We start from the raw sequence: 72,089 nt of genomic DNA on the forward strand, positions 1-72,089 counted from the left end.
CTGCCTCTAAAAAATATTTCTCAACACATATAATCTTGGATATTTTTTTCCTACACCTGCCTATGTATTGTTTAACAAAGTAAAAATTCAAAAGAATTTATTTAATCTTCCGAATCTATTTTCTCCGCCTTCAGAGTAATTTCTTTTCAGCAAAAATTCACTTTTGCCAATGTCTTTCCAAATGCCTGAAACAGTTGATAAGCTTGATTTCTGAAACGGTCTGGACTTAACGTAGCGATTTGTTTTGATTTTCTTCTATAAACTTCAAACGCTGTCTTTAAAATGGTATTTTTACGTTTAAGTCACACTGAAATATTTGGGTCAAGTTGTTAGATAGAATGAATGGATTTTGAGTTGGCGCACTTTATTGGTGTGAACAGCGATAAGCTCTTTTAGTTCAATTTCTTGTATCAGTATACTTGTATCAAAAATCCCTTGACTTTAAGGGAGGATTCCCATTCCCCGGCTAAAAAAATCGATTTTTTTTTACCGATTCTTGTTTATTATACTTTCAAAGTACTCTGTACAAAATTTCATGACAAAATTCGTTAAATTGACGAAGTTATGCGTGATCAATGAACTCGGCGCGCTCCATAATACTGAGAAAGCGCGCGAGCAATAGCCGAGCCTTAATGCAACGAAAGAAGCTCGAATTTTACGTCGGGGTCAGCGGGGGAGTACTATATGGTCATGTAATAGCTGATTAACACGAAAATGCTGTGATTCTTAAATATATCCCTTTTTTCACATAAATATTTGAATGCGTTTTTCTCAAAACAGGATTTTTCTATACGGCCGCCATGATATCTCGAGAACTATTCGGTCGATTGTTGTCAAATTTGACACGAATCTCGAAATAATATCTGTCTCTATCATAAACTACGGAAAATAAGATACACATATGGCTTTTTTTTATAAACAAAAATCCAAGGAAAAAATGTGCGAAAAAACAAACTTTGTCTTTCAACCATCGCAGTTACTATATTAATTTTCGAAATTTTTTTTTTTCAATAGCTCATACTGAAACTATATTCATAAGGAGGAAAAATGCCATTTGAATTTGAAAAAAAATTCCGAAAATTAAGACAACCTGGAGCTGAGTTATCGTGACTGCCAGCGACCAGGAATTTTCATAGAAATTTCATTTCGAGCGTTGTCAAAGCCACAATTTTCCTGAAAATCGACCAAAAATTGAAGTTGATTTTATATAATAAATATGGCTGTAAATTTTCCAAAAGATTCAACTGATAGTTTTCCCAATAAAAATTGGTAAAAAACCCAATTTTTTGGCGTTTGAAATGGGAATCCCCCTAAAAAGCAACTCATGGTCACCAATGCGGCATTCATTCAACATCTATCGCTCAAAAAATCTGTGAAGTGATATTTGAGTCAATTGATATTTTGTAACAGTCTTTAATTCTTTCAGTTATAAGTGACCGCATTTCCAGGAAGTCAATAGTTTTAAGCCATTTCTGAACTTGAAACACAACAAACTGCCAAGAACACACACACACACACATTTTGGTTTTGTTTTTCGCATTTTACATTATCAATCGTAACACCAGGCAAACTCTGCCACTAATACTCAAATGATAATTTCAATCGCAGTGTAGGTATACTGAAAGTGCATTGATGCGTGGGTGATTTCTGGAATTTCGCAGACCGTCCTAAATATATCTAAGCTGCAATTGCGTAAATTGCGCTATTAATATGAATAGTACGAGTATAAATGTATGTGTGTGTATATAGGCCAATGTCAATTACTCCATTTCACCAATTCCTTGATGATCCACAATGGAACTCTATTCATTGCTATCCCAACCAACCAACCAACCGTGGAAATAGCTTTTTGAGTACTCTCTGCATTTTTTCCTGACCATTGGCCATGTGAGTCTGCTTTTGCTGCCGCATCATTGTCCAGCACTTGCCATTGTTTGCTAACATCGTTCAACCGTAGCTGCTGCTAGCATTACGCGCTCTTAGTCTGCAGTGGCCGTCCGCCGTTCATTCCATAGTTGGCAGTTGGCGGCAGCAAATGTGCGCGCCTCATAAAAATTCAATCAAAATCAAATCAAATCACTTTATGTAAATTTAACGCGGCGGAAATCGTTTGTAACTCGATATGGCAGCAAAACTTCATACACTGACGTCTCATCCTATAGCTTCCTAGTCTCCTAGATTCATTTCAACACACATACACACACCCACACCCGCTAACCCGCTCACTCACTAACTTAGTCGATGAGTCGCTCAATTGCATGCCCATTCACCGTCCCCACATGCCCTCACTTTCAGTTCCGCAGCGCTCCGAAAATTCAGTTCCATAAACATCAACGAATTCCGCTAACCAATTCGAATGCCGCCAAACAGCCAATTTCACTGTTCCACACCCAGCCAGTCCAAAGCTAGTCCAGCCGCGTGTTGCCAAAATTGGTCAAGAGTTTTGCATATCTGTGAGCACGTATCACATTTTATATGAATGCAGGTATGTATGTATGTGTGTATATTTATGCAGAAACCAGTTCATATGCAACGGCACTGGTTTGCTTTTCATTATTTGCCGCCGCGGTGCGCCCTTTTGTTTTCAATTTCACCACTGAAATGGAAATTTAAAAATATTCATGAAGTCATATTTCCTCCCCCATCCATCGCTGTTAGACAGTGAGCGCCAGTAGCACACCTGCACCGCTAGGTCATCCACTCAATTTTGCCGACTTAATAGGCCATACAAACTGATGAGTAAATGTATGTTTGCACAAATACCAACGCGATTTTCATAACAATAAAAAGTAACTATTCCTATTCGTTTTTTTCTTTTTTTGTATCTAAATATCAATTTTTCTACGCTTGTAGATTTCCAATCAATTTACTTTCCATTTATGTAGAAATTTATGGATTTTTGAATTTGTCTGTTACCCGAGTTGGGTTTGTTTTATGCTTAGGAATTTAGATATCCATTGACATTGAAACAAAATGCCAACAACAAATAGTTCATTGTTGCGTATTTGAGTGAGTTATTTACAATTTTTACGATCGACTGATTTACAACTTTATTTTATTAGAAACAGCGTAAATAAATGCGGCCAATTTATATTCCTGAATTAAAGTTATTTTGGTTTTTATTTGGTTAGATAATTTTTAATTATGACGGTTTTCCAGCTAGATGAACGTAAACATATTTATTGCCAAGATATAAAAGCCTCCACTACCCGCTGTAGGCTTCATCATTCCCGAAGAGGCGGTTACCCATTTGATTGATCACTATTCACGCTACTCTCAAAGAAGCCTTCCTGTCCTACCCAAAAGGCTATCATAATTTCATATTCCAGCAACTGCACTACATCTATTGCATTGAAAGGATCTGCTGATGGTCACAATTGTAACACCTCTATCCACTATCACTCTGATCTTGTGCTTTATAAAAATTTATTTAAAGATATAATATAAAATGGTGTGGAGGGAATAGAGTGTTAAAAAAAGTTTTCAAGCCAACGAAACTTTTCAATTTTTGGAGATTTAAGCTTTTATTTCTATAGAGTATTGATGTGTTTCAAGCATTTTTTGAATTAAATTTGGAATGATTCGTGGCAGAAAAAAAGTACTAAGATTCTTCAGGCTGTCTTGCTGCATATGTGAAATAAAATAGGGTCGAAATTACATTCTACGAGTGGCAATTTAAGCGAAACATACCAGTAAAAAAGGTTTATATTTAAAATTTACTACTGCGGTGGAGCAACACTTGTAATTCGCATTCTAATTTTAGCGAATGAGCGATTCAATGTGGAATGACCAAGTGTTTTGGAAGCTGTCGTAAATTTTTGTGAAAACTAGTTTATTTTTAGGCTTTTAAACTGAAACTAAATTTTAAAAACCTAGTTTCGAAAAAAATTTATAATTTTGAAAAAAATACAGTGCACTCGCGGTAACTCGAATAGCCGCTAAGTCGAACGACGTGCTAACTCGAACACATTTTTTTCCCTATTGACTAGTTTGTAACTCGAACAATATTAAAGCGCTATAACTCGAACAAAAAAACAAATTTATTTGTACACACATTCTTTTCAAACATGTACATTTTGTACATACATACATATGTATTAGTATATGTATATAAATTATATGTATACTAGTGTATTGTCCATATGAATATTTCGACGTTAATATCCCGTTAGTTTTCTGGGAACAACATCTTGCATTGACCAAATTGCTTTAAATTTGTCATTTATTGTGTATCAGTGCATGTGAGTAATGGATCGTAAAAGGTTGAAGTGTTTAACATTAAAAGAGAGGGCTGAAGTCCTTAACAAAATTAAACGTGGACGTAGTGTTACTTCTCTAGCGAAGGAATATGGGGTAGCCAAGTCCACCATAAGTCTTATAAAAAAGAAAGATAAGGCAATTTTAAAAGCAGTAAACAACACGTTTTTGGGTCCTGGGAAGAGGAGAACTTTAAAAGCTTCTGAGTTTCCTAAAATGAAAGCCGCTTTATACAAATGGTTTCTGTCCCAAAGAAAAAAGAATTACCCAATAAGTGGACTCATCTTGAAAGAACATAACATGAAAAACATAATTTACAGGTCGAATTTACGCTTTATGATGTTAACAAATGGAATGGTGGTGCCGAATTTACCGACACAGAAGTAATAATTGAAACTAGTGATTCTGAGTCTGAGTTTAACAACACAACTGAGACATGTGAGCGGATATCATCTGAGGAGGCAGTTAGCTCTATCAATAAGGTAATTCAGTGGGCCACAACTGAACAAGTAAGCCCCGCAAAGGTTAACACTCTTCAATTGCTGCGTGAAAAAGTCATATTCAACATTGCTGCAGGCAAGAAAAGACAAACACACATTACAACTTTCTTTTCGGCCTAACTTTTCTGTTAAAGCTGACTTTTTTTGTGTAACTGACACAAAGACTGCCAAATATTTGATGAAAAATATTGAAACGAATTAATTATTTTAAACATATTCATGTGCATATCCATATATAAATAAATAAATTAATTTAATGCATTTGAAAGCCCATAAATAGCCCAAAATTTTGATATGCTTGAGATTTTTCTACGACCAACCGTTCTCGAGTTATCATTGTGGCGGTGCTGGCTATTTTACAGCTGGCACCGCCACTTTGAAGTGTCAATGATTCTAGATTGAGAAGAGCCCAAAAATTTTTGTCGCGGCCCAAAATTAGCCCTTAAATAGCCCATAAATTGGGCACAAAAAGTTTTTGATTTTGACGTTGTGGCGGTGCTAGCTTCCTCGACCCACAAAATACTGCTCCAGCGAAGGCCTGGCACATTTGTTCCTTACCGATACTTTCCTTTTTTTGGTAATCTTATCCAAGACTAAATGTCATCTAACTTAGAAAATAAATTCAATTTAACATTGGGAGTTCAGAAGCGCGAAGTTAAAGCTTACTTATTTACTGCACGAGTTAAAAAGGGAAACTACATTGCCACCTTCACGAAAAATTTTAAGATTCTAGTCTAGCGTCATTCGAGTGAAGTAATCTGGTGGTGTGCTGTGGGTGTGGTCTAACCTTCGCCATTTTCTGCGTTTTATGTGCCGTGGGACGGAATTTTCACCAGTATGATTCCACAACGCGGCATTACTGATTATTTTTGGCTAGAATATTCTGTAAATTATTATTATTATTAACTGCGCACTGCAACCAAAATACGAGTAGATCTACGTCCAGCAGCGCCAAAAATGCGCTAAAAGAAAAACATAAAAAAATTGTATACATTGTTTTTTAGTACTTAAACTTTATGAAACAATTAATTTTAATTTTTCTTTACAAAATTTAGTATTTAAGGTAGTAGTCTGGTAACTTACACGTTTTTTTGAGGCCATGTTTGGGACATTTTTTGGAAGGGAAAATAAAATTCAATCGGTTTGATTTTCTGATATGTTATTAAAGGTATCAGAAGGCATACAAAAAAATTTTTTTTTTTTTTTTTTAATGTTTTGATACTATTTTTGTACACTGCAGCAAGCGGCAAAAAAAGAGGTACAGTGGCTGGCCGGCGTGATTTCGTCACTTGTGGTCATCTGAAACAGAAAAAACAAATTGCTTATTAATCAGTGTGCTTGTCGTTCTGGCGGGTAGTAAGATGAAATGATTTTGACAAAAAATATTGTAACAAAATGGCGGACTTCGTAAGAAAATTGCCTTTTTTTAAAGAGGAAATCGGACTAAAAAATGGAAAGTTAGGGACGAAATAAATTAAATCTACTACCCGCCAGAACTATTGATGTGTAGAAAAACATATCTAAATTCCAGCTCAATCCGTTAGATAGAAAATTTGTTTTCACGACGGCCATCCGGAAAAACGTTGCTTTGAGAAAAACGCGTTTAAAGTTTTAGCAATTGAGCCGCTCAAGTACGAGCTGCTCTCATGTATGTGCTATAATTTCGTCAATATTTCGAATTTCGGTCTAAAATTTGTACAGTATATTACCAATATATGAGCCCTTGATTTTGAAAGTCGACTAAGTCATATTTTCCTTGTTTCGAGATAATTAGAGTTTTGCGTTTTAAAGGATTAAAAAATATTTTTGCGCTATGGAAAATGATTTTTCGACAGTAAAGTAGTGCCAACAAACAAGAATTTATTATGGTTGTGAAATTTATAACCATTTTTAACTGGATATGTGCTTTTGAAAGGTTGCAAATGACTTAGTCGACTTTCAAAATTAACAGAAGGACTTTATAAATGACTTATTCCAAGGAAACATTTTTATTAGTAATTAACATTTTATTCAAACTCATTTCATTGTAACAAAGTAAATTATTTGTTAATACATATTTAGGGAAGTAAAGTGTTTGTGAAAAGTTGGTGGGATATATTGTAGTAAATCCATCATATCTTTATGTTTTTCTTTTGTTATTGGTCTAATAGTTGTTTACAAGGGAGGCAAATCCATATTTTTGTATATTTTAGGTGAGAGGTCTAATATTTTGAATTCGGAATTGTCATCTAAGGAACTTTTATAAAACATCTTATATGGAGAATTTTTTAGAAATCTGATCCATTGAATTTTGAGCCAAGACACAGCTTCTCCATTGGTGTTTTTCTTTCTATTATTCGTTGAATCTTTCAGTTGTTTTGTCGAAATGAAATTTTTCTGAGCCATTTGTACCACCAAAAATGGTTTTTTTTTACATACTTCTATTAAATTATAATAATGCTCAGGTATGTATAAATAATTCGATTTTTTAATTTTAGTTTCTATCATACCAAAATCGCGATCATTTGGCAAAAAAGAATGGTCGGATACCATAAATTTATGATCAACAGTTTCAACATTGTTATCAGATGACTGTACAATTTTTAACCAAACTAAAGCTATATTGATGTTACGATTTTGTCCTGTGCAGGCATCACTGTAAGCTATGACGTGCTTTTGAGTGGTAATGTCCTGAATGTGCTTTAAAATGCAGGACGCAACTTCCTGTGATCCTCTTGAAGCGATTGTTTCATCCCATACATAGATTTTAGCGTTTTCATTGTGGAAATTATGAAACCCCAAATTGTATACATACATGTTGCGCTTATAATAAGCTTCCGAAACAGAAAGTTTTGGATACGCAAGTGCTTTCTGTAGATCAAATGTGAAACCGTAATATTCACTCGGGTTATCTTTTGCTTTTTGTATGTCATCTGTTAAACTTTTTCTGGCCTGTTCGGCACTGATAAGATGTGAACCACGAATTTCCATAAGATGCAACTTCTCGTCTTCGTTACTGGATGCTTCTATTTTTAGTTTTAGTGAATCACACTTTTGGCAAGTGTCTTTACGAGGAGTATGAAAATTTAAGTTGAACTCCGTATTGAATATTTTCCTGTAAGTCCACTCCTTCACACGAGATATATTATTTTCATCACATTTTTTCACATACAGCTCATACATTTTTCGGATATCTAAGTCAGCACTTAAATACTTTCAACCTGAAGTGTGATGTGATCTCGTGTAATGGCTCTCACATGCTGGAAAACTCAGAATATGCTCTCGTACCAATTTAATTTTATCTTCATCTGTTTTTCTAGATGAACCAAGCATTTTGCCACGTAAATCCATTCCAGGTGATTTGGCATTTAAGGCACCATTTAATCTTCCGTAAGATATTTTAAAAGTATCCAAAAAAAAAGTTCTACAAATGGAAACTTCTGAATTCCGTAAATTTATATGATACTTATAACTACATTTTCTCATATATCCTTCTTCATTTCTGGGTCGTCTTTGCTTTATTGATAGTTTTCGAACCAAACCGTGCAGAAACAAATTCTGTTTTTCAAAACTTGCTAATTTCCAAAAAAAATCAAAATTTGCTTTCCTATCTTCATATCCAATTGCATTTATACATTGTTTGGAACAACGGCAATCTTTATGTTCGAAAAGTTTACCACTCACAAGCGTTTTTGTTTCATATTCCTCTCCACTATTTCTCTTCATTTTTCTCATATTTTGTGCATAATTAAGTTGATTTCGGCTCCTCTTTCTTGATTTCATGTTGATTTCTTCCATTTGTAGGGGTTCCGAATTCACTTTCACAGTATCAGTTGATTCATCTGAAGACGATATTGCTCTTATTAGTTTCCATTTCTTGGGAGCATTACTTAAACTTCTTCGCAGTACAATGTCTACAATTAACTATAAATAGTACGTTTTTACATTTAAATGATTACTTGATCATACCTGAATCGTTATCTGAAGGCATTACAAAATTATTATCTATTTTCCAAAATTTCTCAACGAACTGACTTAGTCGACTATCAAAATGAACAGTTTCCGTATTTTGTTTAACAACCAAAAAATACACTCAATTTTACGAGTTAATTTTCATGGCATACTGCTAATCTCTTCAGATTATGTTAGTTCATTAGGATTAGACAACAAGTAGCTGATAAACTCGATTTTTTAAAATTTTGACTTAGTCGACTTTCAAAATCAAGGGCTCATATCGCACTTTCAAAATATGTAAAAAACCGAAATTCGAAATTTTCAAAATAAGTTACCAGACTACTACCTTGAAAAATTACGTGACCCAAAGTACAATAATAAAAAGTTGCTCACAGTCTGCATCATTTCTCCTTGAAATGTTGATGGATCTTTAAAAAGTAAAAATTTCTTGTAAAATAAAGTTGTAGTTATAGTCTTTCGAGCGGGATTTTTGAATTTCGAAAAATTTTGTAATTTACAGCATTAAACGAAGGATTAAGCGAAGCATTAAACGAAGCATTAAAAAAAGGATGCGTTTTAGATCATAAATGTCACACTTTAATTATGTTTATAAATTTTTTAATAAAAATATCCGAAATCCGGCCTGACAGACTATAGAGGCAACGCTTTCGAATATTTAAAAGGAAGCCGCATTAAAAAATATTAAAAGTTGTATGAGTTATCATGAAAACCGTACCGGAAAAAGTAGTTTCGAGAAAACTAAGTTTAAGCCAGCTGCCTCAAACGAAGGACAGCTACCTGTGCGCATCAAACTCTCGTCGGACAGTTACATTTTCTACCGTAACTTTGTATCCATGGGGAATTTTTACAATCTACTTTCACAGAAATTCGCCTAAAACTATAAAAAATAATAATCTGTAAGAAAAAACGAACTATTATTGTTCCATAGTTTGTATGGACGCACGGCAGTGCCAATGTAAATGATACGTAAGCAATTGTTTATAAAGGTCTGGAGCCTCTGTGTGATCCACCAAACTTAGAACGTAATTTCCTTGCAGTTTCGGAAGATGGTTTATAATTTTTGTTCAAGTAGTTTACGTTTCAAACATTGGATGCCCCACTCTATACAAAGGTCTGAAAGTCTACTTCGAGATTTATTTGTTTATGGATTTGTAGTCTCAAGACTTGACTCGTTTTTCTTTAGAAAGCGATATAAATTGTCAAGTAAGTTTGCCAGATTAGTCTCATGTGTACACAGTCTTTTTTAACCATTATTTCTATTCATCTATTGCGTAAAGTAGTTGTTCCCAAAAGTGTTTGAATGCTGTTAAGGCATAATCTCATATTACCCGATCGTTATGCATGAATTTACACTAAATATCTTAGCTGACAAATTTAATTTGTAGATGGATCCAATTCGAAGTTGCTATGTAAAAGCAGATTAAATTTTGGCGGCAAACACAATTTCTTTCTGGACGTTTTTGGGCTGTGCGCAACTTTGCTCCTCCTAGAGAATTTTAACTTTCAATTGGCAGCAGATACACTGTCCCTGTGGTCATGCAGACTGCATATCGGACGAATATGTATCAAATCTTATGGTATTCCAATGCCCTTGAGATCGTTCCCCAGCGTCAAATACTTACTTATTTGCACGCGTGGTTTTCACAAGCTTAAATGCGAAACCTCAGTTCGGCGTAGAGCTATTTGCCGCTTAAATTAAGACATAAGCCAATTGCGGTAACGCATTCTTGGTTTAGGATTAGTTGTTGCACATTGATTTGAACATTTTGCCATTAAACATTGAACGAGCTTTAGCTGATATTGAGACTGAACTTGGCTGACTTGGCTTAACCACAACGTGACACCTATTTTTATTGAAGTTTTGGAATTTGATCTCGGTACCAGCTAATGTTAATTGAAGAACAAACAACGTAAATCACCATTTGACACTAGTGGCTTATCCGCCGTCAGACAAACCGCAGCAATAAACACCAATCAGTATCGAGAGACAGTGTTGCAGCTGGTGCCCTGCGGTAAGTGGAACAATCTAAGGATAAAGTCAAAATTTGCGGCATGAAATCAAAAACAAAAAACGCGGGGTTTAAGTTAAACGCCAAAAAGTATGCTACAAAGTACGCGCAATGCATGCAATGCAGCAAAAATGTGCAACAAAAGGGTGAGTGTACGGCAGAAGATACTGGGTATCAGTAAAAAAGTTACAACAAAGCGGGTGTAAAAAATGTTGCTATTGCACATTTTGCGTCGCATTTGAATCGCATGCACTGCGTGGAATTTCTCGTTTTTTCACAAGCTAAATAAATAACCAAACATACTCGCACAGGGAGGCGGAAGAGAAAAAATTATCGAAGCCAGTTGCCGCTCAAAGGGAAATAAAAGCATTTGCGCGTGTATGTGTAGTGGTGTTTTATGTATATTTGTGGTGGTGTTGCAACTTTATTATTTGTTTATTACTATGCTTGCTTAAGTTGAGCATCGTTTGCTATACACACATATATACATACACATTTTCCTTTTTCCACTATGGCGCCTTGCTTGCCGCATTTTGCAGACTATGGGGGCGCGACGTTTGACAGCTGTTTTTGACGCTTTAAAAGTGTTCAAATGCGCAACACTATCAAACTCAAAATCAGCGAGAGATAAATGCGCTCGCCACATTCCATAGCCAGCCATGGCGGCTGACAGACAGGCACGGAGGCAAAATCATACCATTTATGAAATCTCAATTTCAGCAACTTTAATTGAGCGCCGCGCTACAAAAACTACTGAGCAAGAAATAAACGCACGTTAACATTCTAACAATTGTTGTGTATTTTTTGGTAATCATAAAAATTCTATGTGATTTTTGTAATAACGCAAACCATTAAATTTAATTGCGCCAAGCGTTAGTTCCATATTTTCTTCCCCCATAATCTGCCCAAACAACTAACTGCGAGAGGAAAATGGTATGGCAGGTCTGTTGGTTTGGTCTTTAAACTTTTAATTGCCTATTAGCGAAATTGTTTGGCGCGCAAGTTCCACTAAACTTCATCACACACAAATGACGGGTTTTTCTAAATGCACATAATTTGTTTTTAGTTTTTGCTGCGAAATTCGCTCTACATTAAATATCAGCACAACACCTTTTGCCTTCTCGCCTGTCTAAATTAACGTTAATAAACCATTAAAATTGACATCTTTGGCATAAAATTCACTCATACCGCCACTTTGCTAGCCACTCCATCACTCACTCACTCGCGCGCTCGCTTGGTCGTCATGAACGTTAATGTGCTCGCATTCTAACACTTGCGCACATCAGCCGCACGTCTCATAAATTGGCCAAAATGGTTAAGTTAATTAGTCAGTTATGAGTTTTGTGCATGTCGGTATGTGTGTAGCTATGGACAATATTTAATTGTACATACAAAGTACTGTTCGCCGTTTTGTCGCTTATGACCAACCAAATGGCCAAATGGCGAGCGTTCTTATAGTGGCGCGCGCAAATTCATTACCTCGATCGCGCGTTAGACGACTGGCTGGTGGTTGGTGGCTGGCTGCTCCCCTAATTAGAGCATTAAAGACATTTTAAGAGCCCCGACTTGCGCTAATGAATTGACAGGTGTGAAGCGAAACCGGTATTACATATACATACATGCAAGTGATTGTACTAAATAAGCCAATGTTTATGGGTTCGCTTCCCCGCACACCCGTTATTTACTTGACCAACTAAAAAATGTTACCTTGCTGCCTTCGGGGCTTACTAAAAAATTTAAGTGCTTCAATCAACATTTTTTAAAATTGATCAATAAATATTAAAACTCATTCCGACAGGAGGTGTGCACTAATTCTATTTATATAGATGAGAGGAATTTTTAAAATAGAAATAAATATATCAAAATGGCATTTACATCCATTTTTAGTTATTCTATTGTACAACTATTAGATTTTCGGATCCATATAGATCCAGTTTACAAATAACGCCGTGCGAGTTCAAAATTTAGGCAAAAATCTTGATAGTTGATCGCACTAAATTAGGGCGTTCTAAATTCAATGGCGTCTCCGGTTTTGTCAGATTGATTATTTAAAAATTTCCCTTAGAGCCGCTGGGGGCTCATTCGCAACAATTTTAATCTTAATTTATATGTAATATACGCTGAAAAAATAGTTGCAATGAATTTTAACGTGGTTCATTAATTAAAAAAAAAAACTATATTTAATTTGTAAATTTATATCTTTGAAATTTTAAAAATTTTTTTTTTTATTTTATTTTTTTAATTTTTGCTAAGGAAATTCGCTTCGACTTTAACTGTTTCGTAATAAATGCTTCAGTTTTAAAGCTATTCTGTTAAGATTTTGCATAGGCCTGTTTTTTTATACAAAATTAATTACCCTGTATGAATATTTATAATTTTTGCAAGTTGCTTCGTACATCAATCATATTTGACACTTCTGAACTAGAAAGATTTTATATTAAAAAATAAAGATTTCCATCACTTAAAATAATTTAATTTTTATTTATTACAAAGACTACACATGGACACTTCATGACTAACACGAACCCAACTACGTGCACGGGCAACCCGGACGTAATATGTACCATACCCCATATCCTTCTTCATTGCCCACTATACACCGCCCGCAGAAGACAAATCTTCAGCAACTCAAACCCAATGACGCATCTATCTTCCCCAACCTCCGATTCAATATCTTTAACAACCAAATTCCTTAAAATAATCAACCTATACCATAGAATTTAAGACACAATACAAAATAACTCCATATACACAGTTTAAGCGTAAGGCCTATCGCTTTATTTACAATTAGCTTATAAGATTTACTTTTTAAGTCAATTTTTAAAATAAATAAATGAATATAATAAATTTTTATTTATTACAAAAGTTATTCAAAAATAAAACTGGATGACTAATTTTGCTCCACCTTATATAATCTCAGATATTTCTAAAAACAATCAAGATTAGATCACATATAGCACCTACATAACTGATTGCTCTAATTTAAGGTTACCATGTGGCAGTTCTACCGTTATCTAGGAAACTGGAGCCAATCTGTCAAAACGGAGTGCGCCATTGAATTTAGAATGTATCAATTCAGTGAATGAAATATTACCCCTTTGCCAAAAAAAAGTTTAAAAGCCGCGATCATTGCAATTTTTTTTACCCATAAACTCGACCAGCCAATTCCTATGTAAACTCGCGTGCTGAATCTGAAAATCCACATTTTTTTTCTAAAAATGATTTAGTGATATGCAATGTAAAATTTTCTGGAATGTACCCTTTTTTTTAGACATCTTTGACACTTGTCAAGTAAACAGATTTACAATTTTACACGATAGAACAACATGTTAAAATTAATAATAATTATCATGAAAACTAGCGATTTTTAAGGACAACATATCGCAAAATTTCTGATTTGTTTGGGGGAAATAATCGTCCGAAGGAGTTGGCAATTCAACTTGGTGAAAATATTTCAACAAACTGGTTCTGTCGGGGATAGAAAAGGACTGACGAAGTTTTGTTTGACAACCTTCAACATCGGTATCTCGACGTTCTCAACAATTAGACATTCATGATTCGAATGTTTAGAGAATTTTATCTGTAGACGTGCTCAAGGTGGATGATGTAATTTTTCACATATAATTGTGAAGAGTCGTATTTTGAATAAAAATAGGGAAACGTGAAAGAATCTGAATTTTCCTTTTTTTGATTTTTTTAAACAACCTCTGGGTGCGTCTTTTGAAATACAATTTATTTCAATGGGTAGTCAGAATTGGTTGCCCATAGTTTAGCTGGAAAGGTCTAAAGGTAAATAGGTATTATATATTAGGTAGTAAAATTGAAACAAGTGTAATCTTTACGAAATTTTTAAATGGCCATTTTGGGAATTCTTCGGAGCATTTTTTAAATGTCGTATTATTTTCTTAAACCTTTCCAATGATACCTCATACACGCCGATTAGATGCCTAGATGAACAGTTCTAAATTTCGTCTATATGTATATAAGTATGTGTATATAGCGGTTATTGTATACATGTGTATTCATTTCTATATATGTATATACACACAAATTGATTTAAAATATTATTTTTAACCCTTGCCATTATCTCTCATTAACAAAACAAATTTCTACCCAGTTGTGGCAAAAAACAAAAATGGATTAACTCCCTAAACCCCTAATTAAGCCCCTTTATGTTATTTGCTACTATTTGTTTTTGGGCATTTAAATTGTCATTAAAAGCTACACCTGCTGTTAATCTGTTTTAAATGTCTACAGTGGGACCACGATAAATAAACACTCAAAAAAGTAATTGATCGGAGATATGTTTAATTCCTCTTTGTAGAGTAATGGAGAGCAAAATAAGCTATTTTATTTTATTTTTTTTAGGTTCAGACCAGCTAATATGGCATGCAAATAAAAATTAAATACCAAAATAAAAACAAGGAACAACCAAAAAATTTAAAAAGTAAAGTAAAAGCAACGAATTAGAAAAATATTAAACCAATATATTATATTTCTATTAATTTTTTATCTCAGCCCAGCGGATAAACAACATTTTTCGTCTTCTTATTTGGTGGCTTAAATGAACAATTCATAAGAAGTCCTAAGTCTTGAGTAGGCTATAAAAAGTTGGCCATAGAAAAAACTAAAATTATTTACATAAGTTCAGTGCAACCTTATTTAAAGATTGTTCTTGGACTTTATTTCTTTTTATCGGTAGGTATACCTGAAACATTTGGAATCAGCAATTTTTTTCTTACCAAACTGCTTAAGGACACATGATTATGCTGTGCAGAATCGTAATCCTCTACTCAAAATTGTGAATAAAAGTAGTGTATGAAATTGTGATTGCATTCCGTTTGGTTTTTTCTATAAAATCTATTAAATTAAGGTTTTTAATGACCGGAACGACCCAGATTTATGTCCGGCCAATGACTGTCACTACAGCAGTATTCGGCATATAGCAACAACAACATGCTAAAACATCTTAACTATCGGTTACTGAAAGTAATGTGTTTAATGGGGAAGTGACGCGTATAACACAGCAACTTCTCTCCAATTGACAACGTCCAACCACTGTCCTCGACTTACTGTTTTGGACTTGGTACCCCCTCTTTTTGCTAACGCGGCTCTAACGACCGAGTCAAGGCGGTATAATCCTTCCATCAGCGAGGAAGAAACTCCTTCGCCTTGGTTAGCATGGTGGCATATCCGGCAGCCCCGGTCCCAGGCTCGGATGCAGAAGGCCAATCACCTATATACCTTCTGCTCAAATATGAACGAGACGTTATCAATAAAACGGTCCGCGGATGACATATGGCAAAAATACATTTTTTGTTTTTTGGTAGGACTGTTATAAGCTTACATGGCAAATTTCAGCGTGATATGTCACATAGTTTGTTTTCTGTGCTACTGTAACACCTAGAATACATTAGCAACCCCATTATAAGATATTTCCGAAGCTCTTACGAGGAGTCCGGGTGATAACTCGCTACTACTACTTTTGCAAGTTCTTAGGGAATGAACCTAAAACTACCTTTAAAAATTCTTGTTGATGATACGCATATTTTCTCTGCCAGATGTCGTCTTAAAAATAAATACTTATATTTTTCTCTCTTAGAAAGGTGAATACATACCCAAGATTGATATATAAAAATTTTTTACAGCTATTTAAAAATTATTAAAAAATACTTATATATAATTTTTAGTGTAAAAACTTGGTAACTTGGTAATGAAAGTCCTATGATGTATACATATGTAGATTAAACAATTATACAGTTTCGTAATCGTAAGAAATGTTTGATGAAGTATTTGAAAAATGTGAAAAATTGTACCTACTCTGTGAGTCTGTGCGTGGAAGCAAAAAAGTGCGAAAATATTACACGAAATTTTAGACACTTAACAAATTATATGTAACTATAACAAAAACCAAAAAAAAGGTTTTCGACTCACGCTTCTTCTAACATTTTTTAAGCTTTTGACGTGCAGCGTAAATTTCTTTGATAAAATGATGAGTGACGCTTGATAGAAAAATTACATTTTAGAATGCGAAGATTTACATTTCTGAATATTCTGCTAGAACTGCAGAAAGTCTCTGAAGAGATGTATGTATGTATGTACATCTCACATACATACATATATAATGGGCGCGTAAACCTCTGTATGTTGTTTGACCGAGCTCGTCTTCCAATTTGCGGTGTGCGTCTTGATGTTCCTCCACAAATGTTCTTTATGACGAGCTTATTTCAGGCAATAGCAAACCTCCGAGTGTATTCCTGCCATGAAAATATTTTCACATCACTACATACATGCATTCAATAACTCGTAATATGTACATTTTTCGATCATTTCGTTTAGTACAGCATTAATTTTTAGTGAGAGATTTGTTCTAAGTTTTTGAACATATTTATTTATTTAAAAAAAAATTATCACTACTTTTCGAGATCTGTGCCTCCTGTGAGGTTTGAACTCACGACCCCTGGTTTACGAGACCAGTGCTCTACCACTGAGCTAAAGAGGCTCAATTATTATTATTGCCAAATGCCTAACAACAACGCCACACGCACGCTATCTCCTTCATTCCGCTAGGCATGTTTTTGTTGTGTAATTGTGCTGTTCTTATCTGGCACATGCTGTGTAATTTCCAAACATGTGCGCTGCCGCAGAACGATAAATGCGCCAACAACAAACAATGCAAAGCGGTCGGTCGTGAGCGATTGTAATGACAGCCGTAAAGCAAAAGCCGACAAACAAAAGCAAAATGTGTTAGCAAAGTAAAAAGCAGAACAAGTAAATAAATAAGAAAAAGTAAACGCTGAAGGGGTGCTGCTACTTAGTGAATTGCTTTTGACTGAAAAAATTAGAATTTTTGCGCAAAATGTATGTATATATGTGGATATACAATAATTTTTCACACAGTTCTCTGACTCATCGGCTACGAGTTTCGTATCTGTGTTTCAATACCATTTGAATAGTTTCGAAAGATTTTGTATGTGTGTATATATGTATGTACATATATATTTTGCGAATTCCCTCCGCATGGCTGTGCTAAAAATACCTAAATATATACATATGCTTCCATCGCTATAATGAACGTATACGTTGCTGTTGTTTTGCACATGCTCCACCAGATTAGTAAAAGACTTGTGTGTATGTATTCATGATGACGACGTTCTTGATTCTTTATCGCATTCGCACATTTGCTGGCCCACTCGGCTGGCGTGAAGTGTGTAATTTGGCTGTGTGAATATAACGGCTTGTTGGTCTAGTGGTATGATTCTCGCTTCGGGTGCGAGAGGTCTCGGGTTCAATTCCCGAACAAGCCCTTAGGGTTGGAATTAAATATTTTTTTAAGAATTTCTCAAGTTCTATACATATCGAATTATAAGAAAGTTACCAAACGATTTGCTGTTTCACCGCAATGAATTTGTCCGAGCTTCTGGCACAAAGTTATTGAACGTTAAGAGCACATGAATCGGCTGTCCTTGGCTTACTATTTAAAGTTCGAGGTCGCAATGTCGATAACACAGTTCACACATGTTTCTGGTTAATCTCTGCTGGCGCGTTATATCACACGCAGAAAAGTATGCTTCATTATTTGTAGTTCTATGTTATTTCCCATAATATTATATATTCCTTTATAGCTCTGCGAAGAGCAAAAATCTTTGAAACTTATCACTGCTTTAACGGCTTATATATTTTTATGTGAAATAAGTGATGTAGTCTTGAAATTATAAAAAAAGTATTAATTTTGTATTGATTATCAACTATTAAAAAAAAAAAAACAATTACCCTGAATGAAGCAATCAGGAAAATTAATTAAAATGAATAAATGTGATTATGTTCATCCTTATTTTTTTTTTTCTAAATTATATGTATATACGGATGGCAAAAAAATAGACTCTTAGCCTTTGCACGCTTTCCATCGTTCATATCTTCAATAATAATGCACTGATAGTGAATTGTTGTATCACATGTTTTTATGATGATCTCGTGATCGTAGCAACAACACAAGCATTTAGCTTTTCAATGCAAAATAAGCAAAAACACGATCGATACTCTTACAATGCCAAATTTAGGTGACAAAAAACATTTATATATACTCATAACATTTTAAGTGGAAATTCGCCAGTAGAAGAATTTTTTGCGATGAAGCTGATTAGTTAATAACCTACTTTTGAATAAAAAATTTATAAAATGAGACGTAGCGGTCATTGTACCGAAAGTGAAAAAAACTATTGCACATTTTCGAACAAAATAATATATAATAAAAAATATTTCCGAAATAATTTAATGTTCTGATCGTTTAGTCTGAAAAAAAAAAAAAAAAAAAACAACGGGGAAGTCTACGAAAAACGACCGTTCAAGAAGACCGCGTTCTCGTCCATGGTATCGGAATCGCAGCCATTTGCCACATCCAAGGAAATTAAAAACGCTTTGGACCTTCCTATCAGTTTTCGAATAGTTGGTTGTCGTTTGACTGATGCAAATTTACCAGGGCGCATCGGGGGAAAAACGTTCCGCTTTTAAGTAAAATCTATATTCAAAAAAGAATTTGTTTTGCCAGAGAACACGTAAATGAGCCTAACAACAAATGGCAGAATATTCTATGGTCTGATGAGAGAAAAAAAACATGTTTAGTAGGAATGACCGCACTTATGTTCATAGACCTCTACAAAAAAAAAAAAAAAAAAAAAAAAAAAAAAAAAAACCGTGAAACACGACGATGGAAGTAGCCATGGTGTTTGATCACTGATGAGTGAAAAAAAAACCTTTTTAGTAGGAATGACCGCACTTATGTTCACAGACCTCTACGGAAAGAACTGATAGCCTGATTTACAAAAAAAAAAACAAAAAAAAAAAAAAAACCGTGAAACACGACGATGGAAGTAGCCATGGTGTTTGATCATTGTATCGGATCGATGGCATAATGAATTCGGTAAAATACACGACTATTTTACGAGGTGTCATGTTACCTTGTGCTACAGAGGAGATACCGCTAATTTGGCGCTTTCAACAGGAAAACGATCGTAATCACTCGGCTTCTGCTACAAAAAAAAAAAGGGGCTGCGTGCTGGACTGGCTCTCTCAAAGCCCAGATCTCAATTCCATTAAGAATTTATGGAAAATTGTATAGTGGGAGTTCTTCAAAATGCCAAGCCCACCTAATAGAATGGATTTATGGCGGAAAGGCCAGTTATTTTGGCAATCTTTTACGAAGAAGCAGTGTGACGGACTAATGAATTCGATGACTCGAAGATGCGCCTCTATTATCCGAGCCAAATGATCAACAATTTTCTCTATTAGGACGCGAATGTAATCTCCAACCTTTATTTAAGTTAAATTGCTTTTTTGTTTTAAATGTTAATAATATTGGAAATAAAATGAAAATAGTCTATATTTTTTGCCAACCTATACCTTGAAGTGTATAAATCGTGTTTTTTCTTATTTTTCATTGAAAAATTAAATGTTTGTATTGTTGCTAAAAACCCGAATTCAGAAAAAAAAACCGTGCATTGTTATTGGGGATATGAACGGTGGGAAGCGTACGAAGGTTTAGAGTCTATTTTTTGTTAACAATGTATATAATTCGGCAAATTACTATACATTGTTCTATTCCACCTCTCACTGCTTTGGCCAATAATGTGTCGATATATGTTTTCAACGGAAGTTTAGAAAATACATATTAAAAATCAAAGATTTAATGAATACTAGTTTAACTTAAGTGTGAGTTCATCCAAATTTTAATACCCAAACTAATATTCTATTGGAGGATTCCAGCACTGCTTCAATTAAGAAAAACAGCTGCTAAACTGTGCGGGTTCGTTTGACAACCCAAATTGTTTGTTTTGAAATTTGTTAGCTTTTATCAAGCGCATATAGAATTTCCATTGATTTAGGGGTTTTCTCTATTTAGGTAGGTAATAATATAGACGAGCTCGCATACAGCCTAAATAATAGAAACAAGTTTAAGTCATACAGTAGACGTTATAGTAGTAATAGTACAATAGTAATAGTAATCAAATATGTGTATATGTAGATCCTATTAGTTTTCAAGAATTTAACCGATATTTCCAAATTAAGCTTAGAAACTATTAAGTTGGGGAATAAGTTCTTAGCGTTTTTACCGAAGACTTTTATTTAAACAAAAAAAAAATAATAATAATTATATCAATAAGTTAATCAATTATATATTCGGCGTTGCTGTTTACAACCTCTTCCCACCTCTCGACCAGTTTGTTGATGCCGTTCCGCCAAAAATCGCCTGGTTTGGTGTCAAAGGAATTGTTGAGTCAGTTTTTAAGGACTTCTTTGTTATTGAAGGTAACACCCTTCATACGATTTGTCAGTGAGCGGAAAAGATGGTAATCGGTCGGTGCAAGGTCTGAAGAATACGGCGGATGCTGAAGCACCTCCCATTGGAGCTCTTGGAGTACGGTTTTGACGACCTGTGTAACAGGTCTGGCCTGGCGTTGTCGTCAAGGAGTATGGTTTGACCATGTCGACCAGATCTTTTCAGTCGAATGGGCAATGTAGAGCTCCTTGTTGACCATGACTTTTCGAGCATTTCCCAGTGCGCCATGCCCTCCCAGTTCCACTAAATGCATATCATGATCTTCTTTGAATGAAGATCCGATTTGACTCTCGGCTTTGGCGTAGCTCCTGGAGTCACGCACTCTTTTCTTTGATTCATACTGATGTATAGGCACCATTTCTTATCTCCCGTTTGTTAGAAAAAGCGCTGTTTATGACCTCGAGCTGCTCGATGGCAGGCGAGATACTGAGAAGCAATTTGAAGGCGACTTTATTTGTTTTCTTCGTTGAGCTCGTGAGGCACTCTGGCTCCCAGACTCCCAATTTTTCGGTAAATCCCATTGAATGAAAGTGATTGATGAAAAGCGAAGAAGAACAGGAGTCGAAAATGTTGATTTTTGCCTAGTGGGTATTCCATTTCTAAGCCTCAAAACTAATCAAAAATGAAATAACTCAAAAATACCATGGACATAGTTTTGTTTGTTTCTAAGCCTCAAAACTAATAAAAAATTAAATAACTCAAAAATAGCATTAACATAGTTTTGTAGAGCAGAAATAGTTCTATCGAATGAATACTTACCCTTTGCCAAACAGCAAACAAATCGTTGTAAAATGAAATAAAATATAAAAACGCTATGAATTTATTCCGCAACCCATTGCAATGTGATAGAGACTAGAAAGCAATGGAATTCTTAAAGTATTCGTCAACCAGGTTTTAAGGGAGTTTCAATAGGGACATAATAATGCTGTATAAAATTTCAAGACACACAGCGCCAAACACTTAACAAAGAGTGAAAGCGCCAATTATATGTCTGAATATACCATAAAAGTACTATCGTTTATTACGATAGTTAAATAAACGAAAAAGGAGTTTTTTTTAACTCAGCGTTATAAAGTATGGAGAAAAAGTTAAATTTCCATACAAACAAATTCAACAAAAAATAATGTTAAAACGTTGAAATAAAAAGTCGTATTTGCGAAATATTTAAGCTATACTCTTATGCTTGATGATTTAAGAGCGAAAAGACTTATGTCAATTAAATTTTGTTTTTGCACGGAAAAAAATTGTTCTAAGAAAATAAAATACATTTCCACAAACATCCCTGCTACTCATTAAGGCTATTAAACATGTCATCATAACTTATGGTGATGTTGAATTGAGAGTTTTAGTAGAGAGAGTATATGGATATTCCAATTTCCAGCTTGTTGTTTTTGTCTTTCTTTATGTAGTTTCCATCGCCACTTTCCCGATAACGGCTCTGTTTGTGTTTCTAAGTTTGTGACAAAATGTATTGTGCAATCGTAATCCACAAAATAGGTTAGCTCATATCTAATTAAAAAAAAAAAAAAAAATTTTTATAAATAATAAATACAAAAATATTTAATTTATGTGGCTTAGTTATTTCAAATAGTGAGGAATATCCCCAAAAGTAATTTTTAATGTAATTACCCCTTTAATAGTCAAAAAGGGCATATTTCTGCCTATAAGTCTGTTAGAAAATCAAAGAGGTAAACACTTCTAATAAGGCAGTGCCAAATCTTATTACATTCACCTGTATAATTTCACTATAGTCTCGTGGTTTGGGTTCATTTCCCTCGTTATTTTCCTCACATTCAGAACACGTATGTTTGTTGCTGTCTAATAACGCATGCATATTTTACTTATTGATAGGACCATTAAGCCGAAATGCGTTTCCTCAATGAGATTCGTGATTTTCTTCGAACGTTTGCAGGACCTAAATGGAGAAGTTTCTGTTCATCAAATGATAAAGAGACCTCATTTCTTTTCATATTTAGTTTGATCTTGAACGGTATGGATTCGATTGAACTGATACACTCTGAGCTGCTGCGATATTTTCCGTACTTCAGCCGGTGGTTGTATCTAGGCATGAAGAATTGTATTCAATAGTTTTTTTTTTGTTTGATTTGGTATAAGTTTCTGCCTTAGCATTATAGATTTGAAAAAGGCGAAACGCATAACTTGATTAAAAATAACTTTATTAAGAATCTACTATTGCTAGTCTAAGATGTTTGACAAATGATTAATTTGTCTGTTTTTCTGTGAGTTTACGGTAGTAGCAATATTGAAGTAGCAATATGCTTCATTATAGCCGCGTTTTTTACGCGCATATGTACAAGAGGGCGCAAAATTAATTTAATTTAAAATTTAATTTATTAAATAAAAAAAATGAGTGATGGAAATCTTTGTTTTCACCTTTACGTGCTCTATTGTTTGTCTGTTTGTATCCCTTAACGGCCGAGAGCTTTTTTTGTAATACTCGCCCAAAAGACGACGGAAAATTAGGTGAAATTCTAAAACGTTTATCAGGATGAAAGCTTAAGGTAAACATTTAAACTGATTTATTTGGATATGAATTCAATATATTTACTTGATTTATAATCTTATATGATCAACAAACCAGGGATGCACAAAGTTGCACTATTTGTTACAGAAAACTTCAGCGATGATAAATAAATGAAATGAAATCTTCCGATAGGGTAACTAATTTTGGCCACCTTGTAACTGCGCTTACAGCAAAAAAAAAAAACAATGTATATTCAAATCGTACATTGACAAATGTCTAAATCCGTAAAAACATTTGGCATCGCTACTCAAAAAATATCATATCAATTTTACGAACTACGAAGTGCTGGCGGTAATAGTTTTAATTAATAAATATGTAGAGAAATGTTTATTGATCTATATGTACAGTTATGTGAAAAATAATAGGGGCAGTGCCTACCCAAACTTACATTATATTTACAACCGAATAAAAAATCGAAAATTCTTTTTTGTTTAAACGATTTATTTTTTCTTAAACGGTAGAAAAAAGATTAATAACAAAATTTTTGCTATTCCTATAATATATTTTGTTTTTTTTTTGTGATTTTATATGAATTTATATAGTTTTACGTGTGAAAAAATAAGGACACTTCATGAAATCTTAAAGCTATAAATAACTTAAGTAAAACTTAATAGATTTTTTTAACTGAATATTGTTGCATAAAGCCTTAGTGCCATATTAGTACTTTGTTGCGGATCCTTTGTTTCCAGAACAGCAGCACATCTTCTAGGCATTGAGTCGACCAAATTTTGACAAACATGTACCGGTATTGCGTTCAACGCATCCTGAATAAGATTCCAAAGCTGGTCGCAACTTGATGGACACTCTCCCCTGATTGTCCTCTTAACTTTGTTCCACAAATTTTCTATGGGGTTCACATCAGGGGATTGTGCTGGCCATTCTAAAACATTGATTTTGTTGTCCTGGAACCACTTCTTTGTGGACTTTGCCGTATGTTTTGGGTCATTATCCTGCTGGAAGACCCATATGAGTGGCATATTTTCTTTGGCATACGGCAGCATTGTAATATATTTTTCAAAATTTCAATGTAATCAGCCGATTTCATTATGTTCTGGATGCGATATAGAGGACCCACACCACAATAAGAGAATGACCCCCATACCATGATGCTGCCACCACCATGTTTGACTGTCTTCAAAGCATATTTTGGATTGAATTCTTGATGGATAGGCCTTCTTACATGGTGGACACCTCTATCAGAAGAAAACAAGTTTACTTTTGTTTCATCGGACCACAGAATGTTACGCCATTTTTCTTTTGGCCAATTGATATGATATTTAGCAAATTGTAATCTTTGTTTTATGTTCTTTTTGGATAACAATGGCACTTTTCTCGCACTACGGGCTCTCAATTCCTCACCGATGAGTGTTTTTCGAATCGTTGATGTGTTAACGTCAATGTTTAAATAATTTTTATTCGTTTAGATGTGATAAATGGATCTTTTTTTACGCATCGAATAATACTTCTCTTTATAGTAGGTGTAATTTTTGGTTTTCTACCACGGGTTTCATCCTTGGGAATCCATTTAATAGCATTTTCGACCATCGTTTTTGAAATACCGAGCTTCTGTACGAATTTCCGCTTTTACTTAAATTTTTAATATTATTTCTAGTAGCGTGGTCGCAGTGCGTATTTCTACCCATATTTGCCTAAAAAGTTACAAAATTGCAATTTATTTAGCAATTAATGTGAAGCTGTGAATTTGTTTTACGCACTTACTTAAAAAAAAACAAGTCTCTCTAATTTTTAGTATTGCATTTTTACCAAAACGAAAAACTGTCCTTATTTTTCACAGCAGAAATCGCGCACTTCTTAAAGAAAATAATTTGTTATCTAAACGAAAGAAAAAGACACACAAATTGTAACGGGATTTCTCAATGTCGTTTACAAGCTTTGCTATACAATTCTCTTTTAGCACAAATTCTTTCATTTTACATGAATTCGTAAACACAAAAAACGGTGAATACAACTGTCCTTATTACTTTTCACATAACTGTATGTATGCATATCTTAATTGTTGTCAAAATTCTGAGGATGTGCTGCGCGATATCAATGCAAGCCTCCTCTCTTGACATTTTGTTTAATATTTACGGTCGATAAAGCAGTTCACAAAAAGCCGTTGAAAACTGCATAACAAAACTTGAATGCACCGATTTCACCCGCAACTAATGCATAAGCCCATATAAAACTATGCGCTTATTGCTTCGTACTAATTTTAAGCGCAGACGCATAACGGTTTATATTTGGCAGGTTCAAACGGTTCATGTGAATGAGACCACCTGTCCAAAATAAATGGAGAAGTTACAATGATTATCCTTTGCCCCCTGTGAGGTTTGAACTCACGACCCCTGGTTTACGAGACCAGTGCTCTACCACTGAGCTAAGGAGACGTAATAAATAATACTCCTTTATGCGCTCTTAAGCAAGTAAATAAGGGTGAGTGATAGCTGCTCTCAGATGAGGTACGGGGATGAAATATAGTATTAACCTGAAAACAATTTAGGTAATTGCATTTTTTGAGTAATTTTACTTGCAATATGATAACTAAAATCAAGCGACGATAGTAGGCTCCTCCGTTTTGATGGTAGTACTCAGGCTGTTGTATAAAAAGTAAAAAGTGACTCTTGTTATTTGATAACTTCTAATTGAAATTTTTTTATTGAATAGGTACAAAAAGCAAAAGTAAATCATGATTCAACTATTAATAGCCTTTGTAAATAATCAGCTCTTTCGCTCTTCCTTGATAAGTCTACTCCATTAGTAAAAGCAATATTGTATTTTATAAAAATTTTAAATTACAAAACTATTTTATCTAGAAAATGTTTTCGGCATCACAGATGTTTTATTTGAATGTTTTTTAAGCGTTAAATTTTGCTTGAATTCATATGCGTAAAAAGAGAGTGATGTATGAAAATACGCCAAGAGGCTAATGCTGCCTTCACTTTAAGGAATTCATCGTGATCGACCAGGATAATGTGAAAATACATAGTAAAGAACTCGTTGAACTTAGTAAAGGAATTTTCGACCAAAAATGGCAATGTAAGTGGTTTTGTATGTTTCATTGCTGTGTAAAGCGGTCTACAGAGTTCGAAGGTGATTATTTTGCAAATGACTTAAAACTGTTTTATGGTCGATCTTTAGCTCTTGGGTGATGCTACGACTACAAAAATGCTAGCTAACTTCGATTAATTCTGTGATTTTATCGATATTTTTGACATTTTTTTTGACATCCAAAATTTTTTCGACATTTTCTTTGACATCAACGCAACCAACGAAACCAAAATTGCACGTAATTAGCTATTACGGTATCGGCACCATAAACACCATTCATAATTTCAGCGGCTTGGCTTGTTTAATCAGAGAGAAAAAAACTGTTAAGGGGGGAAGCTGGTCTAGAGCGCAAAAAATGGGCATATTTTATGAATTTATTTTGACTCAACAAAGGAATCAATCGAAAATCTGTGAAATAGGTTTAATAATATAGCTTTCATGGTACAAATACAAAATTTTTCGTCTGAATTAATTTCAAAATGGCCGCTGTCCAGCAGTTCTCCTAAGGCGCCTTTTTTTCTAGTGGGTCCATTGCCGAAGACGTAAACTCCTTAATTTTTGTCCTGGATCAAAAAATAAAATTTTTTTAGTTTCTATATAACAACAGAAAGAGACGTACGTAGGATTTTTTCGATATTTTGTTTTTTCGCGAAATGGTGCACGTTTGAACAAAAAGTTACAATTTTCACTATAAAGAACGACATAAAATTGTTGATTAAAAAAAAACTATGTAATATAAATAAAAAATCCTACGTACGTCTCCGGAGAAAGGTATTTCGAATGTATTGTCAAAATTTCGTAAGAATCGGTAAAGATTTGTTCGAGTTATGTCTTCGGCCAGTTTAAAAAAAGTGATTTCGAGAAAAACGCGTTTAAAGTTGTAAGTAGCGTTCGGGGCATACCTGCGAGGCACTGCCGTCGAATGAAAAATTTGGGCATTTAGACATTTTTGCTGGCATCCCTCATTTGGTATATTATTTCTAAGACCCTAAAGCACCTTTTAAGACAAAAAATTTTTTTTCCATTTTTTCAAAATTCTAGACCAGCTTCCCCCCTTAAAGGTACCGAATTTTCTCTTTATTGACTTTCTGTAACTCACAACTGAACGGAATAAACAAAAACCAGTAAAAGAATTAGAAATAATAGAAGTGGCGCTTCTTTGTTGAAATCCTTATTAGAATTTTTAGCTTTTCATCAGTCGCGAACTTTTACCACACTTATACCACTTACCTTGTATATTGTTAAATAGCTTAAAATTTTATTTATTGAATACTCGTAGTTTCAGTATATGTTTAGAAAGGGCTTTTACACTTATTTTTAAAGGGGTTATTTTCACTATTCATTATATAAAGCCGCCACAATGAAATATTTAAGCCCTTTTTTTAAGTGTACCGTTCGTTCGAAACGAACTTACGTATGATGAAAAGTGGTAGGTGTTGGAATGGGGGACGTGGCACCTCCCTTACAAACTGAAATTTCCAAATCGCTTTTCCCAGGAATCACAAAAGCTAAAATAATGAAAAAAAGTGGTTGTGGCACCTCTCATATAAACTGAAACCTTCATATATGTAGTTACATGGTACTCGTATAATTGAATTAGAAACCAAGTAGTACGAGTAGGTGAGATTTGTTATTGGTCGAATTATCGACCACGGGCAATACTAGTTTAATGAATTTAATACACAACGAGGAGTTATAAAGTTACAAAGGCCAAATTGTGGAACAGTATTTTTCCACTGATGTTTGTGAATTTCAATAACTGAAACAACTTAATTTATTTACATATATTTGGAATTTTTTTTATAATGATATAAATTTGAGCACTCGTAAGAAATAAATCTAAAATTACACAAAAAATGTTGTGCTAGAAGTTCAGGAACTGCCATTTTCATCATATTTTCTACATTTTATTTGTATGTCCGACAAAAATAACTTCACTTACAGCGAGAAAATTGTTATACATATGAAATAATTTTAAACGTAATAATTTTTAATTGGTTTGGATTAAATGTATTAATTAAAAATATAAAATGTGTACTCCTTTCTCCCTAACTCCAAAATACAAGTAAAGATTAAGGAGTGTCAGATGTCAGCTGTCATAACACAGACCCTTTAATAGTTGAATGATGAAAATAAATTACAAAAAAGTCAAAAGAAACATATCCAAAGCGAAAAAGTGTCAGAGTTGTAACCAAAGCGAAATTCTGTGTACAGGCTATTCACCACAAGCGCATACAAGTAAAAATAAAAACACTTTAGTAACTGCGTAAACGTAAAGGAGGAAATGGAGAAATGTGGAAATCCACAGCGCAAAAAATAAGAAATTAAAAGGAAAAGTAACAACTAACAACACAACTAGCATCAATAATTTTTTCGTCGGACATTCGCCAATGGTGCTTTGTAATTTGGTAAACATCCTCCACAACTGGTGACTGCAACGACTATGGCTTGTCGGGTGACTTTTTCGAGAAATAGGTTCCATCCACATGGCAATCCATTGGATCGGCCACGGAGCACTCTGCCTCCACCCCTTGGCATCTCACCCTTGGAATGGCTTAAGAAGCTGGCACGAAAACATCAAACAATGGCGATAAAAAAGCACAGGAGAATTTTGGACTGGATGGAAAATCTGCAAGTGAGAGCGGAGATGTGAACATAAGTGCAATTGTTGCTAAGTATTCATTTACAAGTACTCGTACAGTAGAATGGAGAACAGTTGTCGTTGTGTGTACATTTGTTTGTGGCTTGTTTTTTTTGCTGGTTTCCTAGTTGTGCTGTTGCTCACTTTTGCGATTTGTAGCGAACAAGGCAAATCTATACAAGGTGGTATTACTGGAGCAGCTTGATTTGTCAAAGTTTTTGTTACCATTCTGATGGAACATTTGACATTAAAAATAAATGTTGTTGTTTGTTGCTCTAGTGCCACCACCTTGTGTAGATTTACTTTGGTGGCTAAATTTGTAATGAGAATGAGAATGCTGTAGAGTTTTGTAAATATTCTTGTTGCGCCCGAACGGATTTCAAAGTGGAAAAATGTTGAGGAGAATAATAGAGGTAAAAAAGTGGGCGTATTGAGGTCGGATATCAACTCTTTTTTTTGCTCATGTTGGACTATAATTAATAGCCTGATTATAAAAATGGCCAACAATTTTTCTATAGCGGTAATATTTGGAAGCGAATACTATAAAAATAAATAATTGGCGCGTACACTTCTGTTAGGTGCTTGGCCGAGCTCCTCCTCCTATTTGTGGTGTGCGTGTTGATGTTGTTCCACAAATGGAGGGACCTACAGTTTCAAGCCGACTCCGAACGGTAGATATTTTTATGAGGAGCTTTTTCATGGCAGAAATACACTCGGAGGTTTGCCATTGCCTGCCGAGGAGCGAATACTATAGTATGATATATATAGAGACAAAAATGTATGAATGTACAGTGTGTATTTTTATGATAGGGCTGTAAACAAGTTTAGCATGCAAATTTGATTCCTAAAATATCCGTGAATTTCTCTAAACTACAGCGTTAAAAAGCTGTGTTATAGACAAACGTTTCAATGCCTTATTTTTTAAAAAAAATTTTTACAGTTTGGTATTCTGAGAGTCAAGACTAAATCATTTATAATTAATACTTTATAAAGCGAGGTACCACTCAATAATGCTAAAACACTGATCCGCAAATGGTCTAGCAAATGAGAGATGAATGAGCGAATAAAACAAAGACTACGACTATGCTAACTGTTACGCAACGAATTTCTTCAAACTTCCAATTGATGGAGTTGGAAAATTGACTGAAGTTATCACTTGTGGTACCAGAAACCTCAAGAGGTCAAGTGGTTTTTGTCACTTAAATTTGTACTTGGGCATACTATATATTTATCCACATATATCGACGTACACCTTTTCTTTCAAATAATCTCAAAGAAAGAAGTCAACGGTGTCAAATCACATGATCTTGGCGGCCAATTGACATCGCCGCGACGTGAGATTATTCGGCCATCAAATTTTTCGTCCAAAAGAGCCATTGTTTCGTTAGCTGTGTGACAAGTGGCACCGTCCTGTTGAAACCATATATTGTCCACATCCATATCTTCCAATTCGGGCCATAAAAAGTTCGATATCATCTCACGATAGCGAACACTATTCACAGTAACTGCCTGAACGGCCTCATTCGGCCTCATGGAAAAAATATGCGCGCTTGTTCTCTGTTATTGTTGTTGTTTCAACAGCACAAAATCTTCTCCATAAATTTTTGAGGGATGCTGCTGAAGTGGCAGTCCTTGATTGAATATAAATCCGGTTCGCTCGGATAATGTAGAACCGACAGTTGTGCGAACGTGGGATAGTTTTGTCTTGTCTTACTTAATCATCCAATTATGTTTCTGAATAACGTTTTTACTAAATAAAAAAAAAATATTTCGAATGATACAATTTTTTTTTTACATTTACGCGCTTAATTGCCTCCCTGCTTGTATACTGCAGCTCTCTAGTTCACGAGTGTTAAATATGGACGTACGATGCCAATTGCAAAAAATTGTAAGTCTTCCAAAGGGTTGATTAATTTCGTGCCACCTTGTATATGACGCTGTGGCTGAGATATTTTTATGTTTATATCAAAAATTTTAGGCTGCGAAAGTTTGAGATGTCGGTCGAGCTAAACTACTGACACATCATTTTTGTTATTTATTTAAAATAAATCGATAATTAAAATTTCAAAAGCTAGATGAAAATTTAGGATTGTTTTTTTTTTTCTTATTTCAAAAACAGTTCTTGTTTAGTTTTGTACTTTAAAAGTTTTCATCTGAAAAAAAAATTAAGAAATTAGCACGGTTTCACAAACCTTTTCATTCCCTTATTTCATCCTTTTCCTCCTTTTTACTTCCCTGCAGTTGTGCAAAATACTAGTCGGCAAATGCAATTCGAACCTTTTTTACACTTTTATTTACATATTTTTTCATTACAAGGCGGCGTAATGTCACGTGAGCGCAAATGCCTCAAACTATTCGCTGCTACCTGCTTAATTTCCGCCAACAAACAAGAAAAGAAAAACAAATGCCCGCAAAAGCCAGCTCGCACCTTCAACCCTTCCATCACCTTGAGTGCCGTCGACATTACAACCCTTCTCAAGCACACCAATTCAAAGCGATGCCAAGTGGTGGCAATTATTTCCATGATGACTTTTTCAAAGTGGTATCTTCGGCGGCGGCAGCTTTGTAGACGCGTGAGGTCGCACGCTGCACGCCAAAGAACCATTCACGACGCGATTTTTCCGCATCTCATTCCATATCTTATATTTAGCATCCGAGAAATTAAAAGCATCAACTTAGCTAATTTATTAGGCGTAAATGCTTAAGCAACAAAAAAATAAAGCAAACAAAAAATGTAATAAAAATGGTTTATTATAAAACCAAAGAGTAAAAATGACAACAACGCCTCCCACAATTTTAGATGAGGCGATAAATCTTTTTCGCCAATTTATTTATTTAAACTTTTTTGTCCACTCTCAGGTAACTTTAATCAGTGAAAAAAAAAAAAAAAAAAAAAAATCCTACACAGATTTATTTCCCTTTAGATTAGTCGCTCATGCATACTCTTAACCCTTAATTTATTTAACCCATTTCTTTTAAACTCACACCAACACTCATATACTTATACGTAAATGTGAATGTGCCCCTTTATATGCCATTTTTAATTATTTTTCTATTCCTTCTCTTCTCTCGAATAGATGATGACTATGGACATCACCAAAACGGAACCCAACATGGGTCCAAACAATCCACAGAATGCGCAAAATCCCAACAACGGCAATGGCAATCCGAATATTGGTAATCCCAATGGCAACAACAACGGTCTCACCAGCGTTAACGCTGTCGGCAATGCAAATAGCAGTGCCAACAATAATAACAATGGCAATGGTAGTCAGCTGTGCGCCGGTTGCGGCAAACACATACAGGATCGTTACTTGCTGCGCGCTCTAGACATGCTGTGGCATGAGGATTGCCTCAAATGTGGTTGTTGTGATTGTCGTTTGGGAGAAGTTGGTTCCACGCTCTACACGAAAGGCAATCTTATGTTGTGCAAAAGAGATTATTTGAGGTATGTTTTGGCAATAAATTTTTGTATGTAAATATATTATATTTATGAAAATATTTGAATTTGTATTTATATTTAGATTATTTGGTAACACCGGTTATTGTGCAGCCTGCAGTAAAGTCATACCGGCGTTTGAGATGGTGATGCGAGCGCGCACAAATGTCTATCACTTGGAATGTTTCGCTTGCCAGCAATGTAATCATAGGTAAGTTTGGAATCTTTGTTACTTTCTTTACATAGGTCTATTTTTGTTTGTGATACGAGACTAGTTTCCGATGCATTTTTGTTTGCTCTAAAGACGATACGCTGTGTGCTGACTACTCGGTGTTTTTTGGGGTCGCTGATTGCAAATCCAGAGTCAGTTTTTGTTTTTAATTTTTGGGGCTCCACTAATTCCAGAGTGTTCAGTTTTACGGCCTTGATTCAACTTTTGAGCTTTAGCTCGCATTATTGAGTCCGTAATTTTGAATTTTGAGAAACTGACATCGGATTTGTAATTAGCTACCTCGATTGCACTGGTTACTGTACTTAGTGGAAGATTCGAATATTAATTTGAGTATAATTCTCTATTACGCCAGGTGTTCGAGAAAAGAACTTACTTTGAGTTGTTGAGTTGTGTCCTCGCACAAAAATACATCGGACATCAGCCCCACAAAAAATTTTGTGGGCTTGTGTTATTAATTTATTGTTTTAAGTTAAGGCCAAATACATTCTTATTTTTGATTTCTTATAAGTCTTATGAAGGTTAGGTTGAAGCGGTTGTCCTGTGGGACACACTCAGGCTCATAGCCCATTGTGATGCCGCGTGGGGAGCTTGTCCCTATCTCTCCTAAAACCAGTGTGTGTTTTTCAAAAATTTTAAAATATAAGTCTTATGAAAGGTATTTATCATCTCTGAATATTCTTACATACGAGTTTGTACATATTTACCACCTTAATCAAAAAGTTTCCCGGAATAAGTACATTCAGAAACTTCAAAATACCAGCTTGTTCCTCAAAAGTGATATTATCGCCTTCAAAGCAACTTTAACCCATCCACTTCAACTTAAGCCAGCGTTCGGGCCAGCTCTCTAAACATTTCTAAAATTCTATTTTCAGTATAGCCATCAGAGCCGTCTTCGATTTTTCCCTTGATTCCTTTCGGCTGTTAAAACGCGTTCCTCGTAGTGGGGTCTTTGGATCGATCATGTTGAAAAAATTGCAGGGCGCCATATTTGATGAATTGGATGACTGTTGGATGGTATTCGTTTCGTTCTTGGTCAAAAATTCACGCCTAATGATGTCGCTGTGCAACGGGATGTTATCTTGGTGCGAAATTCACGAGTTGATTTCCCACAAATCCTTTCTTTTTAGGCGAATTGCTTCACGTAAACGTCTCATAATATCCAAATAATAGTCCGTATTAACTGGGTGTAACTTTTATAAATGACAAGCAATGGCGATCAAATTTGCGTCGGAATGTTAATCACAGATGTGGCAACCTAACAAACAGAAAACAGTACTCAAACATCTGATTTAGAGCGACACCTGGTGGCTGTTTCGGGAAATTTTTGATCAAAGTGGTATATGCGTACGTACTTATCGCTTACTTACTTTAATAGTCCACATTGCAGTGTTGCCTTTTCAGTTTCGTTATACAAAACATCTACAAAGATCCGATCCAACTCAGCTAGAGCCTGACCGTCTCCTCTTTCTTACTCGTACCTTCAAAATCTGTCAAAAGTTCTCTATTTAATTAAAGTTGGGGCATTTCATTCATTGTCGGAATCTCTATATCGGACCAACATTTTTTTTTTTTCTTGAAAATTTTATTGATGAAATTTCTAAAATAGTTTGTCCATTTAACTATTACGACACGATAACAGCTCGCCGAGTGAAATAATAAGGAAATTTGTCTATGAATAGTGCTCTCCAATCGATGGGATCAAACTCTTCTCAAGTAGCCGTCACTATATATTAGGCTGGGTCGATTTGTGGGGAGGCAAAAAAATCGCCGATTGCTCTGTGAAAATCATATTCTAGGGATCAAAATAAGAAACTTTGCCGAAGGAACCATACCTCTAAAACGAATTCTGATGTCCCCCAATTTGGGGTCGAACTTTTTAGTTTCTTTTCTCATGTAAAGGCCAAAAATGGTGATATTTTGAAATGATTGTATGGGGAACCCTCCAGGGGAGTTCCAGGGGGTGCGCCACTGGCATGGGTGAATTGGCCGTCCAAAGTTAGTGGGGGTCGGTCATACATTGGAGCACTCTAAATAGGTCAAAGTGGGATTTTTCGTTCGACCCAAATTGGGGGACATCAGAATTCGTTTTAGAGGTATGGTTCCTTCGGCAAAGTTTCTTATTTTGATCCCTAGAATACGATTTTCACAAAGCAATGAGCGAGTTTTAAATCGACCCGCCCTACTATATATATGTATATAGTAGTATCTTGTCTAACGCTAACTCGAATGCACTCATCGCAATAATCTTCTTCTTCTTAATGACTACAAAAGATGTGCGTCACGCTTTCCCAATCAATTGTAATCCAATTTTGGTTTTGCTTGGCCCAAAATATGCGTTTTTAGTGTTTTTTCGTTGTTAAGAGTGGCTTTTGGTAAGAATGCTGCATGTTTAAAACACTACATTGAAGTCCTCGATGAACAGTTCTGGTGCAGTCGGCTTTTGTGAATTCTCCTCTACTATTTTACAGACTTATAAGTTTCATACAGCGATTCTTCCTTAAGCTAATCTTTCTGATACGTTGTTATCCGGTTTTCCTTTTTACACCAGTTTTTCTCCATAATTTTTGAAGAAATATACCATGGAATATATGTTAAATTCCGTAGAACCAAAATTTCTCGTTTCTGAGAGACTTTCGCTATAAATATTTCGATGGTGAAATTAAGATATATGTGTAGTTAGGATATCTTGCGTATCCGAATGGTTTGTGCATGACTAGCAATCGGTAGGGCTTGGATGAAAACTCACTGTAGGCATGAGCTTTCTCCAATAGCGATTGCTCCTCGGCAAACCTCCGAGTGTATTTATGTTATAAAAAAAGCTCCTCATAAAGAAATCATCTATCGGTCGATACAACATTTAGATGCACACCATAAAATTGAAAAGCAGCTCGGCAAAATATCTAACAAAAATGTACGAAATTATGAATAAATAAAATAGATATAATAAAAACCAAATCTATAGTTGGTAGACGATGGAATAAGTACTTACTTGCTGTTTCTACTATTTCTATCTTCCACGTTTATATTACCTGAACAGAAGCATTGGACACACCGCTTTTGCTGTTCTACGAGTATTCGCTGCTTTTTTGAGTCCACGAACAACATAAATTTGATTGACCGTCTGTTCCGCCTTTTCACATCGGGCATAGAGCTACCACAGAATATATATTGGATTTTTTTTACCTTCCTTTTGGAATACTGTAACACAACTTCATGGCATTCAAACGCGATTTTTTTTTAAGCGCAATATCAGCTTTAAACTGCTTTGTAGTATGAACCGGTACGAGATATCATGAGATATGATTCAGTAAAGTTATTTAGCGGAGAATGCGCAGGACTACTTTAACTTCCACACCATTTGCGCATTTGCTGTATCTTATGCTTGGCTTTTAAGCCTTTATATCATCAAATGCACTACGTTTTTTTTATAAATACTACATACAATCTTTTTCTATACATCCAAGTCTATTGATGTATCTTCAAAGTAACGCCTCTCTGAAAAAATACACTTATGCCAACGTTTTTTTTTAATTCTCGAAACATTTCATAGACTCGTTGTCCCAAACGACCCCAGTTTACACAGTGAATAAAACATTGAATCGCTTCTATTATCTGGGAAAGATATTCTTGGAGTACTTTTTTAATATATCGAAATCTGGCACTTACGGTGGTTGCGGGACTATGTGGGGTATGGTTTTGGTCACGGTGGTCTTTCAAAAATGGTCCATTATTGTGGTCTAAGAATTAAAAGCTGTCTTGTAGCGATGCATTTTAGCGATGCAATGTAAGGACGGTACTACCAACCTGAAAAAATTTGCATCAATATAGTCTCGAGTAAGTCCCCGACCTCAACTTAAAGAAAGGCTTTACGGTACGTTTTCCACCGAGAGCCGAGTGGAGCAAAGGAGAGGTGATTGGAAGACACGATATCGAAATTTATACCGATGGTTCTAAGATGAACTGTGGTCTGGGAGCTGGCTTCCATTCGGAGCCACTCAACCTATCTCAATCAATTCGTCTTCCTGATTATGCCACCGTGTTCCAGGCAGAACTTTTAGCGAACAGAGGAGCATGCAAATCCCTAGAACTCTACAAGGAAGTTGGTGCAAGAGTAGCTATCTTCTCAGACAGTCAAGCAGCTATTAAGGCCCTAGACTCCAACTACATTTCATCCAAACTGGTCCTACAGTGTAGAGAGGAGCTGAAACTGCTAAGCCATTGGCTTGAAATTACTCTGATATGGGTTCCCGGTCATAGGAACATACGGGGCAATGAGATAGCGGATGAGCTAGCAAGAAAGGGTTCGACACTAGACATAGCAGAGGCGGTGGCAGTCTCCACCTCACTGAACACACTAAAAGCATCCATTGCTTCACACTATCATGCTTTAGCCGAAAGAAGATGGAAGCAAATACCTACATGTATTACAACAAAAAACACATGGCCGTCATACAAAATCCAAAGGACGAATGACATGCTAGGATGTTCTCGGCCAAACATTTCACGCATCACTGCAACCCTTACAGGACATTGGAAAGTAGGGGATCATGCAGCTAGACTCAATCTACCCTTCAATCCTATCTGTAGAAGCTGTCAAACGGAAGGGGCGAAGGAAAGTCTTTTCCACTATTTATGTGAATGTCCGGGACTAGCCAGGGCACGACTTCGATCCTTCGGTAAGCCTTTCCTACAGCAAATTAAGGAGATCTCAGACATCGAGATAAAGGATTTGCTGCTATACTTGGACCTCACTACATAGATCTGACTTGGAAAAAAAAAAAAACACATCATCGTCACATGAGATAGTGGTAGTAAAACGGTGGTGGTCACTAATTAGGAGCATTTCAGTTCAGAAATGTTCAACCACCTCAACAACAACAACAACTACTCTCGAGGTTTACAGATTATCTTTCTATAGATTAAAATATTATCTTTCTATAGGTTTAAAAATTATCTTTCTTTCTTTCACAGTACCTTTCAGATGCCTTTTATTACGGTTCTACTTTGCGTTGATATCACACACTTATGTCCATTTTTATGGCGTGTTAAGCAGTTTGCTTTATTAAAATTTTATTTCTATGGGCAATTATCGACTCTACCCATAAATTTATTTGAGAAAGGGTGAAGTCAACAACACTTTCTCCAACTTACTTACACATTCGCAAATATGACTCCATATTGTTCAACTTTCACACATCCACATTGACTGCCGTTTTTCTTTCTTCTTTTTTTGTTTATTCTTTGTTGTATTTTGTATTTTTCGCCCTTAAGTGCCAAGTAAATCTCTTTTTAATCTCGCATCGAATAATACCCAAAATGGCAGTTTAAATTTTATTACAATATAAGAAAATTGCAATCGACACCACCACTACGAGAATAAATATGGCAATAACAATCAATAAAAAAGGACGAAAAGCAAAGTAAAGGATATCGCATAAGTGTGGCAAATAAACGCAAAGCACAAAGCATACAATAAGCGAATACAAATCAGCAGCAAATACAGGCAACAACAAGTGCGCTAGCGTGGGTGGAAAAGGTTTGTTAGGGGCAAGGGTTTGTTTTTGTTCACTCTTGCTTGTTGGTTTACTATAGCCGTTTTGTATGTATGTATGTGTTTATGCATGTTTATTGCTGTTTTGCGTGCTGCGGCAGTAACAATATGCATATTTGTTGTGTTGCATATATTTATTATGCAGCAGCGAAGGATTGGTCCTGCGTCGGAGGGATTCGCATAAATTGGCAATTTCTGGACTTTGCCGCTCTTTCGAATTCCTCTTATATTTTACATTATACTATGTAGTTTCCCACTTTTGACTTTGCCTCTAAGTGGCATGATTTTTCAACGTCAAGTGCCACAAATACTTCTGATCGGCCATATTCCACCCTCGCGTGCTCTCACACATTGCAATCATGTTCAGCATCCAGAGAGATACGCTAATGGAAAATCGCTGAATTTATAGCATTAGGCCAATTCTCGAAATGTCACTCAAGAGAATTTCAATGTGCCAGCTTGTAACACTGCCAACAGACGGACTGTGTTGCTGTCTAACACACACACACACATAGACACGCATGAAATGCCAGGTTTTTGTGTGTGAGCGCACAGTTATCCCTGAATATTTGTGAATAAATTGAAAGTGCGCTTTATAATACCCACGGCTACACATTTTTTTCCTTTCTACTGCTATTGCATTCATAGTCGCCGTCGTGCGCTGCATATCCATTTCCGCTTCCGTTGTGTGGCATATTTTTGGGCGCGCCTATTCTTTTACTTTCCTTTTTGGTTCAGTGCTTATACGCGTATAACCCTTTTGTTGTCCGATTGTTAAACAGTTTTTCTCTGCTTTTTCCCTCTCAAAATAAAAACAATATGCCGCTATTGCATACATTATTAATATGCTTTTCTTCATAACAAGAACAACAATTGGCACCGAGAGGGAACTTGCAATACTTGCGCGTTGCCTGCAGTGTATTGGCCTTCAATTTGATAACACACATACGCAAGCTGGTTTCACCTCAATTGTTTGGCCACATTGTTGTGAAATGCTGAGGCGCATTTTTAAAATGCATTTTCCAATTTTTCCACTAAATAAAATATTTAAATTACCAATTGGCTATGTTCGGTTTGGGTGGTTTGGGCGACTTGGAGGCAGTGCCCTGCGTGTATCAATCGATTTCGATTTCAATACACGTTTTTGATGAAAATTTCACAGAAAGAAGAAAAAAAAAACATCGTATAAAATATTGTATACCCCCTTGTTTTTATTTATTTTCTTATTCGAGATATTTTTCGAATTGTGGAATAAAAAATGCCTTTACGGCTTCATCATGGTTCAGAAGAGTTGACTAGGCGATTTTCATATTGATTGCAGAACTTTTTTTAAATGAGATTTGCAGTTATTTTAGACGAATTTATGTGTTAAAAATCGTTATCCGCATACTTTCATTTAAAACAATTAAAATGCCGTGTTATATTTTTTTGAATTAAATTTTGTACATATACGTGAGCTATTCTTAATAGCAGTTAGAAATTTATTTTACTACCTTAAGGGGGGGAGCCTGGTTTATAAGGTCAAAAAATCAATTTTTTTTTTCTTTTTAGGGTGCGACCAGAGTGAACGCTGATGCCGAGCGGAGCCGAGCCGAGCTTATTGACGCTTATTTTCATGCGAGAAGAAAATTTGTATATAACACAGTGAATGCGAGAATCAGCGCTGAAATTCTGTTTATTCCATGTGTTTTGCTCTTATGTCATTTAATTTTGTTGTTCATTTGTGTTTATAAAATTGCTTTACACGGTAATGGATTCATCTGATGAAGAGTATTTTGCTTCTCCTAGTGTGATTAATGCAATTATTAACACAAAAGAGTTTGGAAAACATCCAATTACACTAAAAAGGAATGAATTTGGTGAATTTCATCATTTATATAATGATTTAAGAAAATATCCAGCTGAATTAGGATATGCAAAATTAGGTGTGCAAAATTTCAAGTCGATCAGATTTTTAGAAGCCAGTGAAAATTAAGCTCAAAAATTCCGTTACATACATACATACATACAGATACATACAACCCGACCTAATAAAAGTGTGTTAAAAACACAACTGCACTCTAAAAAGTAAACATCAACAATCCAAAAAAGCGAGCAAAACGCTTTGAAACTGTTTTCTCGCACTCATCGGCTTTCCTCTCTGCTCTTGTCGGCGCTCACTGTGTTATACACAAGCTTATTTGTATTGACTTGTATGTAATCAGTTTTATCGCACTGACAATCTTTATCGCACTGACAATCTCGGCTCGGCTTTCAGCGCTCACTCTGGTCGCACCCTTAAGCGATTCCTAATATATTTCAGAATATTCACACAAAGTTACAGAGCCTAATTCTCAATATTTCCGTAAATACAAAGCCGAAGGTAGGCGAGCGTTAGGTAGTTACGCTGTGACCGGACAGCTATAGTACAAACTTTATCTTCTTTTCTCGACTTTTCATTTTTATGATTTCTTTCAATTGGCGTACATGAATGAAAAAAAAAAACAATGAACCCTTTGAAATGAATCATAGCTTGTTAGCTTCAGTATTAAATTCTCTTCTATTTGAACTAACAAAATAGATAAAAAAAAGTTTTCAAGATTTTTATACCAAGTTGAAGTGAATTTTTTTTTTATAGAAAGGCATTTTTTTTCTTTAAAACCCTCAAAAAGGTTGAAATTTTGGAATTTCTCTCAGTTTTCTTAGTTCATCTAGAATAAAAAATCATGATAATTAGAAATTCATTTGAATTTTTTGCTTTAGATAATAATTATGAGCTGTATCTTGTACGCCAGTTGGAAACTCCAGCGTTGCAGCGCTCTACTAATTTCTATGTTAAACATTTTTTTCAACTTATTTTAACCAGTACAAAAATTTTTTATACTTTTTAAATGTTCATTAAAAGATAGAAAAAACTTTGCAGTGCTAAATAAATTTTTTCCTTAAAAAAAAAAATCGCAAAGAGATGCAATTTTTAGACCTCATAAACCAGGCTCCCCCCTTAACATCCCTTTGATTAATCCTGTTTTGTTGCTGGGCATGTTTCACTTGCCTGGCTGCCTTTAACCGTCTAATATTCAGCGACTCAGACTGTTTTGTTGTGTTTGGTGGAAGAATGTTAGCTTCAACTATTCAATTGCCGATTAATTGTTTATTTTAAAGATATTAGAGATATTTTTTTTTCATTCACTCCTTCACTAAATTATTGAAATGCAATCTTTATTATTTTTTTGAACAACCATTCATGCCATTTATTTTTTAAAGATAATCCCTTTAAAATGTTGGCCGCAACTGCTTCGTAATTCGTTGGCTTCCAAAAAGCTGGTTTATCACAAAGTATTTGTCTTTGAAAAAATATAGGCCGATGATTCCCCCAGCCCATAGGCCGCACCAAACGGTTGTGTTCAATGGATGTAATAGCTATAGTCGGCTTGCTCTTCAGCCTAAATATGCCAATTTTCCTTATTTACTTAGAAATTAAGGCAAAAATGAGTCTTATCGCTGAACACCATAAGTTTTCTGAACACCATAAGATTTATAAACGTTATTGAGACGAAATGAGAATGAAATTGAGATGAAATGTCAATGCATACTGAAAAAATTATTTTTTAGTTTGACAGTAGTCACCATATACTAATCCTAGCATACGGTGGCATATTCATAGAGCTTTTTGCATATAAAAGGATAGATACTCCAGTGCAAGTTACGTAAATGTCTATCTCATATTGCCATGGGTTCGCTGAACGGTAGATATTGAAAAGTTTTCTCTCCTATCAGCTTAAACCCAAACCTTGGTTGAAATTGCTCTAATGAGAATTTATTACTGGGTAGTCTAAATTTGATGAAATTATAATCTAATGTTCTTTTAATTTTTTCTTATGTTGTTAAACGAAATATACAATATGTGATTGTCATCTTTTCAAATGTTTTTGGTCGGACCATTACTTCTTCAAAGTAGTATTTCTCAATTTTCTCTGAAGAAATGAAAAAGTAAAGTAAAATGGGTTCAAATGAATTTTGCTGGCCGCTCATGAATTTAACTTTATAAAGTTAAAATAAGTATATTTTAGGAATAAATAAAATTTCTGAGAGGGGTACTTATTTTCCAAGTGTCATAAACTGTATAAATATTTTTTTTTTTTTAAATAATACAAAAAAATTACGGCTGCCAATTTGCAAATGACGACTAACATTTTTTAGAGGACGCGCGGCTGTACTAACTTCAACTGCAAATTGTAATGTACTTTAAAAAAATATTTACGATTATTTAAAGTACTTAGAATTGTTGAAGTATAATTTTTGTAGAGATTCTGAGTTAAAAATTTAATAAAAAACAAGTCCGAAAATTTTACATAATAAAACTATGTAGCATATTTTTAAATCCATTAGTTCTTGTAGTTGTGAAAATCGTCAGTGTTAATTTGTAGCGATTTGCTCGAGTTATAAGTTCGACCGTCTTGAAAAATGTAGTTTCATGAAAAGCGCTTTTAAAATCGACCTCGTTATGGAATAAAATTTAGTTTTAAATGGAATTTCACCTTTTGTATCCGATTCGTAATTTTTGCTAATATGACTTCATATCGAATTGTATTTTCCGAACTATTTAAACGATTTAGGCCAAATTAAACAATAATCGCTCGATGTTTTTGGAGTAAGCTTTGACTTCGAGTTTTTTTAGTAGAGTAGAGCTTTGCAAGGTCAATCCATCTTCCTTCCAACATTTACAGGACACACATGACATCGATGTGTTAAATACTTCTTGGGCTGCAGCACCCCCACTCTGTCTTCCTAGGGTCACTGGACCTTACTTCGGTTATTTAGAGAACTTCTGGATAATCTTTTTTCGAATATGTCAAGAATATGATATAATTTTCGCGAGTAATTTTCGGGTCGATTGAAAACCTGGCACATTTTCTATGTTCATTGAGTTTTAGATCAAGTTTTCCCAAATATTTTTGGACCGATTTAGCAACGTGTGGCCTGGCGTTGTCATGCAGCAAAACCAGTTTATCATGTCTACCGTCCCATTCTGACAAACGTAGGCATTTTTGACGTCAGATAAAAAAGGATCTTTACGCTGAGAACGAATGCCAACTACTGCGATCCAAAACATGCGCTTGGTTGGAGATAAACATTTTATTTGGCAATGGCGAGCGTTATCGCACCAGGTTAACTGACTTTTGGTTTGTCCAAATTTAAGAGGGCGACACAGCCCACATTTGGTTCGAAGAGGATAGTGCACACATCCAATCCTACTTTCGATCTTTTCACACTACCTTCAAAAATCGAGTAGTCAGCTGATATGCTGCGAGTTTCTCATCAATTAGTTCTTGTTGCTATTATTTTATTAATTCTATTGTTATTAGTTTTATTGTTATTGTAGTTGTTGTTGTTTTTGGTGATGGCGGTAGTGTGAAAGTACTTGGTCGCATTTAAATCGCTGTCGCTCCAGTAACGTCGAACCGTCTGCGTGTGAATGAATTCGTAAATTTACATATCTTCTGCCATTTTCATAACTATTTGATTGAAAATACTGCACTTTGGAGATTAATTATTACGCGTTAATGTCAATGTCCTGCAACTGTTCTCCCATTCATTTATGTCTTCTGTGCAGTCCTTTTTACACAATTCCATATTCATTTCCAATTCACGCAATGCTCAGCATAACAGCAGCTAATCAATTTTTAAAAAATTAATTCAATTGCCAAAAATCATTGAGCCATGCAATTTACATGACTGCCCGTCCCAATCCTTGTTTACCCATCTCTCATAGACTTTATGCGCTCACGTGTGCGACAGGGCCACTTCATAGTGGCGTTTGACAGCCTCCGGCCGACTATTTTTTCCTTGGTTTTTTTTTTCGAAATTTCTGTGGCTTTTGTTCAAGCGGAAATGTGACGTTCGTGTTAATTTAACATGCGGGCCTTCAACTGCAGACCTACAAGTGAAACAATAAAAAAAAAATCTGGCATACAAAAAGAAAATGAAAAGTTGAAAAAAAAAAATCGTTTTTTGTGGCAAAAAGAAAATGCACGCGTGCGGTGGACCATTGTTTTTACTGTTAATTTTTTATAATATTTTTTTTTGGGTATTTTTTTGGTTTTTGCTTTTGGCATAAAGTTTGCATAATTTCCTGTCGTCATCGATATTGCCGCTTGATGTGTTGATATGAATGTCCGAATTGTCGCTGATGTTGACTATTGTTTTTTTATGTTTTTTATGTTTTTGTGAATGCTTTCGATATGAGAGTTTCGGGTGCGACTGTTGCTGTCTGCCTATGTTTTCGTGGTGTGAGTTGGGTGCCAGCGCAGCTTTCTGCTGCTCCAGCTTGATGTTGGATGGAGCTTTGGGCACTAAAGTAAACTCGGTGGTGTCCGGAAGTGCCCGCAGCTACTGCCGCAAAACGTTTACCGTTTTCCATTTATAAACTCCACCACAATACTACTCGGCTTCTTCCCATCAAAGTTGGTTGTTTGCATTTTTGTGGCATTCTGCCTCTATAGTTACGCCCAATACAATTTTTTGCTGCACTCATTTGTTGGAATTTATGAATTTTTTTTCCATTTTTTGAGTTCACTATTTTTGCTGACTTTTTTGTAGAGTTAAAAATCACAGATTGGTTCCAAGTTCCCTACCCTAACACACTGGTAATAGTAGTGAAAAAATCGTGGGCGGGCGACTAGCGACATTCATCAGACGCTGCCGGCGATTATACTATGACAGGTGAAAGGAATGAGCAGTGATATGTTGGCTTACATATCGGGGGTGCAGCTCAGCTGCTGCATCACATCGCCCAGTAGGTACTGGTGCGCCTATCTCTCTCTTCCAACTTAACATTGAGTCACAGGTGCTTCGCTAGTTGATGTTACTTTTTTGTAACTGTTTGCGAGTTTTCACAATTTTTTGCTTTGTAAGATAAACACAAATATTTTTCCTGCCAAAATATCAACTACCAGCCACATGTAGTAGGTGTGTGGCGTCAGTTGCTTGTCGCTCTCTGCTTTTTGCCTGCAACTGTCAATCGACTTACTGTGTTCAGTCATTGTCGAAAATATGAATTTCTCGTTGAAGGAGAAAATGTTGCATAAATCATGGAGACACACTGTTTGGATTGCTCAGTTTTTTTTTACTTTTTTTCTTTGTGTACACATTTGTAAGCCCTTTGTAAGTAGCGCTGATTTAACTGATGTCGCTGATATTTGGTCGCACTCACGATTACCACAATACATACATATATGTATGTTTACAGTGAGTCCTCGCTATAATGCTCCTTGTTACCTCCAGCATAGAAATCCCCTATATCGAAATTTCGGCTCTAGAATTCATGATATCTAGTTCCTAATACAAGTTAATGTAAAGCGGAGTACAGAAGCATTATTGTGAAAAGCGTATACAAAGCTAAATGTTCACTTAAGGGGGGAGCCTGGTTTATGAGGTCTAAAAATTGCATCTCTTTGCGATTTCTTTTGTTAAGGAAAAAATTAATTTAGCACTGCAAAGTTTTTTCTATCTTTTAATGAACATTTAAAAAGTATAAACAAATTTTGTACTGGTTAAAATAAGTTGAAAAAAATGTTTAACATAGAAATTAGTAGAGCGCTGCAACGCTGGAGTTTCCAACTGGCGTACAAGATACAGCTCATAATTATCATCTAAAGAAAATAATGCAAATGGATTTCTAATTATCATGATTTTTTATTCTATATGAACTAAGAAAACTGAGAGAAATTCCAAAATTTCAACTTTTTGGAGATTTTAAAGAAAAAAATGCCTTTCTATAAAAAAAAATTCACTTCAACTTGGTATAAAAATCTTGAAAAAATGTTTGTTATCTATTTTGTTAGTTCAAATAGAATAGAATTTAATACTGAAGGGAACAAGCTATGATTCATTTCAAAAGGTTCATTAGTTTTTTTTCATTCATGTACGCCAATTCAAAGAAATCTTAAAAATGAAAAGTCGAGAAAAGAAGATAAAGTTTGTACTATAGCTGTTTGGTCACAGCGTAACTACCTAACGCTCGCCTACCTTTGGCTTTGTATCTACGGAAATATTGAGAATTAGGCTCTGAAATATATTAGGAATCGCTTAAAACGGAAAAAAAAAAATTAATTTTTTTGACCTTATAAACCAGGCTCCCCCCTTAATTGCCTATTTACAGGGTGCGTATGATGATTGAGGAGAACTTGAGAGGAGAACTATTTAGCTTTTATTTCGAATAAAATTTAAGGAAACTTCACGAATATTTTACACAACATTAACATTAACTTATTGTATATTATATAGTGTGCAGAATTATGTAATGAACTCCGCTCGGTGTTCTTACGTAAAGCTAACTTCTTTCAATTGTGACTAGAATACTAAAATACTTAACTTATCAATGAAATTCCATTAGCTGCAATAATTTCCAGAAATGATTGCATACCGAAATCAAAGGCTTATGATTCATATTGACCATAATGCTTATATTTTTTTACACTCAACTAAGCCCCATACGTAGAAATACAGGGTATTAAGGTCTGGGGAGTTAGGTGGTCATAAGTTCGGTGTTATTTGGGTATGGAAATTTTAAGCCATCCAATCTTGTATCACCATCGTTTTGCGTGAAAGAGCAGAGTACACTATACGCCATACTGATACGCCATTTTTTTGCCCATGTTGCAATAGAACTCACTGCTGATTGCAATTTCGTCGTTGTAGTCTCGATCACTTCTCCAACTGCTAGGATAGCCGTGTCATCTCCAAAGGTTGCGGTAACGTGTTGCTCGTGAACCGGTAAGTCATACGTATACAAGAGGTACAAGAGAGGGCCTAGGATGCTTCCTTGAGGTACCCCCGCGCGTGCTTTTTGCAATGATGAATAGGCGTTGTCAAGTCTGACACGAAAGTATCTGCCATCAAGGTAATATAGGAATAAAGGATTTCGCAATAATTCCTGGGCAAAATCAATTTTAGTTTGTGGAGTAAGCCCGTATGCCAAACTTTGTCAAACGCCTGCGAGACGTCAAGGAACACCGCTGCGCAAACTTTGTTTTCCTCTATCACACACTCTATGGTTCTAACAACCCTGTGAACTTGGTCGATAGTGGAGTGATTTTTTCGAAAGCCAAATTGGTGCGTTGGAATAACTCTCTTGTTTTCTATAATCGGCAACATTCGAGTCAGTAACAGTCGTTCAAAAAGTTTGCTCAGCATTGGTAGCAGAGAAATAGGTCGGTATGAAGACACATCATTTGGCGATTTTCCGGCTTTCAGAATCATAATTACTTCTGCTGTCTTCCAGTACATAGGAACATATTTTAACAAAAAACACAAATTAATCAATTGAGACAGACAAGTAACACAATTATTGGGAAATCTCTGAAGAATTTCTGCAGTTATGAAGTCGAAACCAGGCGTTTTTTTCGTTTTCATTTTGAAAATTTCGCTCATTACTTCTTCGTTACTAACTGGCTCAATGCTGACATCGCTTTCAATCCAATGTCTTCTGCGCATAACGTAGGATTTATATCGGAGGTCGTCATGGACAACTCGGCGAACAAGAGCAAACATTTGACTCCCTCGCAAGGACCCTCGTTGATTTTGAAGGGTTCTCACCAATGAGCGCTTGCACTTGCTTAATAAATGCTGCAGATCGGACAGTGTCAGAACGTTCATCATGCTCTTTACGTTTTGCATTCAATTCACAGCTAACCTTGGGAACAAATGAACGGACGTACTTAAGAAAATTAGAGATTTCTAAATTGGTGTGAGTTGCACATATAGTGAGGATAATTGCATGTCTTTTCATAAAAATATCTGTCTTATCTGAAAAAGGCAAAGAAAAAAGAAAGGTTTCGGGCAGTTATAGCCACATATCGTCCCCTTAGTATAACAATAGCCTATGTGCTCATAGGCTATTATTTTTTTATTGAATTTTTGGAATCTCCATCGTCGATTTTATATGTGGTCAAAATTTGGTCAAATTCTAGTTCCACAAAGTGGGTCAAAACGTCAGTCAAAAATAATAAATATTTACAGACATAACGAGATTTGAGTGAGAGCTACTTTCGACAAAAAGTTTGAAATTCATTTTCTCAAAACATCAAACAATTTATAGGCTATTTTAATACTAAGGGGACGATATATGCAAGGCTTCAACTCCCGTATGCACCCTTTATAACGAGATTCCTGAAATTTTAACGAAGCTTCGATGATATATGTACACACATACACATACAGGGTGGTCCATATAATGTTGTTTTTTTTTATAAAAAAAAAATAACAAAAATAAATGTTTTCCTTATATTATTGGTTTTTTCGAAAGAATAAACATTCCTATTATTTGAGAAACACAATTTCATTCATATCGCTGCCTCGGCTGGCTTCGAAGTAGCGCATCCTTTAATACAGTTTTGCTTGGTGACGGTTTTTTGCTATATCTGACGAATGGTTTGCTCGATATTCGCCTTAAGAGCCGGAATCGTTAATGGATTACTTGCATAACATCCCCTGCACAAAAGATAAATACTCTTCTGGGCTGCAAGGCATGGCGCACCATCTTAATGAAATTCAACATCGTTCAAGTCCATGTCTTTAATTTCCGGCCACAAAAATTGTTTATCGTGCCTCTGTAATGCTTACCGTTGACCGAAATAACTTTTGCAATCACAAACTGTCACACTAGGAGGATGCATTGGCTTTTCGAGGATCACGTTCGGGGTTTCCGATCCCCAGTTGCTGTCTTGTTTGTTACCATAGCCGGCGTGATGAAAATTATTTATTTTCAATAAATGTGTAATTTGGTCTACGCAACATTGACTTTGTAATATTCCCCAACATTGTTCAAACGTAAAGTGATTAACTTCGTACCGTGTAGATATGATACTGTCTTTCTGCCAAGATTTTCAGCGGAAAAGAGCGATCACTGTCAAAATAACATATGTTAAAAAACACTTTATGGGGCGCCCAGTGTATAAAAGAACTAATTGGAATACAATTTAACAATTTAAGGATAATACTAAATTCACAGCCCTGAAATTTCATCAGCAACATGCATTTTATTTGCCGTGAAATGTTGCTAGCAACATTGATTGTCAAATGAGAAGAAACGTCAGCATGAAAATTGAAGAAATGTATGCAAACAAATGTATGATCATCGCCCCAGAAACAATTGACAATAATATTGACACAAAAAAAAAATATAAAGAAGGTTTACTTACACTCTTAGCGGAGACGTTTCGCTTTAAAATGCCATGTCCTCAGAGGATTCACTCGCAAACGAACTGTCAGTTTTCGCTCAATTTTAGGTAATACTATATGTGTTAGTTTTGAAAAAATGTTGCTGGCACCATATTGCATGTTACGCGGTATTTTCACGACGTGAACTGAATACTACTTTGACATGAGATACATATGAAATTTCACTCATATTTCACGGCAGTGCAATTTGTATGGATTTTGACAGTATCTTCACGTGAATTACGAACTTAGTACTATGCTTTAGATACTAAATAAATAAAAAAATCAAATCAGCTTCTCCACTGCTACTATCTGTTCAGTGTGCCTGGATGCGCAACTAGAAAATGATTGAAAATCAGCGATGAAGGTAAAAAGTTTGGAATTAAAATGTCTTCTAAAACCACATTTCATATATTTGATTAACGAAAAAGAGTAAATTGGTGCGCCTCAGGAAGTAGATCTTCTGCAAGACAATCAAGCATTAGTGGTATACTTTAAAAAATATACTCCTATAAGTGGTATTGTTCTGGCCCTCAAGATCGAAACAAGCAAATTGCTAGAAAGAACTAAAGGGCTTGTTTTTTTGACTGCATGGGAACTATCGATATATGAACATAACAGAGGTTTGACAGCTGAGAATGGCAAACTGTTTTGACATTTCCGTTCAGCAAGGTTTGGCAAGTCCTCATAAATCGTTTAGCAACTGAAGAAGGCTTCCAAATTGTGGAAAAAGAAAAAAATAAATATAATATGTTCGCGAAGTTCATAGGGAGAAGTGTTGAAGAAGACGCCGAAATCTTCTCATCAATCGTTTCAACTTGTTGACTTTTGTATATCGACCACGTGGAGAATTTTACATGGGATCTTTGGCTTATCTGCCTGTAAAATAAAGCTTGTGTAAAAATTGAAGCCAAATGACCATCGTTGCGTCAAATTTTTGCTAATTGCTCTGATTTAGATTTGCCGGACATGCCAGATATCATATTCAAATAATAAATACTATGAAGTTATCTACCAGATTATAATAAAAAAAATTAGTTCCAACAATATTTCTGTTTAGTATTATCATTTTGAGTTCTCAAGCTCTTAAAAAATACCCTTTAGTTTAGATATACGAGGGCGTTTCAATAAGTCCGTGACTTTTTGTATTTCTGACCGTTTTACTGAGAAAGAAATACTGCTCCTGTCAACAGGCATCTGTCAGTTGACTCCTGTAAAAATTTGAACGTGCTGCGTCAGTTAGTTTGTGTTTTACAGCTAATTTGAGGAGAAAACGGAAAAAAACTGAATTTCGTGTGCTTATTAAGCCGATTCACCCTTAGAAACCCACTGTTTCGACTGTTGTTTGGTCTCTGGTGTTTGGTGATGGATCCATGTTTCGTCTACGGTTACAAAACGGCGCAAAAACTCCTCCATATTGCGATTAAACAACGCCAAACCTTCCTGTGAAGTTGTTACACGATTGCGTTTGTGGTCGACTAATTTATATATATTTTTTTTTGTGCGTGAAAATGTCGATATATAAGCCATATGTCATATGTAAGCCAGCCAGGAAGTGCTGCTTTGTTTCTTAAATTCGAAAAATTGAACGCGCATAAAAAAGAAGAGAAATACCTTGTTGCGAATGGTTTCAAAGCAAGTCGTTGAGGAGGACGAGGAGCTATCAGGTGGGAGAAAAAGTTCGAAAATTCTTTGCTGCATGAAATCCTGTGTAAGAAGCAACAAGAAATTGTAGATTGTTTGGGCGAGACTCAGCGTTCTATGTCCCATCGATTGAAATCCTTAGTATTAATACAAAAATAATGGAGTATTCACATGAAACTTTGCAGGAATAGAGGAGAGGTGTATTTTGAAGATTATGAAGTGCCTTACAACTAAAGTCTACTATAGTTTCTTATTCCCAAGTATTTATGTCTAAAATACAAATGCTTTCGCTTTAGATAGTAAACAAGAAGTCACTGAAGCGAACAAATTGGAATGTTTGCTCAAGTTCCTTTAAATAGCTTTTTGTGTGGTAAATATTGTTAGAAACCGTTTAAACTTGTGTGTCCTTTTCCATTAAGCTCTTCCCAGTTTAAGTGAAATTATTTCCATTTGCATTTCTCAGATACGTTGCCGACTGTCGGTGAAATGAACGGAAGGCAATTGTCAATGAACGATGATGGGTATTGTCTTTCGTTGAAAGGAGCCTTCAGAAAAAATGAAAAAGTGCACACACAACAGTGCTTATGGTACCATTTTTTGTTCTAAACCACTTTGGCGTATCGCTATTACTATGTTGCTTTGTTCTCGAATGCACTCGATTGCGAATCAAACGAGTGGAAGAAATGTTTCCTTTGCTGCTAGTTAAGAATACAACAAAAAATAAACATAATTTTCTACAATACCTTATTAATTTTTTTTATTTTTTCTTTTCTCTTTTTCTCTATTTTATTGCAGATTCTGTGTAGGTGATCGTTTCTACCTGTGTGAGAATAAAATTCTCTGCGAATATGACTATGAAGAGCGTCTCGTGTTCGCCTCAATGGCCAATCATCCGATGTTGAAGCGACATGCCAGTGCCATTGGCCAAGGCTCCCCGACGGGCGCTGGTGGTTTAATGGGCGGCGGTAGTCCCGGCGGCCCAAGCAGTGTTGTGCAGAATGGACCGCGTACACCAGGCGATCACAATAACAACAATGGCCCACAAACCGGTGCTGGTGGTTCACCGTTCGGCGTGCAAGCGACAGCCGCAGCGCACATGAAGAACTCATTGGGCGCGTCCAGCTAAAATAAAGCCCTGGCCATGATTGCCGGCGGCGGCAGTGGCGTCAGCAACGTCGGCATCAACGTCAACGCCGTAGCTAGCGTCAGTGGGTGCTACTATAATAATGGTGTAGGCGGCGTGAGCGGTGTCAGTGTCAATGCTGGAGGTGGTGTTGGTGCTGGTGCCGGTCCAGGCGGCGTTGGCGGGGTGGGCGTGGGTGTAGGCATGGACGGCGGCTGTAGAAGCTACCAAAGAAAATACTATGACATAAATTGACTGAAAGGTGGTGATGGTTGGAGATTTGTCAAATGAAGCCAGCGAGTAAAGTTGCGAAAGGACATACTTAAAAGGATGATTAATACTAAACGATGATAGTGTGTGTGTGTGCTTAGTTTATTTATGATTTTATTATTACACTCTCAGTTATTAATTAATTACCTACTTATTTACTTACTTACTTTCTTTATTACTGGCGAACTGAAAGTGGGTTTAGAAATGAATTTAGTTTAAGTTGCTAGCAGGACAATATTTATATTTAATTTTAATTGTTAATATAATTTAGTTATTATTAGCAGTTTAAACGTATGTACTTACTTACATACATATGCATAAGTATACATAATTTATTATAATTTATGGAATTATTCAGTGTGCAGTGAATTAAAATTACAAATACAAATTGTTTTGAATAAATAATTGTAAGTGAAATGTGAGAATTCAATTTTGCTTTGATGAGTGAAATATACCGATGAGAAAATTTTTTTGCAGAAAGTGGGAAAATGTGTGCCAAAAAATGTTTGTAACCAAAATTAAGAGTGTTTTTGCATACTTTTTTATATAATTTAATTTTTAGTACATTTCAAAATAATTATTTGTTCGAGAGATTTGAACCAATAGCTTTCATCGAATAAAAAACTGAAGCACTAGAATGCGAATTAGGAATTTTTCGTTCTCGCGGCTGTTTCTACAACTAAAGTCTAACATTACGATTCATTTTATCACGCTATTAAATAAAAAATCCTTCGAAAGTGTTTGAAACTCTTGGGCCGATAAATTTGTATTTTAAATAAAGGTACTCATAATTTGTCATGATACAAAAATTGAGGTGAGTTGTCTCAGCAAAATAATCTTTAAGTTTTTTATCAAAATTGGACAAAGCTTTACACAAAATCTGAGATGTTTTTGCAAATGACATAACTCATAACTCAAGTTTTACGCAGCAGATCTTGAATAACTTAGATATACAGTACTATCTCGATAATCCGGACACCCTTAATGTTAGGGGTCGTCCGGATTATGGGGGTGCCCGGATTATAGATGATTTTTGTTTTTCAACTAAACGTTGTTTTTTTGAAATGAACATAACGCAATTCAGATATATGTATGTACATAAATAGTTTTATTAAATACAGTACAATCATACTTACATAATAATATGTGCATCTGTACATAATCAAACATTTTTTTTATTTAGTATGTACTATTTCATTTCACATTTAGTCGCGAATTTTCTAATGGCTTCACGTTTCTTTTTTATGTCAAAAACAGTAGATTTGTTGACACCAAATTCTGTTTCAAACCATCTTAATGATTTTCCTTTATCAAGGAGATCTAAAATTTCACATTTTTTCTGAAGAGTAAGGGTTTTATGAGCCCCTTTATTAAATTTTCCACTGCTCATAATAATAATGTCCATTCAATTCAGTTTGTCACTAAAGAATAAACACAACGCGTGATTTATGCTGTTGCATTTCGTATATATATATTGTTGTTAAAGTACTGCTATTTTACGAAAAACTCACAAAGCAAATTAAAAATTAAAATACATATGTATGTACATATTGCGAAGCAAATTTGAAAAATGTCTGGATTATAGAGTAAAAAATGTTAAACTGTCCGAATTATGCAGTTGTCCGGATTATAGATGTGACCGGACTACCGCGTGTCCGGATTATCGAGATAGTACTGTACTTTATTTGTAATGAAAATCTTTGAGTTAATCACGCTTTTCACCTGAAATGACTGTCAAAATCCAAACAAAATGTATTACCGTGAAATTTGTGTGAAATTTTGTATGTATCTCAAGTAATACTTAGTTCACGCCGCGAAAACACCGCGCAGTGTGCTAGCAACATGATGCCAGCAACATTTTTTCAAACCTATTTAAATTGCACATCTCATTCAAAAATGAGCGAAAACTGACAGCTCGTTTGCGAGCGAAGTGTCTGAGTACGAATACTCAGATTTGCCAATTGCTTCTGGGGCGATGTTCATAAATTTGACGTTTCTTCTGACCATCAATGTTGCTAGCAACATTTCACGGCACGCCAAATGTATGTTGTTGGCGAAATTTCACTGTTGTGAAATTATTACTAACTTTTGCGTGTCAAAAGTCATTCTTTTTCGATATCTTTTATGATCGGCATATTCATATTTTTACATGGTAGTTTCGGATATTCCTGAGAGGCTGCATGTAGCCTGTCCGCGAATGAACGAATGCTTTTTTTTCAATTTAATGTTGGCACCCTCAGGGGACAAAGAATGACAATTTAAATATTTGCTGTATTCTTTTGCAACCGACCTGCAGTTTATATTTTACATTAACTTACAATTGCTCCATTTTGCTTCGGTTTATTTGTGTATCAAGCAGTTGAACGTTTCGTCTTATTCAAGGCGAATGGATGCAAAGTGATAGCAGTTACAAAACCCAAATTGCATGTATTTTGCACTATTTTTGTTTTTGCAATTTGCTGGTTTAAGTGTAAAAATACCAATCAAAATGTGAACAAACAAGCGAAACAACGCTCCCTAATGGGCCTCGGTTTTACATGTACCCAGCAGTTTGACGTTTAGCTGGAATTTCCCAAACTCAAATGTCTCTTTTGTTTACTTTACAACCTGGTTGCATATACTTATAGTTACTCCCTTTCAACTCAAATCGGTTAAATCAACTCAAGTAGAATCTTATAAATTGTTGCTCTCCACGTAATTCGCTAAATTTGCCAGTGTTCTTTTACAGGTCGGATGCAAGGAGAACACAGCTATTGTCGCCAGAAAATTCTTTTGCTACCATAAGGTTATTTTATATAAACAATTTTTTTTAACAATGTTTTACTGCTTACTAACTACATATAATATTCATACCTTAAAAGTTAGTTGCTCCGGCCTTTAAAATTTCTATTTCGATTTAAAGTGAAAAAAAAATAAAGTGAAATTAATTAGGGCGATAAAATTTAAGTAACGGTGGTTTTGCGCACCGGTGTTACCTGCTTTGAAAACACTTCAACAAAACAGGGGGTTTTACTTCCTCGCCATAGTTTCCAAACTTTATTTTGCTTTGTCAGAAGAAAATATTTAATGCGAACTTTAATAGGAAATATTTAATGCGGACAGTTTATCGGCTCGATTGGCAAAGCTTAATTTATTTGTTAGTTGTGAAAACGGCGTAAGGTTTATTTTCGTTACGTACTCAAATAATTTTTGGTTTAGAACATTTTTTTAATATTTTGTGTTCAGACAAATTCATAATAAGAAAATATTTATGAAACACTTTAGTTTTATATTATTTTTGTAACTCTAAACCGTTAACGAGTTGAGCTTAAGCTGAGATAAAAAATTTATTCTGTTTTTAGAAAATTATTTTTATTTTCGAATACGAAATTTCTTAAAAAAAACTTTGTATGGCTTAAAGCAACAAGTAACCAAGTCAAATATTTAAAACTATACAACTTCTTCGCCAAGCTAGGCCGTTATGAATGTTCCAGATACATGTTGCCAGCTGCATTGTTGAGCAACATTAATATTTGATCTAAAAAAATTAATATATGAGGGCGGGTCAATAAGTTCGTAACTTTTTGTATTTCTGACCTCTTTACTGAAAAAGAAATACTGCTGCTGTCAACAGGCATCTGTCAGTTGACTCCTGTTAAAATTTGAACGTGCTGCGTCAGTTAGTTTGTGTTTTACAGCTACCTTTATCAGACTACCCAGTAATTTGAGGAGAAAATGGAAAAAACTGAATTTCGTGTGCTTATTAAGCCGATTCACCCTTAGAAACCCACTGTTTCGACTGTTGCTTGGTCTCTGGTGTGTGGTGATGGATGCGGGTCTCGTCCACTTTTACAAAACGGCGCAAAAACTCCTCCATATTGCGATTAAACAACGCCAAACCTTCCTGTGAAGTTGTTACACGATTGCGTTTGTGGTCGACTGTGAATTACTGGGTAGTCTGATAAAGGTAGCTGTAAAACACAAACTAACTGACGTAGCACGTTCAAATTTTGACAGGAGTCAACTGATAGACAGTATTTCTTTTTCAGTAAAGAGGTCAGAAATACAAAAAGTCACGGACTTATTCACCCGCCCTCGTAACTTAAAGCTCTTCTAAACAAACGCTTATTTCTAGTGCCAGATGCAAATGTTGCTGGTACATGCTCATATATGGCACATAGACTTGTCAATGCGTACAATAACAATTTTGTGTTTAAATAATTGAGATAGCTTGGTGAAATTCATTCATGGTGTATGCCATGTTTAAATATGGAACTCAATATCGTTCTTATGACCACCGCGATCGAGAGTATTGCTCTAACGGAGTATTGGTACCTGAGGTAATGAAATATTCACTTTTTGAATTCATTTGATCTTGTAAACATGCCAGATTATATACACAAAAAAAATAGTTTTGTCCCTATTTGAAACGCCGCTACCTGGTACAAGAAGCAATGTTGCGCAACATTCTCAATCACAAGCACATACTAGCGGTTTTTTGGGCGTCGTGTTGTAGGGGAATTGTGTATCATCGGGTGAGTGCTGTCAAATCTCACTGACTTGCGAGTTTGGTTAGCATTTTCTGCCCTTCGTGCATTTTGCGGAGTAGCGATAATTAAACAAATGAAATGAATTTGATGGAAACTGCCGCGTTGTTTTCTGCTAGTATCTAAATTCCATAGATTTCTTCGATTTAATTTCTTGTTTTATATAGTAAAGAGAAACAAAAACACATAAAAGTAATTCTTAATAATTCAACAAAATTGTGAAAAAAATTATACTAATCATAGAAAAGCAAGCAAAATGGTGTTTTAGTCATCCCCACCGAACGTTATCGATTCATGCATAGATATTTTTATTACCAATATGTAAATTTAATATGGAAAATAACTTAAAGTAATATTTGTAATTTAATTTATGTTGCTTAAATACTAAGTGAACTGTTTTTATTATTAAGAGTAATATAAGTTTTCATTAATATTCACTTGTATATAAAAATCGTAAAATAAGCATGAATGGTACGAAGCGTAGGATTTGATTTATTACATGAACAACAAAATAACTACATTGAAAATAATTCTATTGAACTCTTGCACAGTTTTTTGCATTGTGAATGAATTGAATTGTTGATTATTTTTTAAGTTTAGTTTAGTGTGAGGCTAAATAAATTTTATGAGTATGGTTTGAGAACAAAAAATAAAAAGCAAAAAAAAATAAAAAACAAAAACAGCAACAGCTGCAATATATTGCACAAATCGTGTATGAGCGTATTGAGTATTGTGAGCGGCATTCAAATCGAACTGTATTTTTGTGCGAGTAATAGCAAAACTATTTTTAAAAATATACGCTGTAAGTGTGTTTATAATTTAATACAACTTTAAACTGTAATATTAATTAAAGAAAGAAAGAAAGAAAAAAAGAAACAAAAACAAAGTAAACCTACATACATATTAAAGTTCTTTGTTGTATTTTTCAAATATAATTGATTAATTACTTAATAATATTTATATGCCGAACAATGAGCTGTCGAATTAAAAAAAAATCAGAGTGATTAATAAAAAAGCATTAATAAAAGGAATTTTAATGGATTATCATGCAATCTCAATATGCATATGTGTGTGTGCGTTTGTGTTTGAAGAGTGGGCGCCGGTGTTCCAAGCGATTTGTAGAATTTTATGTACTAAACTAAACCGAATTGAGGGGCTCATTTTAAAAGATTAAAAATAAATAAATACAGTTCCAAAATATTTTCAAAATCGTAAATAAAGAATTTAAATACAAAAGTAACCCGAAAATGTATCAAAAAAGGAAAATAAGCACTAAAGGAGCATTTGAAAAGTCCACTAATCGAACGCAACAACAAGAATTTTAAGCAAAATATAAAGAATTGCATATGTATTTAATAATTAATTGAGGGCGCAATCAAAGACAGTTAAACCAAAGTTAGTGAGGTGCGCAGCAAATAAGAAAAAGTAAAATAAATAAAATCAAATAGCGAAAAACAAAAAATTAAGGAAAAAAATTCGTAGCCGCTCGAATGTGACCACTATACCTATACTATTATGTAATTAAGTAAGAGCATAAAAGCTAAAAATTCTAATGAAATTCAATCAGAAATCAAAATATTACATAAAACTGATATTGATATGAAATATATTGAGATGTACGTAGCAGATGCAAAAAAAAAAACAAAAACTGCAATGCAGGCGATGAACAAATTAATACTTAGAAAATAAATAAATAACACAATATTACGAAAAACAGAACAAAAAAATAATAAAAATCTATAAATATTAAAAAAGAAAATATTCATGCCTCAAAATTTATTTCAATTAGAATCGGAAAATGTTTAACTAAGTTCTCGCTGTTGTTTTGACGAAAATACGAGTACAACTTTATTCTGCAAAAATGGCTACAAGCGAATCATTGAAAGTATTGCCCATCGCTGGCTACTACTTTTTCCAATATTTCTGGTACATCTCGTATACCGTCGCGGTAAAACTTTTCATCTTTTGAAGCTATCTACGGATCAAGCCATTTTTTGATATCTTCATATGAATGGAACTGTTGGACAGCTAGACCATGTGCCATCGATCGGAACAGGTGATAATCGGGTGGCGCAATATCTGGAGAATATGGCGGTTGGGGTAGGATTTTTTATTTCAGTGTTTCTAGGTAGGTTTTAACGGATTTGGCAACGTGAGGTAGAGCGTTGTCATGCTGTAGAATCACTTTCTCATGCCTCTCCGCGTATTGCGGCCGCTTTTCGCGCAGTGCTCGGCTCAATCGCAACAATTGAAGTCGATACCGATCCCCAGTGATGGTTTCGCTCTGTTTTAACAGTTCATAATAAATAACACCAACTTGGTCCCACCAAATACATAGCATAACCTTCGCAGCGTGAATATTGGGCCAAGGCGACGACGTAGAAGCATGACCGGGGAGTCCCCATGCCTTTCTTTTCTTTGGATTGCTGTAATGAATCCATTTTTCATCACCCGTCACGATGCGATGAAGAAAACCCTTCTTTTTTGCCGCTGGAGCAGTTGTTCACAGGCGCAAAAACGACGTTAAACATCCCTTGGTTTTAACTCATAAGGAACCCAAGTTCCCTGTTTCTGAAACATTCCCAAAGCATGCAATATGAATACTGAAGCAAGCTCTTCTTGCGTTTGACACGGATCCTCATTGGGCCTCCAATTCAGCGCCTTCGAAGGGTTTTGACCTTCCTTCACACGGACGGTCGTCAACATTAAAATTACCGTCTTTAAAGCGACGGAACCAATCTTTGTATGTTGTTTCACTTAAAGCAAAGGAACTTAGTTGCGCATCAATATTTAAAGGATGTTGGGTAAGTTGATCTTAAAAGGATGAACAAATTGATAGTACGGTGATTTTGTTGTTTAATAACATGAAACATTCCCCTAAGCTGTCGAGGTAGTAGTTCTTGGTCCGATTTAAATCCGGGTCCTACCCGACTGTTGTAGGAACGCTAGTATGTATCTGGAAAATAAAGTTTTCTGATATTGGGAAACATTGCTGTTTGGCTACGATACGAAAGACGTACAAAAAATAAGTGTATTAGAGCTTACACGGCAGTAGGGGATATGTTTTCAGCATTTTGCCAACATTGCCGGTAGCCTGGCTCCTCCCCTTCAAACCGAGACAAATTCGAGGATAACTTGTTGAAAACTCTTGTCCTAGGAGTATCTCTTTTGCGAAAAATATCGATAAAATCTCCCGCTAAGTGCGAGATCCATGCCATTGTCCGGTACCTCATTGTGTAGGGAGAGAAAAACTCTAGTTGAGATCCTTGAGTCGTTTGCTAGAGCTTCTAAGGATATCAAATCCGCAATTTTTCATAATGGTGGGGGCCTTAATCGGTTCCGGGTAATAGAACCACAATCAAAGCAATGGTAAGCCTTCGAGCCAGGGACCGTATTCACTGTGAGTTTTATCAAAATCATTTGTATTTAATTATTATTTTGAGATTTTGAAATTTGCGATTTAAAATAATATATTTCTGAGTTTTATTGTATTGTTTAGATAATATAATCATATATCGAACTACATTTTGTTTTTATCAAAAATAAAACTTTGATCGACAATAAAACTTATTTCTTGAGGGTAATTTTTTATTAAAAAAAATTTAATTCGATATACTTATGATTGCATTTTCTGAGCGAATAATTATAAATCGAAATGGTGCTCTTAATAATATTTTGTATTCGCTCAACAATTTTTAAATCGTAATAGATTCATAAAGGGCATCTAAAAATATATATATGAAACTGTTCCACGATATTTGTAAGTTTTCGATTTTTTCATTTCATTTTACAAAAAAAAAAAAGAATATTGTTTTGGTACATACTTTGTGTGTATTACTGCCATGAAATAAGCTTTTTATGAAAAACAAATTTCTACTTGTAGGTGCCATAAAATGTAGATCCTTCTATTTGTGAAACTAATCAAAGAACTCAGATTGGAACAGATGCTCCACCTAACACTTAACAAAGGCTGTCTCTAGTGGCAAGCGATCCAGGAAAATTTTCTGTTGTTTTCCACAAGCACATTGTGCCTTCACATCTGCATTTCGTGAAAGTTCCCATTGTATTTTGTCTGCTTTCACTTATTCTGCAAGACTTCATGGCTCCGTCTTGAAATAAGAAAATAAGAAATATTGGCTAGAAATACTTACATATATATTTACATTAACATTAGAAGTCATTTATATGGAAGCCCTTTTAATGAGCCTGCATTAAAGACATACTTCTAAAAGCAATATGGTACCATGGCGGCTATGGATAGTTTTTAGCTATCGAGAACTCAGCGGTGCTCGACAGTTTTTAAATTCATGTTATTTTAATTATCACAATATACCCCCATTGTGCGTGTCTACCATTCGGTTGCCTCGGGTTCGAAATCGACAGTACGCAAGAAATATCAATTGGCAGAAAGCTTTTTCTAATAGCGGTTACCCCTCAGCCGTGAAAATGTTTCTCATCAACACCGTCTGCATAAAACTGAAGACCTCTCCCAACAAAGGATGCTCGGTGCATTATATGCCCATATCTACTTGTCTAACCATATAAATCGTCTTACAAGAATCTCCTTTTTTTATCAAGGAATCAATTATTTTTCCCAATCCGTGATTTTAGTAATCTGTAACACGGGTTGTACAGTGCGAGCGGGTTACGCTAGATTGTGTTAGAAAGACAAAAAATTGTAATAAAAAACTTGTGGAAGAGTTTTGTGATAGCTTGCCTTTTATATGTCGGGATTAGAGAACAAAAACAAATTTTAATCATCGAAAATCACTTTATTGTTTTTCAAAATATTCTCCATGAAGATCTATACACTTTTGCATGCGTTTGAACCAATTGTCGAAGCACTTTTGCCACTCTGAATGAGGTACCTCCAAAACATGCATTCTGAATGCCGCAACCGCTTCTTCAGGTGTCGAAAAACGTTGACCTCTCAGTTTGTTTTTTACGTGCGGGAATAAAAAGAACTCATTCGGTGCCAAGTCAGGACTATACAGTGGATGACCCATTATTTCGATGTTTCGGGTGCTCAAAAATGCAGTTATTTGAGCCGATGTGTGAGAGCTCGCATTGTCCTGGTGAAGAGTGATCCGTCTTTGGCGATTGGTTTTCCTAATTTCTTGGAAGACAACTGGCAAACAAATAGTTGTGTACAACTCAGAATTTACTGTTCTGCGTTGTTCTAGTGGTACGGTTGCGACATGTCCAGTTTTTCCGAAAATACAGGCGACCATTTGCTTGGAAGTGCTTCGTGCGCGAACAACTTTTGTTGGATTTGGCTAATCTTGAAACACCCATACAGTCGACTGCTGTTTACTTTCGGGCTCATACGCGTAAATCCATGATTCATCACCTGTCACGAAGTCATAGACGTGATTCGAAGCCCCGCGATCGTATTTTTTGAGCAATTTCTTCGACCAATCGACACGAGCCTTTTTTTGAGCGATTGGTAAATTGTGTGGGATCCAACGCTATCAAATTTTTTTGACAGTCAAATGTTTATGCAATATTGAATGTATGCTGATCCCACTAATGCCTAAGATTGTCTCAACCTCACGATAGTTCACATGACGATCTTGCAATATCAGTTCGCGCACAGCATCAATGGTTTTCGGAACAACAACTGATTTTGGACGACTTTCACGAAATTCGTCTTGGAGTGAACTACGACCACGATTGAATTCACCATACCATCGATAAACACTGGTCCTTGATGAAGCTTCACCGCCAAAAAATGAATTAAGTTCATCTATGCAATGTTGCTGAGTTAATCCACGTCGAAAGTTGTAAAAAATAATCGCACGAAAATGTTCACGATTTAATTCCATTTTTGGACCGAGATGAATCTTTTAAGTTAGTGTAAACAACACAAATAGCGCTGGTATTTCAAAACGTTCTGAGTACGTAAAAGGCAAAAAATGTCAAACTTTGCGATACAGCTGTCAGTTGCCAGATTGCAACACCAAGGTTGCCAAATCCCGACATATAAAAGGCACCCCTCGTGCTAAGTTGCTTGATCGCGGGTCGAAGGTAGACACCAACAAAGAAAAAATATACCATATTTTAAAGCTTTTCTTCGATATATGTAGATGAAAGTGGTTGAAAAAATTAAAAGTGCTTATGATTTAGTAAATATAACAGCCAATTATGCGTAAGAATCGATTTCATTGCGGTCGGTTCTCTAAAAACCTCAGTGCCAGAAAGTTAATGTAAGAAAACCTGTTGTACCGAATTTTTAGTTGGGTCGATCCTTTAGTGGAATCGAATTTTTATGTTAACAAAATCGGCCAATTTCTGATACGTAAGCGGTGGCTGATTTAGGATTGATGCCGAGGAAGATTTTGCTTTGCACTTAGAGTGATTGACAGGTAATCATTTACTACGTGCAGCTTCTCCACGGCTTCGGAGCCGTACGATTAAAAATTGAGTCGTCTGAAGGAAGCTACATATGTGAAAGAAGACAACTTCAAAACGTCAAGAGGTTATCGAGAAAAACGGCACCTGTTTAGCCTAGATCGATAATTTTCTGGCTCATGCAAAATTAATTAATTTTTTACTACAAAACTATCTATAGATTAACGAAGATGCGCCAAAAAATATCAGCGCCCATCAATGATGCCCATTGCCGACAGTTATTTTCAAAACATTGCGAATGGCCAGCATTCAGAAACAGTGAGTTTTATCATTATTGTTGTGTTAGCAGAGGTACTACTTACTTCGTTTTGGCGAGCAGTTTTATTCCCATTTCTCCACATTTTATCATTGCTTGGGCATAATATTTTATTAACAACATTTAGAACAATGACGAATCATAAAAGAAGAAAATCTGGCAAAGCAATTCCTCTTGAGTGATAAATATAAATATGCGGCAGCTAAAGCAATAATACCAAATCACAATGAATAGCAGGAGGAAAAAATGCATTTGTTAAAACCAAATCACTGATAACAGCAGAAAAATGACATTTTCATAAGCATTATGTTGATTATGACGCTAAGCAAGAGAATGAAAAACAAAGCAATATTAACCACAACAGTCCTAGAACCACCAGGGGGAGAGTGAGATAGAACTTCTGAACAAAGGGAAGAATCCTTACATGGCCGATGGCATCTTTATTGCGCGTCGTTTGGAGCAAAGCAAAAGGAACCAATATAAAACGCTCATTTTCCGAACAGCCGTAGCTAAAACGAACAAAAAGTAACAACAATAAGTGTAATAAAACAAAAGCGTTGATAAGAAATTACACCAATGCCACTGGGAAAATTCTTGTCAAGTGTAAGTAAAGGAGAAGACAAATTTTCCTCAAAGCACGAAATCAAAGAAGTAGACTTTTAGAAGCGCAAAGCGTTTTAAGTGATCGGCCGAAGGGGTGGTGAAGTGGAAAACTTGAACGAATGCTTGAGGTGATTAGAGTCGCACATATTTACTTAGATTTTTGGTTGTAGCAATAATGAATGAGCGAACATCTACATACATCTACATATGTATCTACATACATATAAAAACTTTATCACGAATTGTGTGAGCAGAGAACTTGAATATTAACCAATATTGAATATAGACTTCTATAGCAATCGCATCCACCAGCAACACATCAGCAGCATCAGCCTTCGCATCCTAAACTTTCGCTTCGCCACCAGCCATGGCAAATGCGCCGAAGGAGCTGTTAAAATGACTTTTATTGTTATAGCTTTGGCAGGCGGCTGAATGGCGCACACGCACACGCACACATTGCACCCTCTTTGACTGTTGGCACAGAAGTTACGATAGTTTTCTAATAAGTTTTTAGCTTTCCCCGTTTTTCTTCTCTCCCACCTCACGCTTCACATCAATTTTTTGGCTTGTCAACGATATTGAATAGATCTTATCGAAGTTTAATAGAAATTCGCAATTTATCCTTGCCGCAACAAAGCAGTAAGAAAACTACGAACGGAATACAAATGACAGAGTATAATAAAGATTATTTTTATTTGTAGATATTGTAAGTGTAATCAAGAAACGCACAAGTTTTGCGGTTTTAAAAATATACGAAATTAGAACCGCTTCGACTGACGCAGAGCTCTGAAGTCCTCATGAACAAAAAATTTAAAGTTTCATTAATCATAGAAATTGAAAAGATTTTAATCTCTCTGCCAGTAAAACAGAGAAGAAATCAATAGTTTATAGGGGTTTGGGAAATCATGTTGTTATATATTTATATATAAACATACATACATATATAAAAGTGTGCTCGCCCCCATTTGAAACCCGGCTGCAAATATGTGTGTAGATGAACCGATGTATTCATTTTGTCGAAATATGAAGTGTCATTAATCAGAGGATGTGCGTTGATTTAATGTATTTTTTTTATTTGTACACGGTGGTCTATTTAGCTTTAAGAATGTCAGTTATCGATTGACTCTGATATTGTAAAAGAAGTGACGAATCTCGTGAAAATACATTGAAAATTGGGCTACTGTAAGCCAGCCGTGGAAGTTATTTCAATGAAATTGTGTTCGAAATTTAATGCCAAGGTTTGGAATGGAATTGTGTGAATGATGATCAGAAATTTGTTCAAGAATACAGTCCATATGGTCCTTATTGCCCAACATTGCTCTATGACCAAGAGATAGAGATAGGATTTAAAAACATAGGGGGGCGGTTGCTTAATTACTCCTCAGCAAACTTTCAAGTTTTTTTTACGGATCTTAGCAGTTTATTGAGGAAAAGAGATAACTAATTTCAAAACATCCGACCCAAAGATGTATCATCATCTGGTGAAAGTCGAACAGTGGCAGCGAAAGTGCTGTGTATTCTCCTCATCCTTCATCCTCATTCCCTGCCATCCATATGGATTGTGCCTTGTGCCCTGTAATTAGTTCTATCAGGACTCGTAGCTCATTTCTCCTCTCTCTGAGAAGCAATTTCGCTTTCATCCTGTCAGGACTTTTCAGGAAACACCTGATTGTTTTGTAAATGTCAGCACTGCACCAACCGTTCTCATGAGATTTAATGATGAGCTTTATTCTTTAAATTATTTTTTGATTTCGACCAGTTTTCTTACTTCTTTTACCTTTTTTTAATTTTCAATATTTTTGTAAAATAATAATAAAACGCAAGGTTGAAGTTGTTAAAAAATTCTCTTCATGAACGATGTTGTTCATTTTCTCCATACAACAAACGCACGATTTTTTTTCATATGGCACAGTATAATCACATATTAAATAATGTTGATCAAGCGTTGGACCTTTAATTCGTTTCACAAAGACGAAAATGTCACAACTCGTATCAATGCAAGATTTTTCAGGACTAGTTTTTATTTTACCATAGCCAAGTGGAAAATAAGGACCAAGAAAATAATGATTGAAACAAATATACAGCCTGTCTCAGAAGAAAAGAACTGGTATTTTTCTTGTAACTTGAAGATATATTTCGTTCTGCTTTTTGCTGCGTAATAGTCCCACTGAAGGGCTACGACGCCAGTGCTCAGATGAGTGTCGTTCGAAACTTCCCCGTAAACGCAACCAAACAAAAATGAGTGAGAAGTACGCGAAACGTTTTGAGGCGGTATTTTTTGAACGCATTCGAAAGAGCCGAAATTATCTTACGCTGCGCGGCTGCAAAAGTGATTAAAAAATCAAAAAAGTTTGTTGTGGCGGTATAAGGTGTACAAAAATATAGATGACTTTTCCGAGCGCGGCTTGAAGCGAGTGACGCCAAAAGAGCAGGGTAAAGTGGTCGTCCAACTTTTTAAACGGGACCCTTCTTTGTAACTACGCCAAGCACGCACAATTCTTGCTTAAAAGAACTAAAAAGAACAGATGTGAGTATCAACACCATCGAATGCCCACTGAAGGAGGTCTGCCTTCTACCTATCCTACCGTCCCACATCATCAAAACCACTGCTCTCAGAAAAACACATTTAGAAATAACAAAACAAGAAAATTGTATTGCACTGGCCTTCCCAGTCCCCAAACGTCAACCCTATTGAAAATGTGTGGGTAACTATGAAAAAGCATCTTGGCGGAAGGCCAGTCCATCATTTAAAGCAACTCCTCCGTCAAGTTCGCAAAATCTAGTCCTGTTTCTCGACGAGCTACGCAAAAAAGCTGCTTCACAGCATGAAACAGATGCCAGGCTGTACTAGACAACGATGGAGACTATACGGCTTATTATAAAAAAATTTAAATATCATATATATCTCTTATACTTCATGAATAATCGTAGTTCCTTTTTTCTGACATAGACTATCGGATAGCTTCTAGTTTAAGCTGAAAAATCCGGCATGACCGAGTGTATTCCATGTAGTTGGTATGAAAAAAGCAAGACTTAATTATACAAAAAACAAAAACTATCTCAAATATTTAATGAGTTAAAGAAAGCCATACATTCGCAGAAAACTTTTCTCATTTCCTTCGAAATCTTTCCCCGTGCTACTTTGAAGGATGTCAAAGAGCAGCAAAATATTGTTAGAGGGGAGAATTATCCATATCGCGTTACTATAACAAAAAATATGCTGAGAATTTGCATAACCCGAACTGAATGTAAGTATTATATCGAGTTGAAACAGAAGCCTTTCCGCACAGTGTACCTATAATCAAGAATAATCAGTTGTTACTGTCCTGTCAACTATTTTTGGGCGCCTCGAAGTCATACGAAAAAAAAAACTAGGGTCTGTCAGACTCACGCACGGTAGAAGTGAAACTTCTAAGTTGGTTGTTCCATGCATGGGAGCCCCGGTTTAGATCTCTCCCCCCTCTCTCGTGTTAAATTCAGGTTTTCATTTTTTTTTTTCTATATCACTCCACATAAATTTGTACTATTTATTTGTGTCCTTATTAGCTTCAAATTTGACACTTGACAATGGTATTTTTTGCCTACTTTTGGCGCGTTAATCAATTTGCTTTGATCACCGAAACGGTTGAAATGTCATTTTACAACCTTCTACTTCAACTATCGTCACTCGTTTGGCAAACGCACTCATTGTATCGCTTCGTCTCCTCCATACCTACCATCTATTTACTTCACAGCAGTTTCTTATTGCTTTCCCGCTTACACACATTCAATCGGCGCTTTATCTGATACTCACACACAGCACTCATTTGCACGGGCTATGGCTATCTATAATACCCGTTGTCGGTTGCCTGCATGTCGCCAGTCTACTTCAATGCTTACTTGTGTGCTATATACATTTCAGTTCATATTATTTCGTGTCTCGGTGGCTCCCTCACATCGTTCAGCGCTTGCGATGCGAGAGAGCGAATAGGCGAGAGTGGGAAGGAGCAGCTGCTCCTTGGCCCCGCCCATTTGACGGATTTCGGTAACGCTCCGAACTTACCGTTTCACTCGCCTATTTTCAATCTGCCTTGGGGCCCCCGACGCGCCTAAAGAAGTTTCACTTCAAAAAATTGGCATTTGATCACCTAATTTTTTCTTGAAAAGTTTCATACATAAAAACTTTTCAGAGAAGCATAGAACATACACCTCAAATTGGAGGATAAATTCGGCTTAAATTTACCAAGTCTATTAATTTTTATGCTTGCCTTCCGAAGGTGAGAGCAGCACAAAATCCAATAATTTAAAGAAGAGACTTCGATAGCCTCATTTATTACTTTAGTTAGTTTTCCAGCTGCATTGACAGTATCTAATATATCTTAGAACTAGAATAAATATTTAGGGCAGGGTGCGGAATAGTATGCAAGCTGGTTGAAAAGTTGTGAAAATCACACAAATGAATCAGTAGAGGAGTCAAAATGTATACGCTATTTAATAAACAAACAATTCTATATCAGACCCTGACTTGCCAAAATACTGCTCGGCTACCAGATGTCTGCTGATGTCTCCAATACAACTTTTATATTAGAGAGAGAGAGATAGATAGATTTGAGGTTTGCATTTCGACCTCATGGTCTTTTTTGCTCTCTGCTCATCCCAGTAACTCATCAAAACTCAGTTTCTTTGTTAAACTTAACACAGAACTGGATTGGGCTTATCATATTATATATTCTTTTCTTCTCCCTGCAATTGACCGAGGTGTCTCAACCTTCTCCGCGCTATAGTGCCACATTCAAGGGGAAGGTGTATTGGAGCATCCAGGGCTTGGTCGCAGAAATGACAAGTGCCAGTGGACCATATCCCAATTCTGTGCAGTGGACTGCGCAGTCTGCAATAGTCTGTGAGAATGCCCAGTCTCAAGGAGGGTTATGAGTTTCGTTTCTTTTTATTGTGTGTTCCTAAAAAAATCAAGTTTCTCAATACACCCACGGATTAGTGAGGACTTAATCTCACAGGATGACGGTGCCTTGAATGACGCGTGATTGTCACTCAGAATGGCAATTCGCTTATTTCTGTCTTTGTACATGGATATATAGTATACATCTCCGCTTGGAAGATGTTTGGGAAACTACCCATCAGCACAGCACGCTTTGCTCTGGGGCCATATAATTCAGCGAATATATCTTTTGGTATCTTCGAGCCATCCGTATACTAGTGCAGTTTACACTTTTGGAGTTTCCTTTCAAGTGTAGTTGTACTTCAATTAACTTTATCACCCAGTTCAATTCAGAGTTTCTTCTCAAATTTAATGACTTTGGTGATTTCATCCCTTGGGTAGTTGGGCAAGCGAGAGCTGCAGACTTAGTGATTTCATGTTTTTGATTGACATCACTTTTTCTTTACTAAAACCTTGCCTAGTAATATTCAACAGGGTACGCTTGGCTGCCTGTTGAATAACTATGTGAAGCGGTGTCAGCTCGAGCATCACCTCCATCCCAGCTGTAGGGCAGGTTCGCATCGCCCCCGTGATGCACACGCGTCCGAAGCGCTGAAGCTTATTTAGAGCTGTGCGCACTGTCGAGAAAGCGATACCTAAGTAACCGCTCCATATATTATCATTGCCCTTATTATCATGATGTATATCCGTCTTAGGTTTCTTGATCTACAGCCCCAGAATTTTTCCTGTAAACGTTTGCAGATCATGAGGGTGTTTGTCGCCTTGGACAAGGTTGAGTCAGCATATCCTTTCCAGTTAATCTTAGCATCCAGGTCAAGACCAAGATATCTAACATCTGCAATGTCCTCCCAGTTAAGGAACGTAATACTATGCTGAGGAAGCAGTTCCAACTGGGGTGTTACGGTAGGATCCACGTTACTTTGGCACAATCACGTCCTGGATACTGTAGTAGGTTAAACTCCTAACTATTTAGTATCGACTTTGACGTACTCACTATATGCATGACATCTGCAGGTATCTCGCTCGACACCTGTTCACGAGCCCCTCTAAACCCGCTCATCTCACAGAACTCTCCCTCTGGATTCCTGGGTCTACCGTAAGATACCATTGATACTAACGGCCGATCACTGCACTACGCTTAGCAGGGCTTAATGGACTGCTGCAACAACAATAAGTAAGTTGAAATTCAGCATGAACACTCAAAATTTTACATTAAGAATTACTACGGCAAAGCTTTTCGCAAAGTTAGTGCCGAAGGGGGCAGGGCCTGGTGAACTTGTTCACTGATGGATCGAAGTTGGAATGAAAGGTTGGCGGAGGAGTCTTTTGCGAGGACCTCCCCATCAAACTCAAATTGAGGCAATCAAGGAGGCAGCTGATTGGCTGCTCAAATGCGTACTAACAGTCAAGAAAGTAAATGTTTACTCCGACAGGGTCTAGGACGGTGCATTCGGAATTGGATTGCTTGACCTCGCTTTCGACTGCGTCCGAATTCTTTGACATCAGCCTCATCTGGGTTCCTGGTCACAGCGAGATTGCGGGAAACTGTGAGGCGGATGAGCTGGCCAGACAAGGGACAGGTGAGGTGATTTCCCCGCGAAGGGAGAGAATTGGGATTCCCCTGACTACCTGCGGTCTGCTCCTGGAAAGATGGGCATCGCACCAACTCAGCGAGCGCTGGGCAAGTACACAAACGTGTAAGGTCGCGAAATCCTTCTGGCCACGTGTGGATCAGAGGCGCTCGGGCGAGCTTCTGAGGCTTACAAAATATCAGCTCTCTAATCTCGTGGGTTCTCTCAGTGGAATCATCTCAGCACCTTCTCCTTAGCTGCTCTGCTCTGGCGGGGCTAAGATCCAGGCATCTTGGCTCCTACTTCTTTGCCACGCCTGCTGATATAGCTGGCGCTGACATTAAAACTCTGATGAATTTCATCAGCAGAATAAAACGGTTGACGCAAACATAGTTATCGTTCGTAATCCGCACGCTCCTAACCATCCCAGCACCACTTCTAGCCGCCCTCTCCCTGCATCCCATCGGTCTTTCTCTCTCACCTCACCCCCTTCATAATGACATCACAAAGGACGAATCTTTCTTCGTCCAAGTGTGCCCATACCCCATAACCTAGTGCCGCATACGTCAATAGTTCACCAAAAAAAGTGGAACAATATTTTGCAGTAATTCCAGAAAATCATTACAGAGATGATATACAATTATTCCACGAGCATTGGAATAAGTGTATTGAAGTTGAGTGCGATTTTATTAAATAAAAAACTAAGTTTAAATAAAAGTTCACATTTTTTTATTATTTCTTTCTTGCATTTGCCGGTTTGTGTGTTTTAGCGAGTGTTTCGTTCTTATTTTTGCTTAGAATTTATAGACATTGAAGGGGCAGGAGAAGAATATGGGAAATCTCTTCTCTCGTTATCTTGCCTTTTTAAATGTCAAAATCAATGAGAAGGAGTATGTTTGGTTGATGGAGTACCAAGACGTTGGCTACCTAATAGGCAATATTTCAAATCCACTGATTCACTTTATTTTATATGAATTTATTGCTTATATTTGATTCCTAGCCATTATGAAATATGCATAATTCACAAAAAATAGT

At 35.8% G+C, this 72,089-nt stretch overlaps 1 protein-coding gene, 1 long non-coding RNA gene and 3 other non-coding genes across 5 annotated transcripts; 2 read left to right on the forward strand and 3 right to left on the reverse strand.

The window, feature by feature from the left end:
* Positions 1-17,150: 17,150 nt before the first annotated feature.
* On the reverse strand, positions 17,151-17,222 carry Trnat-cgu (transfer RNA threonine (anticodon CGU)). Its single transcript has one exon. It is a non-coding gene; the product is annotated as a tRNA-Thr (tRNA).
* Positions 17,223-17,955: 733 nt separating this feature from the next.
* On the forward strand, positions 17,956-18,027 carry Trnap-cgg (transfer RNA proline (anticodon CGG)). The gene has a single exon. It is a non-coding gene; the product is annotated as a tRNA-Pro (tRNA).
* A 3,922-nt stretch (positions 18,028-21,949) lies between these two features.
* On the reverse strand, positions 21,950-23,538 carry LOC128858464 (uncharacterized). The gene is made up of 3 exons (XR_008454009.1): positions 23,451-23,538; positions 22,789-23,117; positions 21,950-22,565 (listed from the first exon to the last, which is right to left on the reverse strand). It is a non-coding gene; the product is annotated as an uncharacterized LOC128858464 (long non-coding RNA).
* A 2,381-nt stretch (positions 23,539-25,919) lies between these two features.
* Trnat-cgu (transfer RNA threonine (anticodon CGU)) lies at positions 25,920-25,991 on the reverse strand. The gene has a single exon. It is a non-coding gene; the product is annotated as a tRNA-Thr (tRNA).
* Positions 25,992-28,732: 2,741 nt separating this feature from the next.
* On the forward strand, positions 28,733-52,579 carry LOC128858465 (LIM/homeobox protein Lhx2). Its single transcript, XM_054094763.1, has 4 exons — positions 28,733-29,287; positions 32,371-32,741; positions 32,818-32,943; positions 52,154-52,579. Exons 1-4 carry the CDS (start codon positions 29,096-29,098, stop codon positions 52,482-52,484), a joined length of 1,020 nt encoding a protein of 339 aa, XP_053950738.1. The 5' UTR covers positions 28,733-29,095; the 3' UTR covers positions 52,485-52,579.
* The last annotated feature ends 19,510 nt before the right edge of the window (positions 52,580-72,089 follow it).

Source organism: Anastrepha ludens, chromosome 3 (genome assembly GCF_028408465.1).
Source record: "Anastrepha ludens isolate Willacy chromosome 3, idAnaLude1.1, whole genome shotgun sequence".
In the NCBI taxonomy this organism is placed as follows: domain Eukaryota; kingdom Metazoa; phylum Arthropoda; class Insecta; order Diptera; family Tephritidae; genus Anastrepha; species Anastrepha ludens.

What these genes read in the sequence shown, in the direction of transcription:
- LOC128858465 (XM_054094763.1), top strand. Translation starts at nt 29,096, where the DNA reads ATGGCTTGTCGGGTGACTTTTTCGAGAAATAGGTTCCATCCACATGGC. An exon ending in ACTGGATGGAAAATCTGCAA is followed by an intron (nt 29,288 to 32,370) that starts GTGAGAGCGGAG and finishes TCTCTCGAATAG; the next exon opens with ATGATGACTATGGACATCAC. An exon ending in TGCAAAAGAGATTATTTGAG is followed by an intron (nt 32,742 to 32,817) that starts GTATGTTTTGGC and finishes ATTTATATTTAG; the next exon opens with ATTATTTGGTAACACCGGTT.